Consider the following 72,089-nt stretch of genomic DNA (forward strand, 5'->3'; position numbering starts at 1 on the left):
ACTTAATTTTTATAAATTTTTATCTCAAATGATATTATCTTTCCTTTATATTAATATAAAGAACTTGAGATTCATCCTATTCCATTCTGAAAAGCCACAACCTTTCTTCAAATCTAAACACATATGCGTTTTCTTATCGTGTGATCGGAATAGTTAATTCTATATATTCGAAATCAATTTTAGTTATTTGAATCAAATTTATTGTTTGATTATTCTGTTCTAATTTTTTTTCTAAGAAAATATATTCTATTCTAATTTGTTTCTCCAATATCATTTTCAAGTCCCATCAATGTGATTATGTTCTTTTAAGATAAACTAGGGTTAGCAAGTCGTCTATAGGTTTTTTTCCCAAACTGGTGCAATTTAATTACGCATTTCCTGAAATGGTGCAAATTTTTTTAAAATTCCAGCGAAGGGTAAGTCGTGCCAAGATGGTGCGATTTCAATATGAAGAAGTCGTGCCAAAATGAGGCGATTTTAATTAAAATGAGTTGAAGTCGTGCCAACATGGAGAGACTTTTGTGTTATGAAGAAGTCGTGCCATATTCAGACGACTTTAATTAACATTTTAAGCAAAGTCGTGCCAATATGGGAAGACTTCAGTATTAAATTGTTAATGAATAAGTCGTCCCATATTGGAGAGACTTTAGTGTTGTATTGATAATGAAGAAGTCGTACCATATTGGGACGACTTTAGTTCGAATAAAAATTAAATATTTTTTAGTCATATTAATTAATTAAATAATAATGCATATAAGTAATTAAAAATTTTATGATGTTTTGGTTTGTTATAATATGGCATCAAAGTTATCTATGAGAGCCTGTGCCACAAGGAGGTCTTCTTCGGTGTCGTCTAGGTCTTAATTGAGGGCTCTGAACTGGATCGTCATCATCATTATCTTCATGTTGTTGTCTTTGGTTTATATCTTCCACCATTTGTGGCGACATTGTAGGTCGATAATATTGCTGGAAGGATGTGGGATATGCAGACGGAGGTGTTGACGAAGAAGTTGCAAAGACATTTTGTGTAGGACCAGAAAAAGTGTCTAGTTGTTGAGGAAACATGTTGTATGTGTATGGAACTTGCTGGAATGGAGTATGTGAAGACATTGGTTGTGATGCATCCAAGTATGGTGGAAAAGGAAGTGGTTGAAAACCCGGTTGACCAAACGACTGGTATTGAGGTTGTTGAACATATGAAGAAGACCCAACATGCTGATAAGGAGTGTGTGGTGAAGGTTGGGTAGACTCTTGTGGCATATCGTACTGTAATATAAAATTAAAATATTAAGTTAAGATGATAAAAAATTTCAACTAAATTGTTCAAGTGAGGTGACTTACATCATCGTTGGATGCTGATTGCAAAGGCGAATGTCATACATTGTTAAGTTATCCAATGTCATACATTGTTAAGTTATCTGAGTGGTGGTGTGACTGCGGGGAGTTTCAAGCTCTTCACCTACCTTGTACTCATGTAATGGCTATTTGCTCATCCTTCCATTTACAGCCTTCGACATTCGTGGACCCTGTCTATAGTCTCCAAAATATTTTCAAGGCCTATGAGGTGCAATTTCAGCCTGTTCAAAATGAAGATTATTGGTCTACTTATACTGGTCCAAGTTTAATGCCTGACCCTCACATGCGACACAACAAACCAGGAAGACGAACTACAACTCGTATCCACAACGAAATGGACCATTCGTTGCCAAATAAACCAAAGAAATGTTCTTTTTGCAGAAGTATTGGTCATAATAGAAGCAACTGCCCAAATAAATAGTGAAATTTTATTTTATGTAACTCTCGTATCTTTGGTTTACCAACTTTGTTGTTCACTTTTATTTTAATATATATCAACTAAAAAATTATTGGATCTTATATATTTGTTATTAAAAAACTCTTTTTTTTCTTTTCTTTACTTTTTTATATCTCGGTACAATACAAATTTTAACTTTTTTATTCAATTTAATTTTATCATAATTCAATATTTTTTCTCTTTTCAATTTAACTTTTTCTTTGTTATTCACTTACAACTATGAAGTCGTGCCATTATGACCAGACTTCCTTTATACCGAAAACACTAAAGTCGTGCCATAATGACAAGACTTTCATGAAAACCTAATACTGAAGTCGTGCCATTATGGCAAGACTTTCTTAATAACCCAATATTGAAGTCGTGCCAATATGACAAGACTTTCTTAAAACCCTAATATTGAAGTCGTGCCATTATGGAAAGACTTCCTTAAAACCCATTACTGAAGTTGTGCCAATATGGCAAGACTTTCCTTGTTATGAAGTCGTCCCATTATAGGACGACTTTGATTATTCTCGTAATTAATTTAAGTGAAGTCGTCTCCGTTTGGTACGACTTCATGAAAAATATTAAAGTCTCTTCAACTTGAGACGACTTCAGCTCAAATTAATCAAAGTCGCCTTAATTTGGCACGACTTCTTTAAGATGAAGTCGTTCCATTTTCTCACGACTTACCTCTGCCGGGAATTAAAAAAAAATCTACACCATTTTAAGAAATTGGGAAAAAAATTGCACCAGTTTGGGAAAAAAACCTAGTCTATAAGACCAATCTCATAAATAAACTATTGTAGAGTGAGACACCATGAGATAAAATCATGTCTCCCACAAACATACTCTCGTAAATATATATATATATATATATATATATATATATATATATATATATATATATATATATATATATATATATATATATATATATATTTCTACCCTTAGATTTACATTGTGTTGACTTATGATGACAACTCTTCCTTGCTTGCACACAAATTCTTCTTGAACCTTACTTTTGTTTTGGAATAAAGGTCAATTATAATTTGTCACTATTTTTTTCTCAAAAACAATTGTAATTTCAGGTGGAACCCCACATGATCTTGGAGTTATTTAGATCTTCATAAATGTTTACAATAAAAAAGTATTATATGATGTAAGTTTTATGAATCATTTTACGTGTGTAGACTAATTTTATAGTTTATAGAAAAAATAAACTTCTTTTTCTTTCTTTTTAAAGTTGTTTATTCAAACATGTAGTAACTAATGAAGTTTGGGATTGTGATGATTCTTGATTTGTTGGATCATTGGTTTGAAGTGTTCTTTGAGGCTTTTCTCTGTGTTTGATTGCTGATTAGGTTATTATGTGTTCTTGGTTTGAAAAGGGAAAGTGTTAAACTTAGAAAAGAGTCCATATTGGTGCATGGCTTTTTATGTGTGATTATGAGTAGGAAACTTTAGGGAACAAAAACTGTACTTTGTGCCTCTCCATGATGCTTACTTGTGTCTGCATTTATCACAGTTTCTAGCTTTCAATCAGTAATCATAGTGATAGTAGCCTCTGTGATTTATTTAATAAGCTTTCTAGTGAAAAGGTGATATATCTTATAGAAATTGTGGGTTTTGAAATAATGTTAATTTCTTGACGATCTCACTCACACATCGAAAAAAGAATATGATCATATAATAACAAAGAACTTGGGTATAAATCTTACATTACATATTTTGAATTACATATTTTGATTTATGAGATTGAAATTAAAAATATATTTGTTTACTAAGAATCTTCACTTCCCAATAAATAGTAATAGCAACAGTTAAGATGACTCCTATCGATATTGTTTAGTTGTTTTAAATGGTATTATATAAGTTTAATTAAATTTTTTGTCTTAAATATTTTTGGGTATTTTTAATTGAATTTCTATTAATTTTTTTTACTCTAAATTTTTATATCTTTTAATTGAGTCTTGATTATTCATTTTTTTTGTTAACGGGATAGTGTGATTGTTATTTTTTTATCGGTAATATTAGTTGTTAATATTATGTTAGTGGAAAAAATTGAACCCACAATTTTCTTTACATTCGCTTCCAATCCATCAAGTCAACCTTATAATTTCCAAGTGTAAGCGGAGGAGTTAAATAACGTGGTTGATATCTTACTTGGTGATGTTACTTACTTTTGTTTCCACGTGTTAAGAAATATGAGATTTTTGTGATTAACATAAACATATATTACAGTTAATGGTGACTCTAATTGTTTTCATTGAAAATGTGTCGAATTGAATAACAAGAAAGAATCATAGTCTATGTACATTAATGACACAGGCAGTGTGACAGTCCTTTGATCACTGTAAGTGATGACATGAAAAGTATTAAAGAAACATAATGATCTCATTATCAACATGTTTATTTTAAATAAAAATAATTTATTTTTTATATTAACTACACATTGTTTATATAAGTACAAATACAAAGTTATAAAAAAATTAAATGAGAGATATTTAATAAAAAAATTAAAAAATAATTGAAAAGAAATTAAAAAGGTTTTAAAAAAATTATGAATTAACAAGTGAAACATCATTGGTATGGATCTAATATAAAAGACCTAGTTGAATCAATTTTTTAATATACTGAACTTAATTGAAACAAAAAAAAAAAAGAGTAAAAGACCTACATGAAGTAATACAACCAAAATTAGGATCAAACAACTCATTTAACCTCACATATGAACAACATTGATTGTCATTTTATCTCAACTATGTGTTGATTTGTAGCAGTTTTATATCAACTACATATTGATTTGTAGTAGTCTTAATCTAGATTCTCTTTTAAAGTTTATAAGATTGTCATTTGTTGAATATTAAAAATATATTGATTTCAAACATAAAAAACATTAAAAATGAGAAATCAATATATTTTAAAGGAAGGTCAAAGAAACCACACCAGAAAAATAAACAAAAAAAATCCAAATTTATTTGTTTTATATAATTATAAATTCTCGTATTTATTGACCTATGAGGACAACTAAGCTAAATGACATAGTAATATAACAAGTTATAAAACAAAAACAAAAAAATTAAATGAGAGATATTTAATTAAAAAGTGTAAAAAATTTGAATACTCAATATATTTTTAATAAAAATTCAATTAAAAATATTTAAATTTATAAAAAAATTGAAACTTAATTAAACCTATTATGTGTAAAAGTAAGAAAACATACCTTTCAATGTATATATACAATACTCTGTTTTCAAAGACTTAAACTTGGACTCTTTCTTTTTGTGTCTCTATTTTCTTTGGCTCTTTTAATATGGCTCCGTATCCTTACAGCAGGTCAATCACGGCAACTAAATAAGCACTTTTTACTAACGCGTTTTCTGCAGTCCAAGTCTTCTCTCAAACTTCAGAGTTTTGTTTTGGTTTTCCTCGTTTGATCCTTTCCAAGATGTTATAATCTTGTCCTTAATTTCAATGCTCTCTCCTATAATATTCAAAACCATCATGTATATAAGTGCAAAAGTTATTGCCTCTCTTTCACATCAACTTTATTGATGCTTTCTTTTCCTTATGTGAAGCAGTGTTCGTTGCATCGTAAGTTTTTGGGTGCCTTTGTTTTTTGGTTAGGGTTAAATTGCATAGCAAGATAAAAAAAAAGAGAACTTTTTTAGAGAAACTAAAACCAAACTTAAAAATTTAGAGGAACCCATAACCAAATTCACTAAAAGCATACTTCTTTTTCATTGGGTGATTTTAAAAACTTATGCCATTGCACACAACACAACACTGTTGAAATTTGTCACCATTTTTGTTTCTTGTCAAATTTCCTCAGGTGCACACTCTTGGTGAAGATGGTTAAAAGTAGCCAAAGTTTCACTTTTTCTGTGACCCTCTTGTTTCTGATTATCTGTGGAAACACCCATGGAACAGACACTGACATATTCTGCTTGAAAAGCATCAAAGATTCCTTACAAGACCCTCACAAGCATCTCCAATCATGGAACTTCAGCAGCAAAACTGAAGGCTTTATCTGCAACTTCAATGGTGTTGAATGTTGGCACCCTGATGAGAACAGGGTCTTGAATCTCAAACTCTCACACATGAGTCTGAGTGGTGTTTTACCTCCAGGCATTGAAAACTGCACAAGCTTAACAGGATTAGACTTTTCAGGTAACAATCTCAGTGGAAGCATTCCAGAAAACATTGCCACTCTTCTACCATTTGTGACATCTCTTGATCTGTCTTCAAATCAGTTTTCTGGACCTATTCCTTTGAGTCTTGCAAATTGCACCTACATCAACACCATTAAACTTGATCAGAATCATCTCAGTGGTGAAATTCCTCAGGAACTGGCCCTTCTGCCACGCCTCAAGATTTTTACTGTTTCCAACAATTCTTTGACTGGGCCTGTTCCGAACTTTACCGATGGTCGTGTTGTGGTCAATTATTCAAACAATGAAGGGTTGTGTGGACCTTCGTTGAAGCCTTGCCCCAACAATTGAAACTGCTCATTCAAGATAAATCCATATATTTACATGTTCAAAACTTGTTCTTCAAAAAGTTGTCAAGAAATTTCTTCAAACATACCTCTGAGTATGTGTAAGATGGAGAAATAAGAATATACAGAAATAATGTTTTGACAAATTTTTCTTTTTTTGACCTGCTATCTAAACTCCTCTATAATAGAATGTTGTTTTTGTTTCATAATGTCGTTGTCTGATTTTGTACTTGCTATTAACTAAAACCTCCTTTGGTTTCTAACATTTGTGATGGTATTTTTAAATTTGTATTTCTCGTTGTTAATGAGTTTTTTTTTTTTTCCTTTCCGATAATTTATTTGGTATATAAATGTGATATTAATTCGATCTATAAGATATTAACATATCTTAAATCTACAAATTTTAAAATAATGAATTTATGAATTTATTTTTTATATAATAGTTAACTTACTTATTTTTATCTAATACCGACGCTTAGAGTAGATTTGAATTTGAAATCAATGTTTTCTTAATGATAATTATTTGTCCCACTAAATTACTAACTACACCCACTAAATTACTAACTATTTGTTTGGGATTAGCAAGACCAAATTTAAAGTTTGTAATTCATAACAGAGAATCAAAAAAGGCATATGATATAACCATCAGTTAGATTTATGATTTAGGGTTTGGTACAAAATAAAACAATAGAAGTATATAATCTTTGCAATAAAAATTATATGGGTCTTAATTTCTTTAAAATAATTTTTTTCTGTGATGATAAATAATAGATTTGTTTTGAGACATCAGTTTAACTGATATCTGATAATATATAGTGATAATTACCATAAGTTTTATGTAAAAAAATTTCATTACAATTTAAACATTTTTGTCTTTACTAAATTATCCCTATTCTAGTATTATTTTGAAGATCTAAATAGTCAAATTAATTAAAACAAAATACGAGAAAAGGGTTTCTTTATGGTGAAAATCAGGTAGCTACACGTATGAAAAGTGATGATATCTTGATCCATATCATTGACATTTAGAAATTTCAGTGAAAATTTCTAAACCATAAACCCTAAAATCCTAGTATTATATCCAAGGATTTTTGTGAGTTACTCTTCTTCTTAAAGTTTTTATTTTATATCTTTGAAAACAACACAGTTTCCACTCTGATCGCTCTCATTCTATGCAGCTGCTCATTTTGCCAATTCAACATCTGCATGAACTTTGCAAGCACCAAACAGAATCTTCAAACAATTGCATTAAGTTCAATGTTCATGGAGGCAATGAAATCAAACACTTCCCAACTCCAACACCTCCTAGTTCAAGCCACCAAGCATATAACCACCGATCAATGCATTTTCTATTCCAACTAACATCCCTCATAGGATCCTCATAAAAAATATGTCTCCTAGCACACTGCATCTCCACATGCTTTTGTGTATCTGCGATCATCACATTCTGTGGTACCAACTCTTTATTCGACATTTCATCAAACAGTTCTTGTGCAACACTCTCAAGTCCCTTTTTTGAGCATACTCAGCAATGAGTGCTGACCAAGCAACCAGACCCATTTATCTGAATCATAAAAGGTTTCAGTTGCATCCTTAAAGTCTTCACATTTAGCATGAAAATCCAAAAGGGTGTTCCTCACAACCACATAATAACCAAACCAAAACCTCACCAGCATGAACCACAGAACCACTTTTTACCCAAAAATTTCTTGGTGCAAATCTTATCTGAATGACTTGGTTTTTATCCTCAATTCCAATATTTAAATATTTTAAATAAATTACAAATTAATCTGTTAGGATAATCATATTAGTGTTAGATTACATTTTTCTGAAAGATACTTAAATGACATTAACAAAAATGGAATAGATCGAGTCATGCAATTTTTAATTTTAGTTTTTAACCAAGCAATGCTTTAAAACAACTAATTGGCATTTTCTTAATTTTTTTTTTGCAATTAAAAAATTTGTAATAAATACTTTATTTATTGAATATTTTTATGAGCTCAATTTTAATATTATCATATAAATTATTACTATATATACACTTTAATAAATTTATATATTATCACATCATATTAATAAGTAAAACACGATCAAATAATAAATAATGTAGTAGGATATTTGTATATATCCTCCATGAATAGAAACTAAATGAAATTTCATGTATAGCTGTTGCCATCAATGTTCAAACAAAAAGTTGGCATCAATGTTACACCACTTTATTATATAAAATTTTTGACATCTTGATTGATCTTAAAGACCATAAAATATCATGGAAAATGTTTGATAGATACTTTCGACATATTAAGACCTGAAAAACATAATAGAGAAAAATAATAAATTTATCAACCAATAAATTTATGACACATTCAATTATGTATACAAAAATTTATGACACACTTTTTTACTTTTTATTATTGTCACATGTAAAACTATACGTGGAAAAATGTAAATAATATTATTAGATTAATTGCATTTTATAAATTTTATAAAGTATCTTGTTAATCAGCAGAATTCTCGGAATGCTGTTTAAAGAATTAAAAATAGAATTGTTATCAGAAATTATATTAAAACAAATTTAGAAACATAAACAAACATGTTCCTTCCTGCATCTTAATAAAAAAATTATTTTCAGTTAGAAACTTACCTTTTTAGAACTGAAATATTAAAGAATGAAAAAAAATCTGTTCTTTCTTTCCTGAGATGTCTGAATTTCTTTTCTCTCTTTCCTGAGTTGTCTGAATTTCTTTTCTTTCTTTTGTCCAATAATAGCAAGACCCTTAATTTTCCACAACGAGGAGTTACAGCAACTGAGTGAAGCACTTTTCACAAGTCTTCGCGTTTGTATGGTCCAAGTCTTCACCTCTTTAGCTTGGAAATTGTTGGCTTTCCCTTCTTTGACCCGTTCCACTCTGTTTTTTTCTCTCTCTCCCATTCACTTCCACACTATCATCTGAAAACCTCTCAAAGGTAACTTCTTTGTTCACTTTTATGTGCAAATTTTGCTTCTTTTCATTTTCTGCTGTTTACTTAGTGTGTGTGGTTTCTTGGGCAGAGTAGAGTTTTCGGAAAGCTTCTTGGGGTTTCCTGAATTGGGTTGTCGGAAAACCCAGGTGGGTATTTGAGCACTTGTGCAAAATTTGTTTTTTCCCGTTAGTATGTTGAATGAACTATTCTGGGTTTCTTCCTCTGTCAATTATTCTTACTTTGCTGGAGTGTGAGTTTTGGTCTAAGACTTGTATATGTTTTTCTTTTCTTTTTTCTTTTTCTTGTTGGTATTGCTTATGTTTACTTTGGATGGTTGACTTGGTTTGTGTGCACTGCTGAAGTGTGTTCTTTTGTTTACTTTTCAATTGGTTTTCAGTAAGTGTTCTTGAGAGGGTTGTAGTGCTATGTAATTTTTATGTGGCGATGTGGCTTGGATTGGATAACAATCTAAGTGGCTTGTAGTCAGTTATACGGTGTTTCTGGTGATGCTTTTCAATCGTAATTGCTGGTTTTCCCCGAATATCTATGTTGATCTCTAGTGCAAATCTGTTATCATGTGGATTGCATTGTAAACATTCCAATTTTGATTGAAGAACAACACCGGTTTATAAAGAACTGAATCCAGGTTTCGTCCTTATTTTAAAAAAAAAAACTTATGTTAGACATCATCATGAATTTTGACATCTCTGCAAAATAACACTCAAAGTTCATCAATCATATGTTATCACATAAAAAACTACACATAAAGAAGAAAAACAAATACCTAAACATGGGGACCTAATCAAACCTATGCAAGAAAGTATACAAAAGCAAACTCCCTCCAAAGGATTAAACAAATCGATAATTAGAGAGTTGATACCTATTACGACAAAAATCCAGGTTTTGGCCTTATTTATGATTTTGTTTACTTTTTGATATTTGACTTGGTTTGTGTGAGATGCTGAACTGTGTTTTCTGCTTTTTTCAGGCTGTTCATGGAAGGGTTGTAGTGCTATGGGGTTTGTATGTTTTGCTGTTGCTTAGATTGGATAGCCATCTCGGTGAGGTGTCTGCATTACTTTCTCTTAGCTTGCGTTTAGGATCTTGGTGAAGATGGTGCTGCATAGCAGGATTTTCAGCCACCATGTTGTTAGTTTCTTGTTGCTGATTAGTTGTGGCATGACCTATGGAACTGATACAGATATCTTCTGCTTAAAAACTATCAAAGATGCCCTTGAAGACCCCAATAACTATTTGAAGTTTTCTTGGGATTTCAACAACAGAACTGAAGGGTTTATATGCAAGTTTATTGGGGTTGAGTGTTGGCACCCTGATGAGAACAAGGTCCTGAATCTCAGACTGTCCAATATGGGACTCAAGGGCCAGTTTCCTCGTACCATTCAAAATTGCTCCAGCTTAACTGGGTTAGACCTTTCAATTAACAAACTCTCTGGAACCATTCCGGGAGATATATCTACTCTTGTACCATTTGTAACCTCTCTTGACCTTTCTTCAAATGAATTTTCCGGGGCGATTCCGGTGACTCTTTCAAATTGCACCTTTCTCAATAGCCTTAAACTTGATCAGAACAGACTCACTGGTCAGATTCCTCTACAATTTGGTATTCTCTCACGGCTCAAGATCTTTTCTGTGTCCAACAATCTTTTGACGGGGCAAGTTCCAAGCTTTGGCTCTCAAGTTTCAGTGAATTATGCAAATAATCAAGGCCTGTGTGGAGGTAATGGATTGGGGTCTTGCCAAGCCAAGAGTTCTAAGAGTAACATGGCTGTTATTGCTGGAGCTGCTGCAGGTGGGGTGACTCTTGCAGCATTAGGATTGGCAGTTGGAATGTTCTTCTTCGTGCGACGCGTTTCTTTCAAGAAGGAGGAGGATCCTGAAGGAAACAAATGGGCAAGAAGTCTAAAAGGAACTAAACAAATTAAGGCAAGCTAAATTGTTTGCATTGCACACAGCTATTCATTTTTCTTGTAGATACAGTTGTGTTTTTGTAGCACTAGATATTAGTTTCAAATGTTTTCTGCAGGAACCATATTGTTAGAAAAAAAAATCCCTTTTCTGTTAAATTCTTTCAAGTTTCAAGTGAAATATTTTCTTAATAAACATTATATTTCCTTAACTACTTTGTTTATATTAATTAGCAAAACATGTTTTGCATACTGCAGTGCCAAACAGAGAAACATATATCTTTGTTTTTTTCTAAATCAAAATGATAAATGATACATTTGCTCCAGAAAATGTGGAATGTACTTTCTGAAAATTTGACTGTGTAAGATTTACAGAGCTCTGTTCATATGATTTACATACTGCTGAACTCTTGTGAGAATGTGCCTAAGTCTAACTATACTGAATTGGATATCAGGTTTCTATGTTTGAGAAATCAATCTCAAAAATGAAGTTGATTGATCTCATGAAGGCTACTAACAACTTCAGCAATACCAATATCATTGGTTCAGGAAGAACAGGAACTGTTTACAAAGCTGTGCTTGGTGATGGCACAACACTTATGGTTAAGAGATTACAGGAATCTCAGTACACTGAAAAGGAATTCATGTCTGAGATGGGTACACTAGGGACTGTCAAACATCGCAATCTTGTTCCTCTTTTAGGTTTTTGCATGGCCAAAAAGGAAAGGCTTTTGGTCTATAAAAACATGCCAAATGGAAATCTCCATGACCAACTCCATCCTGCAGATGGTGTGAGCACCCTTGACTGGACTACAAGACTCAAAATTGCAATTGGAGCAGCCAAAGGGTTAGCATGGCTTCATCATAGCTGCAACCCCCGAATCATCCACCGAAACATAAGCTCAAAGTGCATCTTGTTGGATGCAGATTTTGAGCCGAAAATTTCTGATTTTGGCCTTGCAAGAATGATGAACCCAATTGATACTCATCTGAGTACTTTTGTAAATGGGGAGTTTGGTGATTTGGGCTATGTTGCTCCTGAGTACACAAGAACTTTGGTTGCTACACCCAAGGGGGATGTTTATAGCTTTGGCACTGTTCTTCTTGAGTTGGTGACTGGTGAAAGACCCACCAATGTGGCTAAAGCACCAGAAACTTTCAAAGGAAATCTGGTGGAATGGATCACAGAGCTAACAAACAATGCAAAACTCCATGATGCCATTGATGAATCATTGGTCAACAAGGATGTTGACAGTGAGCTTTTCCAATTTCTGAAGATTGCATGCAACTGTGTTCTGCCAACTCCAAAGGAGAGGCCAACCATGTTTGAAGTGTATCAGTTTTTAAGAGCCATTGGTGCTAGATACAATTTCACAACTGAAGATGAGATATTGGTACCTACTGATAATGGTGAGGCTGATAACATGCAGGAACTTATTGTAGCTCGGGAATGAAGTTATTGAAAGGTATAGTATTTGTCATTGGTATTATATTTTACTATGTAATTATATATCTCTTACTTTGTTGTCCTAAAATAAATGTTAGCGGTGTATGTAGGTCTGAGGATCTAGATTCAGTTGTGTGCTATTGATATTGAAAAATCAGTATAAGATCATCAATCATGGTGTAGATAAAGTTGAGTTACTTCTTTCTATCTTAATCTGATTTCTTTGTTTTTCAATGTACACTGATGTATGTGATGTGATGGAAACTATGGAAACTAAGTAGTTTCCATCACACGTATCAGAGTACATGGAATCTTTAACTTTACAACAATGATTTCTACACTTGGTGCTATGCATGCATGTTTGGTATAAGCTGTATAATCCCTTCTACCCTACCCTATGTAACATTTTTCTTTACATTTATTGAGTAAATTCATGTTGTGTGGTAAAACAAGTTTAAGAAATGAAATTAATAATTGACAAAGGTCCTCCTTTGAAGTGTTTCATAATTATGGGGACAAAATGGTTGCTAAGAAATAAAGTATTTATGTTTTATAATGAGTTCAAATTTTCTATTAGTATTTTTATATTGTTCCGAGTCTTCAAATTACATTGATATTTGTATATTAAAAAGATTTTTAATATGTTTTAAAACATAAAAATCAGTCTATCCATATATTTTTCTCTACTTGAAAACCAACATGGCATAGAGCCAATTTGGATAAACTTATCAAAAAAAAAGTAAAATTAATTAGTTTTTTTTGTTAAATCAACTCATGCACTTCTACTATCATGAAAAATCACTTATTTTCTTCTCTAAATATTTTTTGAGAAATTAATTCAAATTGTGTTATAAGCAAGGTGTTACAAGATGCCTAAAGTCCCATGTAATGTTACCTAGATTTTTCTTGATGTTTTTCTTTTCATATTGAAAATATTTATAAAGAGTGTACTTGCATTTTTATTTCCATATCAGGTAAACACGTAAAATTCTATTTACAAAAAGAAAAAAAATGCTTTATTTTGTGAAAAATACACACATAAATATATTATTAAAAGATGTAAAAGTAGCATATTTGGTTGTAAGTATCTTGTAAAATCTAAATGACAAAAAATATTATTATACCATCAAATTAGGCATAAAAATAATGGAAAATTTATACCTTTAGTTTGATTTTAGTTCATTAAATATGTAACTCACAAATTCAATAACTGAATCAATTGTCATCAAGTTTAATTAATTTAATTTTGGTTTGAGATGGAGTGGATTCAAATCAATCGATACCTCAACATATTTTTGAAATTTTTTAAAATATAAACAAATTAAGAAAAATTTAGCATTTCTATAATCAAAATATGAACATAAAATAAAAATAAACACGTAAGTGGAACTCCTGCGCGTGTGCACCACGTGTATCAAAAGTCGACATTTCCAAACACTGAGGTTCAGTGCAGGTCACACGGATTCTAAAATATTCATTTTACGAGAATAAATCTTGTTATGAGAAGTTCTGGAATGAACAAAATGAATAATTAAATATCAGTTTCAAATTTGTATCGAAATCCTTCTCAATAAAATGATAAAATTTTAATATGTCACATTTGTGGAAGAACATTCTAAAATATTCATTTTACGAGAATAAATCTTTTTATGAGAAGTTCTGGAATGAACAAAATGAATAATTAGATATCAATTTCAAATTTATATTTTGGAATGATTTTGAAATCTGCATTTTCAAAATACTTTTCTTCTTTAGAATATATAACCAGACACTTTTTTCTACATTTTGAATAACACTTACTAAAAGTAATAGATTTAAAAAATGATTTTTGGGTAACCCTTAACGAAATTTGAGAAAAAAAGAAAAGAAAACTGACCTAACACTTCATAGTATCTTCTTATATTTTTATAAGAATAAAATATTTTTTTTTTCAGTTTTGTCAATTTAATTTGAATATTTATAACAATATATAAAAATGATTCTTCTTTTTTTTCCCACATTTTAAAATACCAATTTTACCCTTTAAATATAATAATTTATTAAATTTTTAAAAATTGACCGTTACTTTTACAAGTTTTTTATAAAATCGACTATCTCTGCTTTTTCTCTTCTTCTTTATTTATCAATGGTTATTCTTTCATCTGTTCTAACATATTTTACTTTATTTTTAATAAATATATTTTTACTTTATATATTAATTTAATAATATTACAATATTATTACCTACTAATAGAAAATCACACATATTTAAAAAATAATACACACAAGCACGATACGCTAGTTTTTTTTTTAAATTAGGTTTTAATTTTAATAAATTTTGTTCAATTTGGTTCTTTTTATCTAACACAGTTTAGATAATTGACAATAATATTGATTGTCACATGTGACTTCATGATTTTTTTAGTTTTTTTTTTTAATTTTTGTTAATTTTTTGTTAATTTTTTTTTTTAATTTTTGAAAAAATATCCATATGTCAATCTAGCAACGTGCCACATGTTAGAGTCAATGTTTTATATTCAATTTGTTCCTATTCAACTTGAGACCAAATTTACTTTTTCTATAAATGTTATAATGATGCTTTTATTAAAATTCAAAATTTATTAAATATTTGGGTTTAGGGGTTACAATTAGTTTAAAATTAGATCAAAAAATTTAATGATGAAGGCTAATATAATTGATTTAAAATTTGAAAAGGTTAAAAATTACATAATCACATGAAGTAACAATGTGATTTTTAAAAATCACATAATGATATAAAAGTTTAAAAATCACATTTGATTTGTAACCTCTTAAAATTTTAGATTAATTATAGTAGTCTTCATTCTTAACATTTTCAATCTAATTTTAAATTAATTGTAACCTTAAAAAATATTTAATAAATTTGATCTCAAATTGGAGGGGGGACAAAATTGCATCATTTAAAAATATTGGGATTAAATTGAATAAAAATAACATATGAAACTAAATTTTGAATATAAAACATTAACTCTGATAGGTGCACATTGTTGGGGTGACACTTGAGTATTTTTTGGAATAAAAAAAACTTAGGAAGGGACAAATGACAGTCATTATTTATTGACATTCATTATTTAAAAGATGTTAGAAAAATGGGCTAAATAAAACAAAATTAACGAAAATTAAAATTTGATTGAATAAAAAAAATATTAGGACTGAATCGACACAACTAAACAAAAACAGGAACCAAATATGTATTTTAACCTTTTTATTTATTAGAAAAGTTCAAACTATCAATTTACTTAATAAGATTTTGATTGGATATTTATGTTATTGCATTAGTAAAGGAAAGAAAGCGAAAAAGATTTGTGATTGTTTTAATGAATGAGAGAAAAAATGTCAAGATGAATTTGTGAAGATTTTACATTTTGAATTTCCTTCGTTTAATGACATAAAAATAAGAGTTAAGTATGTTTTAACAAATAATATAATTAATAATAATCATAATAATTTTAAATACAAAAGTTATTACTTAAATGTATTTTAACAAATCACCCTTATTTTTCTTTTCAATTTAATTTTTACCTATTTCATTTTATTTTAATATGATTTTTTGTTAATTTTAACTTTCTTAATTTTAAATAATAAGTCATATTTCAGTTTGACATAACTTACACCAATTATATTTTATTTTAAATTATCTTTGTGACCAAAAGTAAAAGAATAATTATTCAATTTAGCCATTAAAGTAACAATGATGAAGATAAGAACGTCTCTTTGATTAACCATTTTTTCTTAACTAATGCCAATGATTTCGTTTTTATGCATGTTCATATTTTATAAAAACAAAAATATTAAAATAAGTTTGTTGGATAATGATAAAAATAAAAATATTATAATTGTTACCATGCACAATTGCTTTTATATATATGTTATATCTTAAGTGTATGTTAATTAATGTTATTAAAACTATTATTTTTCTCTTCCATAGTTGTTTGTTTGAATAAACTTCTTTTGGTTAAATATATGATTGATATTTTTAATTTTCATCTTTTAAGCATAATTTAACTCAAAACTTACTGTCATATAATATTGGAACTTTGCTATCTAGGAAAAAAACACCTATATAAGTGAAACCATGTCAAGTTTGTCCAAACAAATCATTAATCAAGTTGTTTTTACATCTACAAATAGTTACAAAGTTTCAAAATAGTTTGGTAGATCTGTAAAACTATGTCAATACACGTTAATTTAGGTTTAAATACACTACAAAACACCTTATACAACCAACAAAGAAGAGACAACCAACATCAATTTAAAATTTAGTTACGCCAGATTAATCGTCATATAGTGATCCGCCATATATAAAACTAGCAATTAATTTCATCTACCTATAAATTTACCTACTTTAAAATTTGAACGATCACACATCTTCATCCAAGAACAAATCACCACCATGATCAACACATTATCTTTTTCTTATATGGTATGAACTTTTTATCGTCAATTTTCTATTACTTTACCTTTTCTTTTCCATCTTATCCAATTCACAAGTTTTCACTACATCTTAAATCATCTACAAGATTATCAAATGAATGACCCTATATGCATATTTTCATGGCTAATGGCAACAATTTTTGTGTAGGTTGATATGAGGACTATCTCTAAAGGAGCAATAATTTTATTATCAATAATGGCGTTGCTCTTTGACACAACTGACTCCGTTGTATTAGAGTCTGGTGAAAATCATATAAAGTCAGCTACCTTTTTGTCTGAAAATTTTGAAGTGGGACCAGGGAAAGTTGTGGTGAAAACATTACTAGACATTGAATTTCCAAGGGGTCACATTGGGGTCAAGAGTTTTGATGTTGAAGTAGTTGATGAAGATGGTAATTCAGTACCTTTGTATGAAACTTACCTTCATCATTGGTTTGCTGTAAAATATATTGAAAACATTACCATGTCACAGTACATTAAACAATCTCACGACCTTAGCAATGGTATCGAATTCGAAAGAAATGATGGTGCATGCCAAGGTTTTTTGCTTCCACATTATTGGGGCTTGGGAGGAGAATCACGAGGAACATCTTCAAATCTTCCAGATCCTTTTGCAGTTGAATTAGGCAATCCTACAAAAATAAAGCATGGGTTTAAAGAAAAATGGTTGTTTAGCATCATGGTTATTGATACACGTGGAACACAAGATAGAAAAGGGTGTACAGAGTGTAGGTGCAAGCTTATGAATCTCCCAAAGGACTTTTACAATGTCACAACGGGCATCAATGGTCAATTGTTGTCTAGAAATTATAAAGGAGGGCTCTTTTGTTGTCAAGATAACGTACAATGCAAATTAAGAGATGGTTTTCGTGGCCCAACGAGAAAACTTGCCCTAAGATACAAAATAAAGTGGATTGATTGGGATGAACACCAAGTGCCTCTTAAGTTCTATATACTTGATTCAACTGATCGTGTAAGATCAAATGGTTCTACAACAATTCATGATTGTCAGGTAGATCATTTGTTCAATACACACAAGACTTTACAAATCATAAGCAAACTTTTGAAATTCATTTCTTTTCCAAACAAAAGTATTAGGCTATTAATTACTTTTTTCGTCGATATGTGAGTAAAATAAGTTTCTCAATTTGTTATAGGCAGAGTATAAGATCCCGAGAAATCATGACAATGACTTCCCTCATGTTAAGAAAGCAAACATCCCAATGACAAAAGGTGGTTATCTTATATATGGCACTGCTCATATGCACACCGGTGTTGTCAACGTTACTCTATATGGACAGGTAATATTTGATACTTTTTGTTCCCATATAAGTTGTATCATGTAGATAAACTTACGTTAAATTTTGTGTAATTCATATATTCATTAGGAATAAACTTTGGTGGTACTTTTATATCTTTATAAGGAATTAAAAGGTTTAGTAAATCATCTCTATATTTATGATTATGCTTAACTTAGGATGGAAGGGTTTTATGCACTTCAAATCCAAAATACGGGACTGGAAAAGAAGCAGGAAATGAAAAGGGCTACCTAGTTGGGATGTCAGTTTGTTATCCTAAACCCGGTTCTATCAAGATCGAGGATGGTGAAATTCTAACACTGGAATCCGTATATGAAAACAAGTTTCGTACCGGAGCTATGGGGCATTTCTACATTTACTTAGCAGAACAAATACCAAAACAAGTATTTGAAGGAAATTTGATGTGAAACTAGTGACTTATCTTTCTGTAATGACTTATATAATTTGTAGTATAACAATTGTAATACATCAACACCAATTCTAGATCATCATTATGTGTATTACTGTTGTCTTATTTTAATCCACTACTTGGTTTATGATTGTGTTCTCTTGGTGGGCTATATGGCATACAATGTTTTTTAGGCTGATTGAGCTTATAAATTAAAAATAAAGATTTTGTGAAGCATGTGTCAATTTGAATCCATTAGTAACAAAATAATATGTAGAGTTAAATCCAAATCACACTAAAGTGAAGATGAAGTGATAGGAATAACTAGAAAAACTGGAAATGAATAAATTTTCTCTTGTATTATGCAAACATTTTTCTTACATCCACGTAAAGATCTCTACAATTCACTTTCGTAAAAGGTAAATCAAAAATATCTAGGATGATTTTTCCTATAGATAAAATTTACTTCAATGAAAACCGTTAACCTACATCGTCTAACCAAACAAAAACGATGTTGTCTTACCTTTAATCCACTATTTGGTTTATGATTGTGTTCTCTTGGTGGGTTATATGGTATACAATCATTTTTTGTGCATATAGAGTTTATAAATTAAAAATAAAGAATTTTGTGAACCAAGTGTCAATTTGAATCCATTAATAACAAAAGAATGTGTAGAGTTAATTACAAATCACACCAAAGTGTAGATGAAGTGAAAGAAATAAACACAAAAACCGAAAAATAATAAATTTTCTCTCGTATTATGCAAGCTTGTTTTTATTACATCCATGTAGAGATCCTTACAATTCACTTTTGTAGAAGGAAAATCAAAATATCTAGGATGATTATTCTATAGATAAACTTACATTAAGTCTTCTGCACTTCTTATATTAATTAGTAATAAAAGTTTTAATAAATTCTACATCCTTTAAAGAAATTAACTATCTTACTGCATCATTGCTAAGTTTATGTTTTTGCATACTTAATTTGAAAAAATAGGTTTTATTACATAAATATCATTTCAAAATTATTATTGTTATTTTACTTTTAACCCACGGCTTTGTTTATGATGACTTTATTTGTGCTATAGTGTTTGTTTGATGAATTGTTTGGTATGTATAAATATTTTTATGCTAACAATATGCTAAGAAAACGTGGTCTACTAGTTGAGCTTACAATTACAAAGATGTTGTGAATCATGTGCCAATTTGAGTCTGAGAACAATAAAAAGACTTGTGTAGGGTGAGGTGCAAATCACACCAAAATGAACATTTGAAAAAAGAAATAAATGCAAAATTGAATATGAACCAATCATCCTCTATATCATGAAAGCGAAATAATTGTAGCCTTAAATTTTTTTTAATAAAAACATCATTATAACATTTATATAAAAAGTAAATTTGGTCTCAATTTGAAGAGGGACAAGATTGCTCCATTCTTTAAAAAAAACTAGGACTAAATTGAACAAAAATAACGAAGATGGGTCCAAATTGAAAATAAAACATTAACTCTGATATGTGGCACGCTGATGCATTGACATGTGGAAATTTTTTCGAAAAAGAAAAAAATAAATAAAAAAATAAATCACGAAGTGACACGTGGGAGAGTCACTGTTCGTTGACGTAATTATTTAAACGACGTTAGCAAAAAAAAGACCAAATTAAACAAAATTAACAAAAATTGGGACTTGATTGAATAAAAAATATATATTAGGACTGAATTGACACAACTAAACAAAAATAGGAACCCAATGTGTATTTTAACCTTTTTATTTATTAGAAAATTTCAAACTATCAAATTACTTAATAAGATTTTGGTTGCATATTTATGTTGTTGCATTAGTAAAGGAAAGAAAGCGAAAAAGATATGTGATTGTTTTAATGAATGAGAGAAGAATTGCCAAGATGAATTTGTGAAGATTTTTACATTTTGTATTTCCTTCATTAATAACATAAAAATAAAATAAAGTCAACATGACATGAGAGTATTGCTTATATGCCCTAATTTTATCAGCATCACCCACTAATTTTATTACTTATAATAATATAATTAATAATAATCATAATGATTTTAAATTACAAAAAATTATTATTTAAATTTATTTTAACTAATCACAGTTATTTTTCTTTCCATTTTAATTTTTACCTATCTCATTTTATTTTAATATGATTTTTGTTGATTTTAACTTTCTTAATTTTAAGTATTAAGTCCTATTTCAGTTTGACATAATTTACACCAATTATAATTTATTTTAAATTACTTTTGTCACCATGAGTAAAAGAATAATTATTCAATTTAGCCATTAAAGTAACAATGATGATGATTAGAACTTTTCTTTGATTAACATTTTTTCTTAACAAGTAAATGCCGATGATTTTGATTTTATGCATGTTCATATTTTATAAAAATAAAAATATTAAAATAAGTTTCTTGGATAATGATAAAAGAAATATCCGGCATACTTAATAAACACAATATATTATAATTGTTACCATGCACAATTGCTTTTATATATATGTTATATCTTAAGTGTATGTTAATTAATGTTATTAAAACTATTATTTTTCTCTTCCATAGTTGTTTGTTTGAATAAACTTCTTTTGGTTAAATATATGATTGATATTTTTAATTTTCATCTTTTAAGCATAATTTAACCCAAAACTACTGTCATATAATATTGGAACTTTGCTATCTAGGAAAAAAACACCTATATAAGTGAAACCATGTCAAGTTTGCCCAAACAAATCATTAATCAAGTTGTTTTTACATCTACAAATAGTTACAAAGTTTCCAAATAGTTTGGTAGATCTGTAAAACTATGTCAATACACGTTAATTTAGGTTTAAATACACTACAAAACACCTTATACAACCAACAAAGAAGAGACAACCAACATCAATTTAAAATTTAGTTACGCCAGATTAATCGTCATATAGTGATCCGCCATATATAAAACTAGCAATTAATTTCATCTACCTATAAATTTACCTACTTTAAAATTTGAACGATCACACATCTTCATCCAAGAACAAATCACCACCATGATCAACACATTATCTTTTTCTTATATGGTATGAACTTTTTATCGTCAATTTTCTATTACTTTACCTTTTCTTTTCCATCTTATCCAATTCACAAGTTTTCACTACATCTTAAATCATCTACAAGATTATCAAATGAATGACCCTATATGCATATTTTCATGGCTAATGGCAACAATTTTTGTGTAGGTTGATATGAGGACTATCTCTAAAGGAGCAATAATTTTATTATCAATAATGGCGTTGCTCTTTGACACAACTGACTCCGTTGTATTAGAGTCTGGTGAAAATCATATAAAGTCAGCTACCTTTTTGTCTGAAAATTTTGAAGTGGGACCAGGGAAAGTTGTGGTGAAAACATTACTAGACATTGAATTTCCAAGGGGTCACATTGGGGTCAAGAGTTTTGATGTTGAAGTAGTTGATGAAGATGGTAATTCAGTACCTTTGTATGAAACTTACCTTCATCATTGGTTTGCTGTAAAATATATTGAAAACATTACCATGTCACAGTACATTAAACAATCTCACGACCTTAGCAATGGTATCGAATTCGAAAGAAATGATGGTGCATGCCAAGGTTTTTTGCTTCCACATTATTGGGGCTTGGGAGGAGAATCACGAGGAACATCTTCAAATCTTCCAGATCCTTTTGCAGTTGAATTAGGCAATCCTACAAAAATAAAGCATGGGTTTAAAGAAAAATGGTTGTTTAGCATCATGGTTATTGATACACGTGGAACACAAGATAGAAAAGGGTGTACAGAGTGTAGGTGCAAGCTTATGAATCTCCCAAAGGACTTTTACAATGTCACAACGGGCATCAATGGTCAATTGTTGTCTAGAAATTATAAAGGAGGGCTCTTTTGTTGTCAAGATAACGTACAATGCAAATTAAGAGATGGTTTTCGTGGCCCAACGAGAAAACTTGCCCTAAGATACAAAATAAAGTGGATTGATTGGGATGAACACCAAGTGCCTCTTAAGTTCTATATACTTGATTCAACTGATCGTGTAAGATCAAATGGTTCTACAACAATTCATGATTGTCAGGTAGATCATTTGTTCAATACACACAAGACTTTACAAATCATAAGCAAACTTTTGAAATTCATTTCTTTTCCAAACAAAAGTATTAGGCTATTAATTACTTTTTTCGTCGATATGTGAGTAAAATAAGTTTCTCAATTTGTTATAGGCAGAGTACAAGATCCCGAGAAATCATGACAATGACTTCCCTCATGTTAAGAAAGCAAACATCCCAATGACAAAAGGTGGTTATCTTATATATGGCACTGCTCATATGCACACCGGTGTTGTCAACGTTACTCTATATGGACAGGTAATATTTGATACTTTTTGTTCCCATATAAGTTGTATCATGTAGATAAACTTACGTTAAATTTTGTGTAATTCATATATTCATTAGGAATAAACTTTGGTGGTACTTTTATATCTTTATAAGGAATTAAAAGGTTTAGTAAATCATCTCTATATTTATGATTATGCTTAACTTAGGATGGAAGGGTTTTATGCACTTCAAATCCAAAATACGGGACTGGAAAAGAAGCAGGAAATGAAAAGGGCTACCTAGTTGGGATGTCAGTTTGTTATCCTAAACCCGGTTCTATCAAGATCGAGGATGGTGAAATTCTAACACTGGAATCCGTATATGAAAACAAGTTTCGTACCGGAGCTATGGGGCATTTCTACATTTACTTAGCAGAACAAATACCAAAACAAGTATTTGAAGGAAATTTGATGTGAAACTAGTGACTTATCTTTCTGTAATGACTTATACAATTTGTAGTATAACAATTGTAATACATCAACACCAATTCTAGATCATCATTATGTGTATTACTGTTGTCTTATTTTAATCCACTACTTGGTTTATGATTGTGTTCTCTTGGTGGGCTATATGGCATACAATGTTTTTTAGGCTGATTGAGCTTATAAATTAAAAATAAAGATTTTTGTGAAGCATGTGTCAATTTGAATCCATTAGTAACAAAATAATATGTAGAGTTAAATCCAAATCACACTAAAGTGAAGATGAAGTGATAGGAATAACTAGAAAAACTGGAAATGAATAAATTTTCTCTTGTATTATGCAAACATTTTTCTTACATCCACGTAAAGATCTCTACAATTCACTTTCGTAAAAGGTAAATCAAAAATATCTAGGATGATTTTTCCTATAGATAAAATTTACTTCAATGAAAACCGTTAACCTACATCGTCTAACCAAACAAAAACGATGTTGTCTTACCTTTAATCCACTATTTGGTTTATGATTGTGTTCTCTTGGTGGGTTATATGGTATACAATCATTTTTTGTGCATATAGAGTTTATAAATTAAAAATAAAGAATTTTGTGAACCAAGTGTCAATTTGAATCCATTAATAACAAAAGAATGTGTAGAGTTAATTACAAATCACACCAAAGTGTAGATGAAGTGAAAGAAATAAACACAAAAACCGAAAAATAATAAATTTTCTCTCGTATTATGCAAGCTTGTTTTTATTACATCCATGTAGAGATCCTTACAATTCACTTTTGTAGAAGGAAAATCAAAATATCTAGGATGATTATTCCTATAGATAAACTTACATTAAGTCTTCTGCACTTCTTATATTAATTAGTAATAAAAGTTTTAATAAATTCTACATCCTTTAAAGAAATTAACTATCTTACTGCATCATTGCTAAGTTTATGTTTTTGCATACTTAATTTGAAAAAATAGGTTTTATTACATAAATATCATTTCAAAATTATTATTGTTATTTTACTTTTAACCCACGGCTTTGTTTATGATGACTTTATTTGTGCTATAGTGTTTGTTTGATGAATTGTTTGGTATGTATAAATATTTTTATGCTAACAATATGCTAAGAAAACGCGGTCTACTAGTTGAGCTTACAATTACAAAGATGTTGTGAATCATGTGCCAATTTGAGTCTGAGAACAATAAAAAGACTTGTGTAGGGTGAGGTGCAAATCACACCAAAATGAACATTTGAAAAAAGAAATAAATGCAAAATTGAATATGAACCAATCATCCTCTATATCATGAAAGCGAAATAATTGTAGCCTTAAATTTTTTTTAATAAAAACATCATTATAACATTTATATAAAAAGTAAATTTGGTCTCAATTTGAAGAGGGACAAGATTGCTCCATTCTTTAAAAAAAACTAGGACTAAATTGAACAAAAATAACGAAGATGGGTCCAAATTGAAAATAAAACATTAACTCTGATATGTGGCACGCTGATGCATTGACATGTGGAAATTTTTTCGAAAAAGAAAAAAATAAATAAAAAAATAAATCACGAAGTGACACGTGGGAGAGTCACTGTTCGTTGACGTAAATTATTTAAACGACGTTAGCAAAAAAAAGACCAAATTAAACAAAATTAACAAAAATTGGGACTTGATTGAATAAAAAATATATATTAGGACTGAATTGACACAACTAAACAAAAATAGGAACCCAATGTGTATTTTAACCTTTTTATTTATTAGAAAATTTCAAACTATCAAATTACTTAATAAGATTTTGGTTGCATATTTATGTTGTTGCATTAGTAAAGGAAAGAAAGCGAAAAAGATATGTGATTGTTTTAATGAATGAGAGAAGAATTGCCAAGATGAATTTGTGAAGATTTTTACATTTTGTATTTCCTTCATTAATAACATAAAAATAAAATAAAGTCAACATGACATGAGAGTATTGCTTATATGCCCTAATTTTATCAGCATCACCCACTAATTTTATTACTTATAATAATATAATTAATAATAATCATAATGATTTTAAATTACAAAAAATTATTATTTAAATTTATTTTAACTAATCACAGTTATTTTTCTTTCCATTTTAATTTTTACCTATCTCATTTTATTTTAATATGATTTTTGTTGATTTTAACTTTCTTAATTTTAAGTATTAAGTCCTATTTCAGTTTGACATAATTTACACCAATTATAATTTATTTTAAATTACTTTTGTCACCATGAGTAAAAGAATAATTATTCAATTTAGCCATTAAAGTAACAATGATGATGATTAGAACTTTTCTTTGATTAACATTTTTTCTTAACAAGTAAATGCCGATGATTTTGATTTTATGCATGTTCATATTTTATAAAAATAAAAATATTAAAATAAGTTTCTTGGATAATGATAAAAGAAATATCTGGCATACTTAATAAACACAATATATTATAATTGTTACCATGCACAATTGCTTTTATATATATGTTATATCTTAAGTGTATGTTAATTAATGTTATTAAAACTATTATTTTTCTCTTCCATAGTTGTTTGTTTGAATAAACTTCTTTTGGTTAAATATATGATTGATATTTTTAATTTTCATCTTTTAAGCATAATTTAACTCAAAACTTACTGTCATATAATATTGGAACTTTGCTATCTAGGAAAAAAACACCTATATAAGTGAAACCATGTCAAGTTTGTCCAAACAAATCATTAATCAAGTTGTTTTTACATCTACAAATAGTTACAAAGTTTCAAAATAGTTTGGTAGATCTGTAAAACTATGTCAATACACGTTAATTTAGGTTTAAATACACTACAAAACACCTTATACAACCAACAAAGAAGAGACAACCAACATCAATTTAAAATTTAGTTACGCCAGATTAATCGTCATATAGTGATCCGCCATATATAAAACTAGCAATTAATTTCATCTACCTATAAATTTACCTACTTTAAAATTTGAACGATCACACATCTTCATCCAAGAACAAATCACCACCATGATCAACACATTATCTTTTTCTTATATGGTATGAACTTTTTATCGTCAATTTTCTATTACTTTACCTTTTCTTTTCCATCTTATCCAATTCACAAGTTTTCACTACATCTTAAATCATCTACAAGATTATCAAATGAATGACCCTATATGCATATTTTCATGGCTAATGGCAACAATTTTTGTGTAGGTTGATATGAGGACTATCTCTAAAGGAGCAATAATTTTATTATCAATAATGGCGTTGCTCTTTGACACAACTGACTCCGTTGTATTAGAGTCTGGTGAAAATCATATAAAGTCAGCTACCTTTTTGTCTGAAAATTTTGAAGTGGGACCAGGGAAAGTTGTGGTGAAAACATTACTAGACATTGAATTTCCAAGGGGTCACATTGGGGTCAAGAGTTTTGATGTTGAAGTAGTTGATGAAGATGGTAATTCAGTACCTTTGTATGAAACTTACCTTCATCATTGGTTTGCTGTAAAATATATTGAAAACATTACCATGTCACAGTACATTAAACAATCTCACGACCTTAGCAATGGTATCGAATTCGAAAGAAATGATGGTGCATGCCAAGGTTTTTTGCTTCCACATTATTGGGGCTTGGGAGGAGAATCACGAGGAACATCTTCAAATCTTCCAGATCCTTTTGCAGTTGAATTAGGCAATCCTACAAAAATAAAGCATGGGTTTAAAGAAAAATGGTTGTTTAGCATCATGGTTATTGATACACGTGGAACACAAGATAGAAAAGGGTGTACAGAGTGTAGGTGCAAGCTTATGAATCTCCCAAAGGACTTTTACAATGTCACAACGGGCATCAATGGTCAATTGTTGTCTAGAAATTATAAAGGAGGGCTCTTTTGTTGTCAAGATAACGTACAATGCAAATTAAGAGATGGTTTTCGTGGCCCAACGAGAAAACTTGCCCTAAGATACAAAATAAAGTGGATTGATTGGGATGAACACCAAGTGCCTCTTAAGTTCTATATACTTGATTCAACTGATCGTGTAAGATCAAATGGTTCTACAACAATTCATGATTGTCAGGTAGATCATTTGTTCAATACACACAAGACTTTACAAATCATAAGCAAACTTTTGAAATTCATTTCTTTTCCAAACAAAAGTATTAGGCTATTAATTACTTTTTTCGTCGATATGTGAGTAAAATAAGTTTCTCAATTTGTTATAGGCAGAGTACAAGATCCCGAGAAATCATGACAATGACTTCCCTCATGTTAAGAAAGCAAACATCCCAATGACAAAAGGTGGTTATCTTATATATGGCACTGCTCATATGCACACCGGTGTTGTCAACGTTACTCTATATGGACAGGTAATATTTGATACTTTTTGTTCCCATATAAGTTGTATCATGTAGATAAACTTACGTTAAATTTTGTGTAATTCATATATTCATTAGGAATAAACTTTGGTGGTACTTTTATATCTTTATAAGGAATTAAAAGGTTTAGTAAATCATCTCTATATTTATGATTATGCTTAACTTAGGATGGAAGGGTTTTATGCACTTCAAATCCAAAATACGGGACTGGAAAAGAAGCAGGAAATGAAAAGGGCTACCTAGTTGGGATGTCAGTTTGTTATCCTAAACCCGGTTCTATCAAGATCGAGGATGGTGAAATTCTAACACTGGAATCCGTATATGAAAACAAGTTTCGTACCGGAGCTATGGGGCATTTCTACATTTACTTAGCAGAACAAATACCAAAACAAGTATTTGAAGGAAATTTGATGTGAAACTAGTGACTTATCTTTCTGTAATGACTTATACAATTTGTAGTATAACAATTGTAATACATCAACACCAATTCTAGATCATCATTATGTGTATTACTGTTGTCTTATTTTAATCCACTACTTGGTTTATGATTGTGTTCTCTTGGTGGGCTATATGGCATACAATGTTTTTTAGGCTGATTGAGCTTATAAATTAAAAATAAAGATTTTTGTGAAGCATGTGTCAATTTGAATCCATTAGTAACAAAATAATATGTAGAGTTAAATCCAAATCACACTAAAGTGAAGATGAAGTGATAGGAATAACTAGAAAAACTGGAAATGAATAAATTTTCTCTTGTATTATGCAAACATTTTTCTTACATCCACGTAAAGATCTCTACAATTCACTTTCGTAAAAGGTAAATCAAAAATATCTAGGATGATTTTTCCTATAGATAAAATTTACTTCAATGAAAACCGTTAACCTACATCGTCTAACCAAACAAAAACGATGTTGTCTTACCTTTAATCCACTATTTGGTTTATGATTGTGTTCTCTTGGTGGGTTATATGGTATACAATCATTTTTTGTGCATATAGAGTTTATAAATTAAAAATAAAGAATTTTGTGAACCAAGTGTCAATTTGAATCCATTAATAACAAAAGAATGTGTAGAGTTAATTACAAATCACACCAAAGTGTAGATGAAGTGAAAGAAATAAACACAAAAACCGAAAAATAATAAATTTTCTCTCGTATTATGCAAGCTTGTTTTTATTACATCCATGTAGAGATCCTTACAATTCACTTTTGTAGAAGGAAAATCAAAATATCTAGGATGATTATTCCTATAGATAAACTTACATTAAGTCTTCTGCACTTCTTATATTAATTAGTAATAAAAGTTTTAATAAATTCTACATCCTTTAAAGAAATTAACTATCTTACTGCATCATTGCTAAGTTTATGTTTTTGCATACTTAATTTGAAAAAATAGGTTTTATTACATAAATATCATTTCAAAATTATTATTGTTATTTTACTTTTAACCCACGGCTTTGTTTATGATGACTTTATTTGTGCTATAGTGTTTGTTTGATGAATTGTTTGGTATGTATAAATATTTTTATGCTAACAATATGCTAAGAAAACGCGGTCTACTAGTTGAGCTTACAATTACAAAGATGTTGTGAATCATGTGCCAATTTGAGTCTGAGAACAATAAAAAGACTTGTGTAGGGTGAGGTGCAAATCACACCAAAATGAACATTTGAAAAAAGAAATAAATGCAAAATTGAATATGAACCAATCATCCTCTATATCATGAAAGCGAAATAATTGTAGCCTTAAATTTTTTTTAATAAAAACATCATTATAACATTTATATAAAAATTAAATTTGGTCTCAATTTGAAGAGGGACAAGATTGCTCCATTCTTTAAAAAAAACTAGGACTAAATTGAACAAAAATAACGAAGATGGGTCCAAATTGAAAATAAAACATTAACTCTGATATGTGGCACGCTGATGCATTGACATGTGGAAATTTTTTCGAAAAAGAAAAAAATAAATAAAAAAATAAATCACGAAGTGACACGTGGGAGAGTCACTGTTCGTTGACGTTAATTATTTAAACGACGTTAGCAAAAAAAAGACCAAATTAAACAAAATTAACAAAAATTGGGACTTGATTGAATAAAAAATATATATTAGGACTGAATTGACACAACTAAACAAAAATAGGAACCCAATGTGTATTTTAACCTTTTTATTTATTAGAAAATTTCAAACTATCAAATTACTTAATAAGATTTTGGTTGCATATTTATGTTGTTGCATTAGTAAAGGAAAGAAAGCGAAAAAGATATGTGATTGTTTTAATGAATGAGAGAAGAATTGCCAAGATGAATTTGTGAAGATTTTTACATTTTGTATTTCCTTCATTAATAACATAAAAATAAAATAAAGTCAACATGACATGAGAGTATTGCTTATATGCCCTAATTTTATCAGCATCACCAACTAATTTTATTACTTATAATAATATAATTAATAATAATCATAATGATTTTAAATTACAAAAAATTATTATTTAAATTTATTTTAACTAATCACAGTTATTTTTCTTTCCATTTTAATTTTTACCTATCTCATTTTATTTTAATATGATTTTTGTTGATTTTAACTTTCTTAATTTTAAGTATTAAGTCCTATTTCAGTTTGACATAATTTACACCAATTATAATTTATTTTAAATTACTTTTGTCACCATGAGTAAAAGAATAATTATTCAATTTAGCCATTAAAGTAACAATGATGATGATTAGAACTTTTCTTTGATTAACATTTTTTCTTAACAAGTAAATGCCGATGATTTTGATTTTATGCATGTTCATATTTTATAAAAATAAAAATATTAAAATAAGTTTCTTGGATAATGATAAAAGAAATATCCGGCATACTTAATAAACACAATATATTATAATTGTTACCATGCACAATTGCTTTTATATATATGTTATATCTTAAGTGTATGTTAATTAATGTTATTAAAACTATTATTTTTCTCTTCCATAGTTGTTTGTTTGAATAAACTTCTTTTGGTTAAATATATGATTGATATTTTTAATTTTCATCTTTTAAGCATAATTTAACTCAAAACTTACTGTCATATAATATTGGAACTTTGCTATCTAGGAAAAAAACACCTATATAAGTGAAACCATGTCAAGTTTGTCCAAACAAATCATTAATCAAGTTGTTTTTACATCTACAAATAGTTACAAAGTTTCAAAATAGTTTGGTAGATCTGTAAAACTATGTCAATACACGTTAATTTAGGTTTAAATACACTACAAAACACCTTATACAACCAACAAAGAAGAGACAACCAACATCAATTTAAAATTTAGTTACGCCAGATTAATCGTCATATAGTGATCCGCCATATATAAAACTAGCAATTAATTTCATCTACCTATAAATTTACCTACTTTAAAATTTGAACGATCACACATCTTCATCCAAGAACAAATCACCACCATGATCAACACATTATCTTTTTCTTATATGGTATGAACTTTTTATCGTCAATTTTCTATTACTTTACCTTTTCTTTTCCATCTTATCCAATTCACAAGTTTTCACTACATCTTAAATCATCTACAAGATTATCAAATGAATGACCCTATATGCATATTTTCATGGCTAATGGCAACAATTTTTGTGTAGGTTGATATGAGGACTATCTCTAAAGGAGCAATAATTTTATTATCAATAATGGCGTTGCTCTTTGACACAACTGACTCCGTTGTATTAGAGTCTGGTGAAAATCATATAAAGTCAGCTACCTTTTTGTCTGAAAATTTTGAAGTGGGACCAGGGAAAGTTGTGGTGAAAACATTACTAGACATTGAATTTCCAAGGGGTCACATTGGGGTCAAGAGTTTTGATGTTGAAGTAGTTGATGAAGATGGTAATTCAGTACCTTTGTATGAAACTTACCTTCATCATTGGTTTGCTGTAAAATATATTGAAAACATTACCATGTCACAGTACATTAAACAATCTCACGACCTTAGCAATGGTATCGAATTCGAAAGAAATGATGGTGCATGCCAAGGTTTTTTGCTTCCACATTATTGGGGCTTGGGAGGAGAATCACGAGGAACATCTTCAAATCTTCCAGATCCTTTTGCAGTTGAATTAGGCAATCCTACAAAAATAAAGCATGGGTTTAAAGAAAAATGGTTGTTTAGCATCATGGTTATTGATACACGTGGAACACAAGATAGAAAAGGGTGTACAGAGTGTAGGTGCAAGCTTATGAATCTCCCAAAGGACTTTTACAATGTCACAACGGGCATCAATGGTCAATTGTTGTCTAGAAATTATAAAGGAGGGCTCTTTTGTTGTCAAGATAACGTACAATGCAAATTAAGAGATGGTTTTCGTGGCCCAACGAGAAAACTTGCCCTAAGATACAAAATAAAGTGGATTGATTGGGATGAACACCAAGTGCCTCTTAAGTTCTATATACTTGATTCAACTGATCGTGTAAGATCAAATGGTTCTACAACAATTCATGATTGTCAGGTAGATCATTTGTTCAATACACACAAGACTTTACAAATCATAAGCAAACTTTTGAAATTCATTTCTTTTCCAAACAAAAGTATTAGGCTATTAATTACTTTTTTCGTCGATATGTGAGTAAAATAAGTTTCTCAATTTGTTATAGGCAGAGTACAAGATCCCGAGAAATCATGACAATGACTTCCCTCATGTTAAGAAAGCAAACATCCCAATGACAAAAGGTGGTTATCTTATATATGGCACTGCTCATATGCACACCGGTGTTGTCAATGTTACTCTATATGGACAGGTAATATTTGATATTTTTTGTTCCCATATAAGTTGTATCATGTAGATAAACTTACGTTAAATTTTGTGTAATTCATATATTCATTAGGAATACATTTTGGTGGTACTTTTATATCTTTATAAGGAATTAAAAGGTTCAGTGAATCATCTCTATATTTATGATTATGCTTAACTTAGGATGGAAGGGTTTTATGCACTTCAAATCCAAAATACGGGACTGGAAAAGAAGCAGGAAATGAAAAGGGCTACCTAGTTGGGATGTCAGTTTGTTATCCTAAACCCGGTTCTATTAAGATCGAAGATGGTGAAATTCTACGTTAGTGATGCTTGTGCAGAGTTTGTATCGTTGTCAGTAACTATTTAAAAAAACTTGTTATTTGATGAATTGAGTTGGACGTATTGTACTTTAAGTCTGCCACTGACTCATCATACATCATTTACTATTAAATATTAATTAAAGATCGGAATGGATTATCATCAAAAGTGAAACCGACATCCATCATCACGACTTTAATTTTAGATGTGCAAAAACCGGTTTCTACCATAACGACATCGTTTTTTAAAAAACAAAAATGAAACCGGCTGGGGGAAGGACGACTTCACCTTTAATGTCGTCCATGACGACTTGACCCTGTTTCGCAAAAAAAAAATTCGAGAGACCCTATTTTACAAATTCAAATTACAATAGACCCCCAATTACAAAACAGCCGTCAATTTGAATCCATTAGTAACAAAATAATATGTAGAGTTAAATCCAAATAACACTAAAGTGAATATGAAGTGATAGGAATAACCAAAAAAACTGAAAATGATCAAATTTTCTGTTGTATTATGCAAACTGTTTTTTTTTTAACATCCTGGAAAAGATTTCTACAGTTCACTTTTAAAAAAGAAATCAAGATATCTAGGACGATTTTTCCTATAGATTAACTTTCATTAATTCTTCTGCACTTCTCATATTGATTAGTAATATTTTTTTTAATAAATTATGTATGCTTTTAAGAAATTAACTATCTTAATGTATTATTGCTAAATTTATCTTAGTACACAAATATCATTTCTAAATTAATCCTATGAGTATTATAGTTGTTCAACTTTTAACCTACTGCTTAATTTATGATTGTTGCATTTGTGTTATAGTGTTTGGTTAATCCATTGTTTTGGTATAAATAATTATTATGCTAACAATACACTAACAATATGCAGTCTACTAATTGAGCTTATAATTTAAAAGATATTGTGAATCAAGTGTTGATTTGTTCCAAAACAATAAAAAGACTTACTAGGATAAGAAAATAAATGCAAAATTGAAAATGAATCAATCATACTCTATATTATAAAACTTAAATATTGTTTTGTTCACTTCTATTTCAATAAATACATTTTTTGTTAACAATAATTTTAATGTATAATAATATTGACATTAATTTATATAAGATATTGATTATTTATTTTTTTATAAAAAAATTGTAATATGCAAATACCTTCTATTATTTATCTTATGGATCAAAACTACTTTTATATATATATATATATATATATATATATATATATATATATATATATATATATATATATATTAATCCATATTAAAAGCTATAACTTAATCCGTATTAATGATTAAAGTTATAATTATATACTTATATTATAAATAATATAATAAAAAGGTTCATATATTTAAATTATTTTTGTTTTAGACTTTAATTAAAAGAAAAGCAAGTTCGCCACTTTGACCAGAATCCGATAAGATAAGTTAGATTACAAAAACAAGTTTGGAGGTCATGAAGACTCCATTGAACTTGATTTTACACTCTAATACAAACTTAGACCAGATAATATATATATATATATATATATATATATATATATATATATATATATATATATATATTTAAAAAAAGACATGCTAAACATGGCTATTAATTTTGACATCTAATATATATTTATATATCATTTGCGATAATGGTGACAACAAGGATCTGCATTATTTGGGCCCACCTTTCGTTGTTGGGCTAGTGACCTTCGGCCCGCGTCCTTCTCATATGAACCTGTAGAGTAGTACAAGGGTTTTTCTTTTAACCTCTTCGTAACAAAAGATTAAATTATTCATGAGTTGAAAATATTTTGAACTGCGTAATCTTAAAGTTTATTTTAGATTCTGCGGATCAAAACTAAAATTATTCTTGAGTTGAAAACATTTTGAAGTGTGTAATATGTAAATTTAGTTTAAATTGCAAAATTTAAAATATGTTTTTATATTGTATATTTCATAATAATTTTTATATTACACAATCTGAAATGTATTTTAAAATTATGAAATACAAAAATACATTTAAATTAATAAATTCAGAAGTTCAAAAAATTATTTTTGACTACATAATTTGAAATGCATATATATAGATTATGTAATTCAAAAATCTATTTCACATTTTGAAATGTATTTATGAATTACGCATTACAAAAATTCAAACTTATCTTATATATCAGATAATTTAGAATATATCTTTAAGGTACGTAATCTAAAAATTTAAAAATATATTTCGAATTATATAATTGGAATATATTTTTCAACTATATTATCCAGAAATTTAAAATTAAATTATGCATTATCTAATTTAAAATACATTTCTAGATCACACATGTATCCAAAATCCATAATAAAAAATATATAAATTATAAGCATTTTAGATCTTTCCTACAGCCTCTAAAGGTGTAAAAAGAAATCATTGATGAGAAAAATAATTGCCTTAACATAATATACATGCAAATATATATATATATATATATATATATATATATATATATATAATATGTAATTTATAACATATGTAATTCAAAATATAGTTTAAAATTATATTATATATTATGTAATGCAAAATACATTTAAAAGTTATACAATTTATATGTTTCCAATTTTTATAATTAAAAAGATATAAATTATATAATTTTAGGCGCAAAAGGAAATCATGGATGCAAAAAATAGTCGCCTTAACATAATCAAAGACTTATTTTCATTTTGGTATAAACTGTTTATTCCAACAATAAAGAAGTTGTTTAATATCTAAAATGTCTGAGTAAGGGTGATCATTTGGATTTGAAGAATGATATTCATATATAGATTTACCACATAACAAATTTAAACTTTTAAAAATAATAACTTTTCTTTTAAAATTCACTTACTTGCATGAAAGGCAGAAGCAACAGGTATATTCATTGATGTTGCCCTAGCACATGATAAAGCAAACACACAAAGAAAGAAAACCCAAATAGAAGAGAATTTATTAGAAGCCATTAGTTTTGTGCACACCACAATGTATTCAACATAATATATATCCTAATTTGTAGGCCAAACATGGTTGGTGTGCTTTCCCTTCAACCATGTCATCATGTCTGACTTTGATGCACACTGGTTTTGTCTTTTGCTTATTTTTCTAAAATGAGCAATGATGGGAAATTGTTCATCTTCTTCCTCCGTGCTTCCATACATGAAATAAATAAAAATCAACTTTCTTACACTTAAGAAAAGTCAGTAATAACATAATTTTCTTATTACGTAGGTACACGTGAGAAGAATTATTTTGTTGGTAGTATAAACTCATGAATATATTGTATGTAAGGCCCATAAAAATTCGCTTTACTATTTCTACCTTACACTAAAAGGCTGCCCTTGTAAGTGGGCCTAAGGGGCTGGCCCAGTAGATAAAGTCCTTTCCAGTTGTCCTAAGTCACATTTTCACTCCATTTTCAGAGAATTTGAGCTGCAGCCGTCACCCCCTCCGCTAGGGTTTTGTTCCACTGTCACGTAAGCTAAAGGAACTTCTACTCCATGTAAGTGTCTCTCCCAACCGTGCTAGTTCCCTTTTGCTATCTTGTTTTGTATTTTCGATTAAAGGCCTCCGTTAACTCGGTTTCCCTGGTTCTGTTCCGCTGTCCCGCCAGTTCTGCGAGCCATCCTTGAGTTGTTGCGCCCCGAGGTCCCGTGTCGAAGCTCCGTTAGCCCTCTTCCAGGTACGGGAAGTTAGGGTTTCTAGTTTCGAGTCAGTCTTTTGAACTGTGTATGAGTTGGTTGTTGATTTTATGGTTTGATCTTTCGTTTTGATGCGTGAGAGTATCTTGCATGAGTTGTTTGGTTGGAAAACATGGTTGTTGCAGGTGAAACAGTGGTGAGACCTGTTAATCTCGCTCAGGCGAGCCAGTCTCGCCTTGGTTGCTGCAGGTGAAACAGTGGTGAGACCTGTTAATCTCGCTCAGGCGAGCCAGTCTTGCCTAGGCGAGACAAACAGTGGCTCGCCTAGACCAGTTTACGCGAGTGGTCGCCCAGGCGACCCGCTCCTTATTTTGAGCGAGCGAGCATCTCGCCCAGGCGAGAGGGGTCTCGCCTAAGCGAGATCCCGCGTTGCTTCATGATGCCTTTTTCGAGCCCTCGCCTAGGCGAAGGGGACTCGCTTGAGCGAGAATGTCTCGCCTGAGCGAGACCCTTCAGCCTGAGCGAGGGATTGGGCGAGACTGTTTTGTGTTTGGTTGTGTGTTTACACTCTTATGATTGGAATTGTATGGGTATGACTGTCATGATGAGATACATGTATATATGTATGGATATATGCCTAATGGATTGCTATGTATGCGTGACATGATTCATAAATGATGAATGATGGGTGTTGTGGGAACTTGGCATGTGAGATGAATGAGTGTTTTGGAACTAAAGGAACATGGTATTGATATGAGATGAGGCCCTAGACTCATGGGGTGGTGATGATCAGATGTATGGATTCAAAATGTGATGCGTATGAGGAATTAATCTCAGGGATTGGTATGGAATTGTAAATATGATTTTGATGTTCTCTTACTGCTGCTTTATGAATATTGGTCCGTGTCAGCGTGTAATTCCTTAGGGTCTCTAGGTGGGACCTCCGGGGTTGCGCTTCAGTGGTCGGGACGTAATTCCATGGCCCCTGTCAGTGGGTGCCCATGGTGGTGCCCCATCTGTATAACTGGGTAAGGATTCAAGGTAAGGACTGCATCCTGACACTCTAAGGGGCCAGTTAGTCTCACTTAGAGCGGACTGACTCCTGTGGTGAAAGTAGCAGGAGACCTGAAATTCATTAAGGGCTAACCTTGTGGTGAGGGAAATTTGATTCATCGTAACACTTGTAACACATAGCTCGGGGGTGAGTAGAGGTATCCACCACAAGTGCAAGCGTCCGCTGAATCTGATCAGGTTATACGTATCCGGATGAGTCGAGTCGAGTCGTAGTGTATTGAATGAAGAGTCATGACATGCTTGGTTGTTGTATGGATATGGGATGGTGAAAATATAATTGACTGTATAAAGAATATGTTATTGGCTCTAACTTACCCATTTTGTTGTATGGTTGTATTGTATGTGGTTGTTCTTTCTTGCGATGATCATCAATTTGATTGATGGGAGCAGATTGGCGAGGTTCTCGTGGCCAACAAGGCAATGGTGATTCCCCTGCTTAGGCATCTGGGCTGGAGTTATTTTCTTCATGTTTTCTTTAGGGCTATGACCCATGTATCGCTTTATGCATTTCTACCCTACACTTTTGTTAGACTTGTATCTGGTTTCCGTTGGCAATCGTGGTGTGCCCAGGTTGTAGGGGTTGGGTTAAGGACCCCAAGGCTACGCTACTGCATTATCGTTTGCGTGACGTTTCCTTTAATTTCGTTTAATAATTAAATGGGACGTTACATTGTAGATGTAATCATCATTTTTCTCAGAACATGTCGTATGAATGAACTTTAAGGTTTAAATTTTAGCCAGTATTTGTTTGGATATATCTCAAAAGTTCTATTACATTGCTTAAAAGTCGATGTTAAGAATAATTTAAATACATTTTCCTTTCCAACACTAAAAGAATGTCTTTTAAAAACAAAACTTAGTAGAAGTTTTAAGTTTCAAAACAAATAATACCTTAGGTACGATGATTTACACATTAACAATGTTATTTAAGGACTTAAAGTTAGAGCATATGCAACATCTAAGGGACGAAAACTCTCTTAACATCCAACCGTCTCATATCACTTAAGAGTCGAAAGCAAGGTCAATTTAAATACACATTTTTCTTTTAAACTTTCATTGCATCTTATAAGGACAAAATCATGACAAGAATTTCAAACTCCAAAGCGGACAGTTTACAAATGTAGTGACCGATCCTAACAATATTATCTTAGAAGACTTAGAATCGAAACAAAACACATTCTAAGATCATATAAAAATTAGATTAGTCAATGCCATTTAATCTTTTTGTTACCTAGGTGACATGAATGTTATTTTGCCTAGTCACCTTAATTAATTATTGCCACATGTTATTTCGTAATTTTATAACCATCACTTATTTCACAATTTCCATCACCAATTTCAATTACAAAATTGTTCTTCATTTTTCAACTCATCATTAATAAATCCTCAACCTTGCTCACAACCTCCTCAATGCCTTCTACTTCTACGTTTCCTAAACCTCTTCGAAAATGCTTTCTCTAGTAACATTCCAACGAACTTCTCATCCAAATTTTAGCTCCAATCATCAACCTCTCATACAAGTTTTGTGGAGGAATATATACCAAATTTCATGTGAACGATGCAAAGTCTACATTATCTCTAGTTGGACTCAAACCTCGTTCACTAAACACTATCTTTGGCCATATCAAATTATTCCTCTCTGGGTGCACCTCACCAAAGAGGATATTACTCTGTGCAGAACTAGCTTTTTGGTTTGGTCCCCACCTTTGTGTTATGCAATGTGCACGCGAAGTGTGAAACTTGGATTCAATTTCTTTACACGTTTTTGCACAAAAAGTGGAGAATGTGACAACGTTTTAGAGATTTTAAATGTTAAAGAAAATCACATTGTTCACGTATGGTTACCCTTGTAAATGCTGCGTAATGACATTGTTTAAGACACATGATCTTTATGAAAAGTTCATTATCAGTGTTTTAACAATGGAGAGGTGGTCAGAATATTTAAGTGAAAATATGGCGAAAAAGGATGGAAATTTATTGATGATAAATTGGAAAAAAAACTATAGTTGAAATTGAAGATGAAAATTGTTAGATAAGTAATAGTTAAATTATAAAGTTGTAAGTTATAAATTATAGAATTATAGATTATAAAATTATAGATTATAAAATCATAAAATTACATGATTATAAAATTATAAAATTTTAAATTATAGTTATAAAATTAAAAATTATAATTATAAAATTATAGGGTTATAAAATTAGAAAATAATATGTAACAATAAACAAGTGACGAGATAAAATATTACATCATCCAATTAATTCAATTGCAAAGTATTAAATTTGTAAATTGCTAATATAATACAAAAAGTTATTAAAAATTTGATTAAATATTTCCAAATTTTATCTCGAACTTTAATTTTATCTAAAATTAGTAAGACACATTCTCATTACAAGTTGTTTTTTCACTTCAAGTAAATTAAACGTTACTCCAAAACAACAACAATAAACAATTTTTGAATATGTAAGATCTCATTTTTCACTTACAAAAGCAAGTTTAGTTTAGAGATCATGAACACCTCCTTAAACATGATTTCACTTCACATTGCATACCAATTAATGCAACACAACATATAAGCATAATATATTTAATTTATGCTTAGTTCTTGACACTTATATTATTCCAACTGCAACATAACAACACCATCATCATCATACATGATAGTTGTGACAACACGGAGCTGCAGGGTCTGTGCCGCGACCAAGTACCCTTCTGTTCTGAACTTGTTTATATGAACCTATAAAATAACATAATTAACTATTTATAACGTCGATTAAAAGAAATAAATTTATAACATATAAATAAATATAAATTTTAATTTATAAATGGATTTTATAATATTGAGTTAGATTTAAAAATCGAACTCGTGATCTTAACTTTGATATTAATTGTTAGGATCGAGCACTTATCACTGGACCAGAAGTTATAGCTATTAGTCAAGGAACAACTCTTTTTACTTAAAAGTATAATACAAGTCCAAACGCCACGATTTATTCGATTGTGACCCGTCTCACTTGGTCTCTGATGTCACTTGCAACACTTTTTGTTTTTTTTTTTCAAAATACGTATTTAGTCTCTTACACCAAATATAAAATACTAACTATTTTTTTATAATTATTTTTAATTTGTGACATTTTTTCAATCTGAGGAACGAAAAACACAATTGACTATAAATTTCAAGAAATATGCAAAATAATTATAAATGAATGCTTTATAATCATTCAGATATGAAGAGTGAATATAAAACACCATAAATATAAATATCATAAGAAAATTCAACTTTTATGTAAAAGAAACAATATTAGAAACATATATAGTCGTTGAAGCTAAGATATATGTATGAGTCCATTCAAAATTCTGAAAAGATTTAATATTGAAGACAAATATATATGTATGACTCATAAGTTTTGACACTATGTCATTAACTAATTATATATTTTAAATAATCAAGCTATTAAATGAAAAACTTATATTTTTAACCTCTTTCTCCATGTATTTGTCCATGGAAATAAACACAGTGAATTTTACTTACTTGCATGGCCAGAAGCACCAGGTGGAACTAGTGATGTTGCCCTAGCACAAGAAATGAACACACAAAGAAAGAAGACAATAACCCAAAGAAAAGAGATCCTGTTTGAAGCCATTGGTTTAGTGCACATCACAATGAATTCAACACATCTTAATTTATAAGCCAAAACATTGTTTATTTTTATCTCTTTCACTTCTACCAAACCAAATTTTGGAGTATTTAATTATGTATATTTTATCAAACATATCTTCTTTTTTTCTATTTTTCATATATTTCGCCCCTCTCTCTTTTGGCACTCTTTAGCTAACCAACTTTTTCCGAATTTAATTATTTATAATTTTGGAGCTGGTTTTTGTGACTTTGCTTCTTAGGTATTTGTCATTTTCGTTTTTGTCAATAACGTGAAGAGAAAAATGTCTCCTTAGCTTCATGCATGTTTCCACCTAAATACTAATAAGTCAAGAGTTTGTGATTTTTGTAGAAGATTAAATAGACAATCTACGCGTGAAATGTGTAGGTCAATAATATTATTACTATAAATTTTGTGTTCAAAATCTGCTTTATTTAATATTTTTTTATATTTAAATTACTTTTCATCAATTCATTTACGACTAGCTCTCTAGTCAATGGTTGTATAGTCAATGGTTTTAAACTGGTCCAATTTTGTAGTCATAGATTTATTTTTGTGGTTTGGAACCAACAACTTGGTCGGAGTGAGATTGACTTATTAAATATGACAAAACGTTATTGAAAACTAAAATATCAGTAATTATTTTATAAAAATTTAACATCATTAAATATGATATATATATATATATATATATATATATATATATATATATATATATATATATATATATATATATATATATATATATATATATATACACACACGTATGTGTGTCCGTCCCTTTTATCTTATGATAATAAATAAAAATTATTTTTTCTAGTTATTATTAAAATAATAATGATTATTAAATTTATAACCTATCAACAACTACTTATAATCATAAAAGAAATGTACAAATTGTAAAGGGTGGAATAATTAATAAAGTAATTTGGGCAAAATAAATAATAAACATGTACACAAAAAACAGTTAAGAATACCAACCCTTTTATTTATTAATAGTTAGTATATATTTCACTAGCTACACATAAAGTGTCAAACTTGTATTACCTATTTTAGCATGAAATTAAATTAATTTATATTTTTTTTATATAAAATAGATTTAGGAATATTAAATGATGGCATAAATTAATGATTATCATGGTTTTGAAACTCAACTTGTGAACCTAGAGGAGAAGATTAACAAGACATTATGTTTAATTATATCTTTAAGAAATAATAAATTAATTATAAATATTTACGCTAATTGTTGTTTTTTTAATCATTAGGTTATTGGAACTTGCATGTTCCAAATAAGGATGTCAAAAAATGTCATATTCGTGAGTACTCGTAGATAAAACTTGTAAAGGGTAGGGAATGAATATTGTAGATACCCACATGTAACGGTTACGAGTATTTAGTATCGTTACGAGTATTTAGTATCTGCACATGTGGATACTTGTACCTGCTATATCCTAATTTAAATTAAAAAAAATTAAAAACATTAATAAAATATTAAAACATTAATTTTGAATGGTTTTTTATCATGTGGTTTTAAAAATTCTTCATTTCTTTGTAAAATGTCATTCAACACTATATAGATGGATTATTCAGACTTAATTTGAAATTTATGAATACGATGTATTGTATTTTATTTGAATTTATGGTTCAAATACGTTGTTAAATATATATATATATATATATATATTTATTTATTTATTTTGTAAATATCCACGGGTACCCATGAATATTAAAAAAATATGCAATACTCGTATGAATATGAGGACGAGTACCTAGCGAATCTTTGTAGAGCGGGTAGAGTACAAGGAACTATTACGCATACCCTACCCACCCCGTTAACAGCTCTAGTTACAAATGAAATTATTAAATGCCACTTTAATTTAACCATTTAAAATAAAATAAACTATTTGTAAAAATATTTAAAAATTAAAATTAAATTATAACTATTAATATCTCACAACTCTATACTAAACAATTGAGTGAAAACATCTAGAAGTTGAGCTAAAAAGATAAAATCAAGACACATCTACTAGCTAGCAAGGAAAGGACAAGGTGAGGCTCAAGTAGAAGCAGAGGTAGAAGCCAAAGAAGAAGGACAAGTGAGAGATGTTGGATAAGGTCTTAAAAGTGCTGTTTTTTCACCATACTAGTGCAATATTAAATAAAATTTATAAAAATCAACAATTTTTTTTTTTTTACAAATATGGATAAATTATGCTTGTACGATTTCAATTATGAACGTATGATACAACTTCAGACTTTTTAAAGAAAACATATAATAGTAGTAAGGAGATATATAATAGCAACATTGTGACTTTTTTAAAAGAATACTATATAAATAAGTTATCTTTATGATTTTATGAAAAATAATATACTTTTACTCCTAAAACTTTCATGTATATATTAAGTAAGGTTTATATGGAAAATTATACTTTCACTCCCATGTTTTGACTCTCATCATTTACTCTCTTGATGTGACTTAAGGTGGACCATTGATTCTTTCAAAGAAAAAGATAGATAGTGATAAATTAATTAATGACCTACACTAAGTCACATCAGGGAGTAAAGGATAAAAGATGAGAGTAAAAAAAAATTGGAGTCATAAATATCATTGTATAGGCTTATATAGTCACCATATTAATAATAAAATCATTGTTGCTTTAGATATAGTCATCATATTTACATGTACATAAACCATTAAACATTAGCAATGAAAATATGCTTATTGAATCTTGGTAATCTTGTAGATGATTTATGATTTAAATAAGTAGTGTGAAAATATGTGAACAAAATGATATTGAAATGAAAGGATAACGTAATAGAACATTGACAATAAAAATAGCATGATACCATGTAAGAAAATGATAATGGACTCATTAAATTCTAGCTAACACAGTAAGAAAATCACTTAGTAACAATCCCATTTTAGTGACAAAAAAATGTTAGTCACTACAGTCACCAATTTAGATTCCAATTTACAAAATAAAAAATTATTGGTTATTAAAATCGTCACTATTATGAAAAAGAAATTATATTTGGTCTCTAACTTGGTTTCTAAAATTTAGCTACCAACTTTTTGGCTACCAAAGAAAATTGGTCACTAAACATTAGCTATCAAGGTTTCTACTACAAAAGAATCTCTAAATTAGTCTCTAATTAATTAGTGACAAATTTAGTGACCAATTATGATCTTTTATTCATAATAGTGACTATTTTAGTAACCAATATTTTTTTATTTTGTAAATTGGTATCTAAATTGTTCACTTTAATGACTAAAATTTGTAGTCACTAAAATTAGTTATTAATGAAGGATTTACTTATAGTGTAAAGATGTATGAAATTTTAAAGCATGTAGATGTATGCATACATGAAATTAGTTGCTAGTTTCATATATGGTGGATAAGTTGATAATGTTGTATATATATTAGCTAAATTTTAAATCGATGTTAGTTGTCTCTTTTTGTTGAATGTAAAAAGTATTTTTCATTTACTTTAAGTACGATTATCAAAACGGGTCAACTCAGCTCGACATTGACTTGATATAAATGGGCGGGTCAGGTTGGCCCATTAGGATGAAACAGGTTCAGATTAGTAACCCGGCCCACAAGCTAGCGGGCTGGCGGGTCAACTTGCATGTTTTTTCCCAAATGTGTTAATGGAGGCCCAAAATCATATCTAAATTTTTTATTCCATATTTAGTTCACTGATCATTATATGAATGTTATATTACCAAATAAAATTCTCCTTCAATGAAGAATACAATAATGATCTGTTAAATAGGAAAAAAATCATCACAACACAAAAAATTTAGCTAAATCAAATCAAACAACTTCAATTCAGATTTGGCAATGATAAGGATATTCACGAAGCCAAATAAATTTGTGTGCCATAGAGACAAATACAAATACATAACAAATAGGTTCAATTCAGATTTGGCAATGATCATATACAAGTAAGCATGAAACATAAATTTGCCACTACTTCACAGTCTACATTAGTACAAATACAAAACAATAGTTCGTGCACTATGATTTTATGTATCCCATTAAATCAAACAATCATCAAAGTCCAAACAAATTCAAAATATTCAAATAAAAACACATATAAATGATGGTTTGGTCTGCAAATCATGAAGGTCAGTTGTTAATATCCTAATTGCACTGGCAGCATGAACAAGATAACTGTAGAAATATGGTATGATTAATATTAGCTCAAAGCATAAACTTATAATATAACAAGGAACACATATCCAATTATACAAGTCCAATTTATTTGTATTCCAATTATGGGGATAAAATGAAAAAAAAATACTTGTTTCAAGGCCTCAGAATGAAGGGTACTCTACGCAATTAAAGTAAACTTAGTTCAAAAGTGACTCACAATCAAAATCAGAAACATAGTGACTCAATTCTCATCAAATCAGACAATCATATTTTAGCACTATACAAACTGCATTGCATTTACTGCACTGCACAACACAAACTGACCTTCAATTCTCATCAATTTCGTTTTCAGAGTCAAGGTTATTAGATGCACCCTTTGAACTACTCCCCTCAGCTTTTCCTTTGTGATCAATATCACCATCTTATAAAAACACATGGAATTGCAAGAAAACAAGTTATAATAGAAAAATTATTATTGAATGAGTATTTAAGTCAGAATTTAAATTAAATTTACCATATTCATGAAACCCATGCCTCTAGTTGCAAGTACAAATTATAGCTTCAACATGTTTTGACAATAAATGATTTCTGTACTTATTCGATATCCTTGAACCAATACTGAAAGCAGATTTTGATGCAACCATAGTGATTGGGATGTTGAGCAAGTCCCTGGCCATGATTGACAAATCTGAGAATCGTTAATTATTACTCTTCCACCATTCAAGAGCATCCATGTGTTGATTCTTTCCCATATTAATAGAAGCCTGAAGCTTGTGTTGTTTTAATTCCTAACACAAAAACCAAAATCATAGTTTAATTAATATGTATATGCATAGTAATTAATTTACTACAAAAAGTAATATGACTTACATGAAGAGCATTTGACTTGATATAATCAATTGAGGATGATGTTGTATCAATGTTGTTATGCTTACGCTTTAGGAGAGGGGACGTATCATTCTTGGAGCAATATTTAGAGAACAACTTGTACATTTTTTCTTTAATCTCTTCTAACTTTGCTTCCTAAGTGAGAGGGTCTATCTTCTTAAAGCAATATCCCAAGGTTTCCAACTTCATCGTTGGGTCTAAAATTGCCCCAAATGCAAGGACATTGCTATATTCATCCTAGTACTTATCAAACTTAACCATCATCTTTTCCACCATATCTCTGATAACTTGATCTTCATCTTTTACACTTTCCATTAAAAGGATTTCGATGTTCCACACTTGTAAAAAATACAAGTTTGATGTAGGGTAGCTTGTGGCGAAAATCATATTTGTTATCTCATAAAAGGGCAACAAAATAACAGAGATTTTTCAATACTTATAATTCTCATTAACCAAGTGCAAACTTGCAAAGACCCGTTGATATTTAAGGGCACTTTGAAGCATAACAAAAGTAGAGTTCCACCTTATAGGAACATTTATAGACAAAGCAGTCTTCGCATCAATGTCCCCTAATTTTTCAATACATTGTTAAACTTAATCATCCTACCTTTAGAACCCCTAACATACTTTATGCTTTCCCTAATATCATCTAAAGAATCACCAAGAGCTTTCAGTCCTTCTTGTATAATCAAATTAAGAATGTGTGCACAACAACGAACATGCAAAAACTCACCATCACAAACTAAAGAATTTTGCAAAACAAGTGCATTTTTTAAAGTTTTGATCAAAACATCATTAGTAGATGCATTATCCAAAGCCAAAGAAAATATTCTTTTCTCAATTCCCCAATCATGCAAAAATCCATTTATTTTCTTTGGAAGCTCAAAACTCATGTGAGGTGGAGGGAAATGGCAAAATTTTACTATTTTACTGCACAATTTTCAATTTGTGTCAACACAATGTGTTGTCAAAGCAATGTAACCCTCACCAGTTATAAAAGTCCACAAATCATATTTATGATTTTCCTAAACTCTTCCTTTAGCATGTTTTTTTCTTTCTTATGTATTTTTATAACATCACTTTTTATTGTATTTCTAGAAACTAAACATGCATCAAGATTCCGATAAGTAATTCAAGTTCAAAGTGCTTCATACTCAACAAAGTTGAAAGGTAAACTGTGCTGGATAATTACATTGGCACATAGCTCACGGGAAATCATTGGATCTATTCTTCTAGCTTTTAACTTTCCTTGCCCGTCCACTATCATTTGCCTCACATCTTCAAATTTAAGTTTACTACATCTCTCAAAGTGACGTTTCAAATGAGATGTGCCATACTTTTTACTCCCAATAATGTACTATTGATTGCACCCATTACACTTTACCCACTCTTTTCCATCATCACCAACCCCGATCTTAGTTAAATATTTCCAATAATCAGAAGTTGTTGACTTATCAATTTTCTTATTAGAAGAGGATTCTCTAAGTTTAACACTCTCATCCATTTCCTCTTCAACCGCATCAACATTTTCTTCATGATGAGTATTCTCAGTTTCATTATCAATACTTGGAGGAGGAATACTATTTGACTCATCCATTATATCTTACTAACCAACCAACCCAGGTTCACTAAATCCTAACACAAACAAACACAAATAGCATAACTCCGTACAAAAACATAAACAACATAACTCAGTACAAAAACACAAACAACATAACAGTAAAAAAAGTGTGTGATAAAATAGCAACACTTTTAGTAATTGAAACACCAACATTGTTGTGTAGTTAAACAATGACACTTTCAGCACAGAAGTGTGTGCTAAAATAGCAACACTTTTAGCATAGAACATCAACAAGGTGAGGTCGAACAGAAATAAACGGAAAGCCAGAAACATACACATCAAATAATAGCAAAGCAAGTAACATCTCAAACAACAACATACATATCAATATATTTCAGCAATTTACTAGTTAATCACAACAAGCAGTCCATAAATTGTTCATCTCAACTAAAAGGAATGGCTATATATGGTTAACTTACCTCTAATGCAAAAAATAGTCAACAACTACGAAATTTAGATTGGAGGAGAATTGAAGAAACACCACCAATCACAAAACGACACCAAAGAGTGGAAATCGTAGCAAAATCAATCAAAGATAGACCTTCACCTCCAATTAGGGGAAATGAAAATTAGGGTTAGGGAAATGAAAATTAGTGTTAGGGAAATTCATAAATTAGGGTCACAAATCAAAAATTAGGGAACCAAAATGCAAATTAGTTATGAACTTGTCGGCAGTGGTCTGGTGGTGGTCGAAATTGTCCCTCAAGTCGTAGTGCGGTGGTTGTTGCTGAAAGATTGGTGGACTGAAAGATTGGTGGCTGAAATCGTCCCTCGTGGAAGACAGACGATGAAGAACACCACACGACACACAAATGGAGGACTGAAAGATTGGTGGTTGATTGTGTTCTCTATGATTCGCAATCGCAGCCAAGACAAGGAGGGACGAGGATGAAGCGTGGTGGTGGGTTCTTTTCTTTCTATTTTCGTGAGAGAGAAAACAAGGATTAATGGTTGATTGTATTATGTTTGTGTGTGTAGTGAAGCCACCGTCAATGCACACCTGCACTAATTCAATTTTTCCCCTAATTTACCAACCATTGCACATATGCGCTACACATGAATTTTGAATTAATTAAGTTAGGCAGGCTATGGGTTTGCCCGTTTTGGCTCGCGGGTTGGCCTACCGGGTCAACGAGCTGGATGGGTCGAGTTGGGTTCCCAGGTTGATTTTCATACCCCGACCCGTGTTTTTTTGGGTCGGGCCAGCAGGCTGGCCCGTTAGGCTCAACCCTTTTTGACATCCATAACTTTGAGCCCAAATTAACATGTCTTGGCTTCCTTTTACATATTTACAAAACTATTTAAGAACTTTTTATAACTATTTTAGGTGTAAAAACATCTTGATTAACAAGTTGTTTGAAGAAACCATATATAACTTGATGTTTGTGGAATTTATTTTTCTTGAGTAGCAAATTTATACATACAGTATGATTGTATGTTTTAATGTAAATAATGTTTAAAAGATGAAATAGAAAATATCAATTATGTGAGTAAAAATTGTTTATTCAAATTAACCTTAGTTTTGATTTACGTGATTATATAGTAAATTTTGAAAGTAGAAGTACTAGATATATTTTCATATTCTAACTTATTTTGAGATAGAAAAAAAATATTTTTAATAATAATAATGATAAATGAAATTAATTAATATGTATGAATACATTGCTCAAATGGATGAGCATACATGATGGATGATAGAAGATGTGTGATGTGTGACAGTTGTTATGAATTAGTATGCCACATGTTTTTCACCTTCAAGATGGCTACCCAAATTTGAAATTTGTGTGAGTTCTTCGAAGTAGCAAGAATCCAAAGGCTCCACAAGTTGTTGATGTTCCTGTGTTGAAAGAAGTTAGGATTGTAAGATTGCAGAGCCAATTTTATCATCACGACATATATTGTAAGAACTAAATATAAAATAAATTTTTGAACAATTCAAGTTTGTAGAATTAAATTTTGTTAAAATTGAATTGCAATTCACGTCCTAGTTTATGAGATTGTAATTTAACATTAACAAAACGTACAAAATTTAATTTAAACGTAAAGGATTGAACAATTTGATCAATTTTATACATTTGAATTTTGTACATGTTTCTATCAATCTTGTTAAAATCAAATTACAACTTCATAATTATGTGAAATACAATTTGACTTTAACAAAATTTAAACCTACAAACTTAAATTGTACAAAAATTTATTATTCGTACAAAATTTAATTTTTACAATATATGTTGTCGTGATGATGAAATTAACATTGCACACATATACTCTTAATTTGTTCTCAATCCAGGAACCTCAACACCTTGTGCAACCTTTGGACTCCACTACATCGAGGAACTCAACACAAACTCAAACTTTTTTATGAAGAAACAAAAATTTTAGATTCTATCTCTAAATACAACATAAATTTGGTAAATCTATTTCTTTTGCAAGAGTATGCCTCTGCCATGGTTATCTTTGCCCACAAAAGATCATAATTATTTGTCTCCATCAAAGCCTTTATGAAGTCAACATTTCCTTTTTTTACTTTATCCAACGTGGATCATTGCCTGAAGATTCGGCCGAGGTGAAGAGTCAAAGGTTGCAACACTCTCTTAAAAGTCCATTTCCATGATGGACATCCAATCAACAATTAAAATTTTCTTCTTCTGACAATCACACAATCAAAAAAATAAGGACTAAAATTCTTTAATAAAATTGTCTTTAAAGTCCATTTCCATGATGGACATCCCAATCAATAATTAATTTTTTTTTCATTAGGCAATCGTACAATCAGAACAATAAGGACTAACATTTTTTAGTAAAATTGGAATGAGTAGTAGATGTAATCTAATTGTCATTTAGGATATAGCTTACAACGATTTGAGGATACAAAATCTCATTGCTTCATTCCAATTCCTCACTAGTCACCTTTTCAACAACATACCTACCAAAAATATCTTTAATTACTTTCATAAAGTAAATTCTTTCTAGGTTATGTGTAATGAACCGAAGGCCGGAAATGACAAAGGAAAATACTATAGGAACAACTAGAGGTAACAATGACATGGCACCTTCAGAGGAAGGTTCGTTAAAATAGATTGAATTCAATTAGAAGTTCATATGAGGGCCTTGAAACTAATGTACTTCCTCAAATGTATATGATTTAGATTGAATGCACCAACCACACATGTCTGTCTTGAGCTCTTGACATCTAGAAACACGCAACTGCATAAACAAAATAAGCAAGATTAAAGATAATAGACAAATTGACTAAAAATAAGAAACTTCAAAAATAAAAATAAACAACATATCATTAACTAAAAGTTAATAAATTGACTAAAAATAAGCAAGATTAAAGATTAAAAATAAACAAGATTAAAAATTAAAGATAAATAGGATGAAAGATTAATGATAAATTAAAGATTAAAGATAAGCAAAATTAAAGATAAGCCAAATTAAGGATAGAAGGATTTTAACAAGAATAAAACAATGTGCATAGTTACCGTTGAGTAACGTCTGCGTTTCGAGGGTGTTTATACATCCTACTGTCGTAGAGTAAACCCATGCGGCGTTATTGACAGCTGACATCGCTTTCTTTTCCCTTCGTACTTTTTCCCTCCATGACTACGACCAACTTTGATACAAATTAAGAAATTTTGGAATTAAATTGACATAAAATATTATATCATTTTGACATATATATTTATATTGGACTGATGAAAATAATATGTCTTGAAAAGTCTCACATTTCCTTTAAAAAGTCTCACATTTCGTATGATAACTAAGGGTGGGTGTTAGTAACTATATAATGAGCTATAAGTTCATGACATTTCTTGCCCCAATCAAACACACTTTAAGCTAGTATTTGACTTTTCTTATACTCTTGTAGTAGAGTGTTGTGAGTTTGGGTTTAATTCTTTCTTTGGAGAGTGTGGGTGTACTTGAGGTCAATGGGCATGGGAAGACAGTCAATGTGTTGTACAAATTTTCACATAGTGTTATTCTCTAGTGGTCGTGATTTTGCTCTGATTTTAGGGTTTCCACGTTATATTCTTATGTTCCTTGTTTTTATCTTATTTCTTTGTTAATAGGGTGATTCTTGAAGGTAAAGAAGGTAATGTTCTTAATTGATAATGCATTTTTCCAACAATTTATTCTCAAGAGAGTGAATATGTTTGAGATTACAAATTGAGAAAGGTGTTTTTTATACATCAAGAGACTTATATAATTAAGGTGTGTAAAATGTTCTAAATGGATAAGTCACATCTATTATGCACTCTAATAGTTGTGAGGTTGTTAGATGTGATAAATGCTCTTCTTAAATCTCAAGGAAATGATGAGGATCTTCTTGGTTCAGAAGTACCATATCTTAGTATTATAAAAGCATTAATGTATTTTGCTAATTATACTTGACATGCTATTGGATTTGCTGTAAATTTGTTAAGCTAGATATAGTTCTTCACCTAAGAGAAGACAATGGATTAGAGTAAAAAATATACTCTCTTACCTTATGAGTACTACGAATATGGAATTATTTTATCAAAATGATTCAAAATTGATCTAATGGATTATGCATATGCATGCTATTTATTATATTCTCATAATGTCGCAATGATTGATCACAAACAAGATATTTATTCACATGTGGTAACAAAAATATTTCATCATGATATGCGAAAGAGACCATAACAACAACATCGTCAAAATCATGCATAATTTTTAGCATTACATGAAGTAAGTCGTGAATATGTTTATTTAAGGTCTATAATTCAACATACAAACTTGGGGTCTATCCTTGAGAAAAAAATGGAATCAATAATCATATATGAAGACAATAGTGCATTGTTCAATTGAAAAGATGATGTAGGGATCCAAACGATTCGTTCATGCGAAAATCTATAGCATACTTTCTTACAAAGTCTTTGCCAAGAAGAACTTTTGAGCTTTGAGCAATTGGTTCACAAGATTGGACCTCGTCATCTTAATGATGTAAGTTTACATGAAGGGGAGAAATAGAATATGTGATGAAAAATATTGTATTTAAGAATACATAATGTTGTACTCTTTTTCCTTCACTAGGTTTTTATCCCAAAGGGTTTTCCTAGTAAGGTTTTAACGAGCCACATCCTCTTCTCTTATCAATGGACATCCAAGGGTCAGTATTATGAACTAAAGGCCGTTCATTGATTTGATACAATTACTTATATAATTTATATGATTGATACTGATATGATTCATTACTTATTAACTCTTCCATTTATACAATTGTACAAAATTAAATGTTGTACGAATAATAAATTTTTGTATAATTCAAGTTTGTAGGTTTAAATTTTGTTAAACTCGAATTGCAATTCATGTCCTAGTTTATGAGATTGTAATTTAACTTTAACAAAGTGTACAAAACCTAATTTAAACGTAAAAGATTGAACAATTTGATCAATTTTATACATTTGAATTTTTACATGTTTCGATCAATCTAGTTAAAATCAATTAAAATTTCATAATTATGTGAATTACAATTCGACTTTAACAAAATTTAAACCTATAAACTTAAATTGTACAAAAAATTTATTATTCGTACAAAATTTAATTTGTACAATCTATGTCATTGTGATGATGAAATTAACTTTGCACTCATATAATCCTAATTCGTTCTCAATCCAAGAACCTCAACACCTTGTGCAACCTTTGGACTCCACTACATCGAGGAACTCAACACAATCTCAAACTCTTTTATGAAGAAACACAAATTTCAAATTTTATCTCTAAATACAACATAAATTTGGTAAATCTGTTTTTTCACAAAAGTATGCCTCTGCCATGGTTATCTTTTGCCCACAAAATATCATAATTATTTGCCTCCATCAAAGCCTATATGAAGTCAACACTTCCTTTCTTTATCTTATCAAACATGGATCATTTTCTGAAGATTCGGTCGAGGTGAAGTGTCAAAGGTTGCAACATTCTCTTAAAAGTCCACTTCCAAGATGGGCATCCAATCAACAATTAAAATTTTCTTCTTCATACAATCACACAATCAAAAAAATAAGGACTAAAATTCTTTAATAAAATTGTCTTTAAAGTCCATTTCCATGATGGACATCCCAATCAACAATTAAAATTTTTTTCATTAGGCAATCACACAATCATAACAATAAGGACTAAATTTTTTAGTAAAATTGGAATGAGTAGTAGGTGTAATCTAACTGTCATTTAGAATATAGCTTACAACGACTTGAGGATACAAAATCACATTGCTTCATTTCATTCTGTAGGATGACTAGGAGGCCTAACAATGGAAACAACAAAGTCCAATTCCTCACTTGCCATCTTTTCAACCACCTACCTGCCAAAAAAATCTTTAATTAGTTTCATAAAGTAAATTCTTTCTAGGTTATGTGTAATGAACCCAAGGTCAGAAATGACAAAGAAAAATAGTATGGGAATAACTAGAAGTAACAATGATGTGGCACCTTCGGAGGAAGGTTCGTTAAAATAGATGGAATTCAATTGGGATTTCATTTGAGTGTCTTGGAGCTAATGTACCTCCTCAAATGTATATGATTTAGATTGAATGCACCAACGACACATGTTTGTCTTGAGCTCTTGACATATAGAAACACGCAACTGCATAAACAAAATAAGCAAGCTTAAAGATAATAGACAAATTGACTAAAAATAAGCAACTTTAAAAATAAAAATAAACAACACACCATTGACTAAAAATTAATAAATTGACTACAAATAAGCAAGATTAAAGATTAAAATTAAACAAGATTAAAAATTAAAGATAAACAAGATGAAATATTAATCATAGATTAAAGATTAAAGATAAGCAAAATTAAAGATAAGCCAAATTAAGATAGAAGGATTTTAACAAGAATAAAGCAATGTGCATAGTTACCGTCGAGTAACGTCTGCGTTTCGAGGGTGTTTATACATCCTACTGTCGTACAGTAAACCCACGCGGCGTTATTGACAGCTGACATTGCTTTCTTTTCACTTCGTACTTTTTTTCCTCCATGACTATCGCCAACTTTGATACAAATTAATAAATTTTGGAATTCAATTGACATAAAAGATTATATCATTTTGACATATATATATTTACGTTGGACTTATGAAAATAAAATGTCTTGAAAAGTCTCACATTTCCTTTAAAAAGTCTTACATTTCCTATGATAACTAAGGGTGGGGGTTAGTAACTATATAATGAGCTATAAGTTCATGACATTTCTTGCCCCAGTCAAATACACTTTAAGGTAATATTTGACTTTTCTTATACTCTTGTAGTAGAGTGTTGTGAGTTTGGGTTTAATTCTTCCTTTGGAGAGTGTGGGTGTACTTGAGGTCAAAGGGCATGGGAAGATAGTCTATATGTTGTACAAATTTTCACATAGTGTTATTCTCTAGTGGTCATGGTTTTTCTCCGATTTTAGGGTTTCCACGTTATATTCTTGTGTTCCTTGTTTTTATCTCATTTCTGTTAATAGGATAATTCTTGAAGGTAAAGGTGGCAATGTTCTTAATTGATGATGCATTTTTTCCAACAATTTATTCTCAAGAGCGTGAATATGTTTGAGATTACAAATTGAGTATTTAAACAAAGGTGCTTTTTTATACATCAAGAGTCTTATATAATTAAGGTGCATAAAATGTTCTTAATGGATAAGTTACATCCATTATGCATTCTAATAGTTGTGAGGTTGTTAGATGTGATAAATGCTCTTCTTAGATCTCAAGAGAATGATGAGGATCTTTTTGGTCTAGAAGTACCATATCTTAGTGTTATAAAAGCATTAATGTATTTTGCTAATTATATTTGACGTGATATTGGATTTGTTGTAAATATGTTAAGCAAGATATAATTCTTCACCTACAAGAAGACAATGGATTAGGGTAAAAAATGTACTCTCTTACTTATGGGTACTACGAATATGAAACTATTTTATCAAAATGATTTAAAATTGATCTAATGGATTATGCAGATGCATGCTATTTATTAGTTTTTTAAACAAAATGAATAATGGGAGAGCAACATCGCACAAAATTTGAGGTATTTATTATTTTTTAAAATAGAATGAATAATCGCACGAAATTGATCACAAACAAGATATTTATTCATATGTGGTAGCAAAATGATTTCATTACGATATGTAAAAGAGACCATAACAGCAACATCGTCAAAATCATGCATATTTTTGAGCATTACATGAGGTAAGTCGTGAATATGTTTATGGATAATGATATTTTAACTCACTTTTTCTGACCCACTTTTAACTTACCACTCTTATCACCCTTAGATCATCTATTTAAATTTTTTGTAATGATGTGATATGATAATCTAAGGGTGATGAGAGTGATGGGTTAAAAGTGGGTCAAAAAAAGTGGGTTAAAGTATCACTATCCATATATATAATTTAGATTGCTAACTTGGTGTTATTACCTCGTCAAAAAAGTGAGAAGGTGCATCCGATGAGAGAAAGAGTAAGAATTAAGATTTTGAAAAATTAAGATGATTTGGGAGGAAAACGAAATGAAAGTTTTACACTATGTTTTTAAATCACGGGTTCTTAATTTGCCGCATGAAATGTGGTTAAGTAGTGGATTGAAGGATAATTATTTTAGTCACTACTCCTACCCATTATTCATTCTGTTTAAAAAAAAAAAAAAAACTTAATCACTCTGATAAGATAAAGCTAATAAGAGAGTAAAGAATAGAAGTAAAAATAGGGAATGAGAGAGAATAGATAACCACTTCTTTTCGGTGTGTCTTATTAATGATAGAAAGAGTCATATTTATAGATACAATATGGTAATCCATAAATGATACAAATCAAATAGTTGATACAATATTAATATTTATATAAAGAGTAATGAATCATATCAGTATCAATCATATCAATTATATGAGTAACTGTATCAAATCAATGAATAATGAATAACCTTTAATTCATAACACTCCCCCTTACCCCCTTGGATGTCCATTGATAAGAGAAAAGGATGTGGCTCGTTACCCTTTGGGATAAAAACCTAGTGAAGGAAAAATAGTACAACATTCTGTATTCTTAAATACAATATTGTTCATCACATATTTTATTTCTCCCCTCACGTAAACTTAGATGATGGGTCCAATCTTATGAACCAATTGCTCAAAAATTCTTCTGCTAAATTTTCGTATGAACTAATCATTTGGATCTCTACATCATTGAACAATACACTATTGTCTTCATGATTGTTGATTCCATTTTTTCTCAAGGATAGACCACAAGTTTGTATGTTGAATTATAGACTTAAATAAACATAGGATAGTGATACTTTAATCCACTTTTTTGACCCACTTTTAACTTATGACTCTCGTCACCCATAGATTATCATATCACATCACTACATTATTCTGCATAGTGTTCATTGGGTATTAGAGACAGTTCATTGTTCATCTGATTAAGGGGTTGAGTTTAATAATCATTGATATAATTGAGTCCATGATTCTAATTGCATGATTAGAATTTGGTCCCATTTGCATGAATTGGTGAATCCTAAATTCGAATTAGGGAGTAAAAACCCAAATTTTATGAGAAATTCCAATGACGAGAAATTGAAATTTTCAGTCAAAATTTCCAATTTGTTGTTCATTTGTCTTGAGGATTTTGAATCCTTGGCCAAACAAAAAGAAACCAGGCTCATCTTCTTCTCTGGCACATTTCTGGTTTTTCTGGGGGTTCCCTTCTATTTCTGGTTTTTTTACAGCGAGGTTGTTTTGTTTTCGTTCGCGTGAAGGAGTCGCGATGATGGAGAAAGATCTGGTTTGCATCGCAGCAGAGGTGTCGCACAGCTTCGCAGTGATTGGTCGCACACGTTCGCAGTGGAGAGCCAATCTGGTTCGCAAGTTCTAGTGCGCTTCTGACGGCTCAGGCACGGCGTTAGGTATTGTGTCGCAGTAGGTTACGACGACAATGTCGCTCCCTTGCTCGTAGTGTCTCTTCGTCGCGGCGGTAACTCTTGAAGCTATGAACGGCGGTTTCCCGATGGCAGCAGTGGGACCGTTTCCAAAGGGACTTGAACGGTGGTTCACAGCTCGTTGTGAGGTCTCACAGTGCTAGTTCGTCGCACAGTTGCTTTTGGTTAGCAGCTTTGCGGTGGTCTCGATCTGGTTCGCGTTGGTTATCGCACCAGTGACGATGGCTAAGAACATTTTATTGTCACTTAAGAGAATAATCGGTAGTTCTCTCCATAGATGAGTTAATACAAGCCCAACGGAGAAGGTGGGAGTAACGAGAATGATGTAGTATAGAATTATGTCAAATGTTAAAACTAAAAGATGCAAAAAATACACTTGATCTTATTTTTGTTAGCAAAGTGACTTGATGTATGAATTTGATGAGAGGTTGTTGGTTATGATAGTTATGAAAATAATTATGCCTAAGGGGAATGAACTTACACCATAAGAGATCATATCATGAAGGCCAAACGACTCACAAATTTAGAGTTACCCTATGTTGTGTTTATTTTCAAATTCATTGAACATTTTGGTGTAGATGTAGGAGAGCTTGAAGAGTCTACTAGCATGTTGAATGGAGTTTTTTGTTCTCAATATGCACAAGATGGGTTTAATCAAGGTTGGCAACACGTGAATCACAGAAGGTGATGTTGCAAATGTTGGTGTTTGTGCAAATGATCATGAGGTTGGACTAAGTGGAGTGAACTAAGATGACGAAGATGCCTTTGGACCTAAACCTATGGCCATTGAGCTTTATGGTGCTTCAAAAGAGAGTGGCCCTACCTATTTTTATTTTGAAAGACTGGTTCTCCACTAACTCCAAGAGCTCAACGTATCACAAAATGAGCATCACGCATTCTAAAGTGCAAGGTTTCAAGACCTTGATGACCAAATCCATAATGTCACTAACTTCCTCTCCTTTATCTACAACAGAGACAACCCAAGAAATGATTGAGTGAGGTAACTCTTAGGTCATGCATTGCATTTGATGTGTTGCACTCACCTTTTCCCTAGTTGCTGTCAGTTTTTGAATCTGTTGTTTCTAGGTTTTAATCGGTTGATTGTATCAGTCTTTGTTAGCTTCAATTTTTTTTTTTTAACTTTTATTGTGTGTACCCATTATCAGTTAATCTGATAGTTTGTTTCTGGTGATATCATGAATGAAAATTTTAATATTCCCAAATTCCCAATTAATTAACTTAATTTGATGAATCCAAAGGGGAGGAAAAGTAAGCTAAATCATGAATTGATTAAAATGATATCAAACCTAGAACTGAATGATTGGAAAGTAATAATGAAAACTGGATTAGAAATTTGAAATAAAACCACAATAGTGATAGGGGGACATGTGAATATATGGATTGCTTGAATGCTTTTGGTTGTAGTGTATATTTTTGTGTGCAAAAGCTATTTTAGGTTTTTGCAAATGGATATTCCTTCATCAATTCAATTTGAAGAATATTGTCATAGAGGAATGTTGGCTTCATCAAATCAGGGGGAGATTATTAGCACAAGTGACATTGATGTATGGATTTGATGAAGCTAGTACATGAGATCATGTGTGATTGATGAAGTCTTGATGAAGATTTAAAGTGATTCATTAATGATCAAACTCCAGATCTCTTGAAGTTGGAATTGACATGAAGAAAAAAGGCATATGCACTATATCATACAATCTACAAATTGAGTCCAATCTTCAAGCTTTGTGATCTTCATGTCAATTCTAGATTCAACAGACCTCAAGCTTGATCATCAACAAATCACTTCATTTTTTCATCAAGACAACATACATCACACATGATCTCATGCCCTAGCTTCATCAAATCCATACACAAAGGTCACTTGTACTAACATGCAAATGTGTTTTTAAGATAACAAATAGCTTATAATATTTCTTTCATTGAATTATTTAGAAGTTAATTTTTCAGCATTTGATACAAATGATATCAAAATTGTAGCATTTGCACATTAAAAATTAATTAGTGTTATTAAAATTATTATTTTTTCTCTTTCTTAACTCTTTATTTGAATAAACTTCCTTTTGTTAAAGTTATGTGATTGATATTTTTATTTTCATCTTTTAAGCATAATTTAATCGAAAACCTACTGTCATATGTCATATAATATTAGAATGTTGCTATTTAGGAAAAAAAGAACTACAAAAGTGAAACCATGTCAAGCTTGCCCAAAAAAATCATTTATCAAGTTGTTTTTACATTTACAATTAGTTACAAAGTTTCCAAATAGTTTTTTAGATCTGTAAAACTATGTAACTACATGTTAATTTGGGTTTAAATACATCACCAAACATCTTATACAACCAACTAAAAAAGACAACCAACATCAATTTAAAAATTAGTTATGCCAAATATATCATCATTTAGTGATCCGCCATATATAAAACTAGCAATTAATTTCATATACGTATAAATTTATCTGCTTTAAAATTAACGATCATACATCTTCATCTAAGAACAAATCATCACCATGATTAACACATTATCCTTTTCTTATACGGTATGAACTTTTTATCGTGAATGTTCTATTACTTTGCCTTTTCTTTTCAATCTTGTCCAATTCACGCGTTTTAACTACATTTTAAATCATCTACAAGATTATCATACGAATGATCCTACACACATATTTTCATGGCTAATGGAAACGATTTTGTTGTAGGTTCATATGAGGACTATCTCTAAAGGAGCAATAATTTTATTTTCAATAATGATGTTGCTCTTTGACACAACTTACTCAGTTGTTTTAGAGTCTGATGAAAATCATATAAAGTCAGCTACTTTCTTGTCTGAAAATTTTGAAGTGGGACCAGGAAAAATTGTGGTGAAAACACTATTAGATATTGACTTTCCAAGGGGACACATTGGGGTCAAGAGTTTTGATGTTGAAGTAGTTGATGAAGATGGTAATTCAGTACCTTTGTATGAAACTTACCTTCATCATTGGTTTGCTGTAAAATATATTGAAAACATTACCATGTCAGAGTACATTAAACAATCTCACGACCTTCGCAATGGTATCGAATTCGAAAGAAATGATGGTGCATGCCAAGGTTTTTTGCTTCCACATTATTGGGGCTTGGGAGCAGAATCACGAGGAACATCTTCAAATCTTCCAGATCCTTTTGCAGTTGAATTAGGTAATCCTACAAAAATAAAGCATGGATTTAAAGAAAAATGGTTGTTTAGCATCATGGTTATTGATACACGTGGAACACAAGATAGAAAAGGTTGTACAGAGTGTAGGTGTAAGCTTATGAATCTCCCAAAGGACTTTTACAATGTCACAACGGGCATTAACGGTCAATTGTTGCCTAGAAATTATAAAGGAGGACTCTTTTGTTGTCAAGATAACGTACAATGCAAATTAAGAAATGGTTTTCGTGGCCCAACAAGAAAGCTTTCCCTGAGATACAAAATAAAGTGGGTTGATTGGGATGAACACCAAGTGCCTCTTAAGTTCTATATACTTGATTCAACTGATCGTGTAAGATCAAATGGTTCTACACCAATTCATGATTGTCAGGTAGACGATTTACTCAATACATACAATACTTTACAAATCATAAGCAAACTTTTGAAACTCATTTATTTTCCAAACAAAGGTATTAGGCTATTAATTACTTTTTTCATCGGTGTGTGAGTAAAATAAATTTCTCAATTTGTTATAGGCAGAGTATACGATCCCGAGAAATCATGACAATGACATCCCTCATGTTAAGAAAGCAAACATCCCAATGACAAAAGGTGGTTATCTTATATATGGCACTGCTCATATGCACACTGGTGTTGTCAATGTTACTCTATATGGACAGGTAATATTTGATATTTGTTGTTCCCATGTAAGTTGTATCATGTAGATAAACTCACGTTAAATTTTGTGTGATTCATATATTCATTTTTAGGAATAAATTTTGTTGATACTTCTATATCTTTATAAGAAATTAACAAGTTTATTGAATCATCTCTATATTTATGATTATGCTTAACTTAGGATGGAAGGGTTTTATGCACTTCAAGTCCAAAATACGGAACTGGAAAAGAAGCGGGAAATGAAAAGGGTTACCTAGTTGGAATGTCAGTTTGTTATCCTAAACTCGGTTCTATAAAGATCGAAGATGGTGAAATTCTAACGCTAGAATCAGTATATGAAAACAAGTTTCGTACCGGAGCTATGGGGCATTTCTACATTTACTTGGCAGAACAAATGCCAAACAAGTATTCGAAGGAAATATGATGTGAAAGTAGTTATTTTACCTTTCTGTAATGACTTATATAATTTATAGTATATTGTAATACATCAATACAATTTCTAGATCATCACTATGTGTATTAATGTTGTCTTACTTTTAATCCATTACTTAGTTTATGATCGTGTTCTCTTTGTGGGTTATATGGTATACTATCATTTTTATGCTAATTGAGCTTATAGATTAAAAATAAAGATTTTAGTGAACCTAGTCTAAATTTGAATCCATTAATAAAAAAAATGCGTAGAGTTAATTGCAAAACACACCAAAGTGCAGATGAAGTGAAAGGAACAAACACAAAAGTTGGAAATGAATAAATTTTCTCTCCTATTATGCAATCTAATTTATTTTTACATCCATGTAGAAATCCCTACACTTCACCATTGTAAAAGGGAGTTCAAAATATCTACGATGATTAATCCTGTGGATAAACTTACGTTAAATCTTCTACACTCCTTATATTAATTAGTAATATTTTTTTAATAAATTTCATATCCCTTTAAGAAATTAACTATCTTAATGCATCATTTCTAAATTTATGTTTTTGCATATTTAATTCCAAAATTGTTATAATACATAAGTATCATTTCCAAATTATTATTATGAGTATAATAATTGTTGGTTTACTTTTAATCCACCGCTTAGTTTATGATTGTTTTATTTGTGCTATAGGGTATGGTTGATGCATTTTTTTTTGTATATATAACTATGGTTATGCTAAAAATACACCAAGAAAATGTAGTCTACTAATTGAGCTTATAATTTAAAAGATGTTGTGAAGCAAGTACCAATTTGTGTCCGAAAACAATAAAAAGACTTGTGTAGAGTGAGGTGCAAATCACCCAAAAATGAACATTAAGAAGCATAAGTAAATAAAAATTTTAAAATGAATCAATCATCCTCTATATCATAAAAGTTAAATATTGTTTTCATCACATATATCTAAAAAATTCATTTTTTTTGTTAACAATAATTTTAATGTATAATAATGTTGATATTGATTTCTATAAGATATTGAATTATTTATTTTTTTACAAAAAATTGTAATGTTGCAAGACCTTCTATTATTTATCTTATGTATTGAAGCTACTCATACATATTAATATTCTTACAAATAGGATACGTTAATTATCACAATCCTTTGTAAATGAAGTTAACACTTAATAATTAGGTTACTCCTAGGGACTTAAATAGTTAAGTAGTCCTTATAATTTTTACTATCTATCCCAATACTTTGAATCCAATTTTAAAAATCTCATTACATCTATCTATTTAAGTTAATTTTGACAATTAATTTTGATATTTACAATATCAAAAGTGAACATCTAGATAACACGTGATAAAAGCAACAACAATTCAATAAAGATATTTATAAATTATCATGAATGAGATCCCAAAAACAACCACAACATAAATGTAAAACAATAAATGGAGGTTTTGATCATTAACCTCGATGTAAAATTTTAACCTACGACCAAATCGAACATAAACAATCACTCACCTGAGACGAAAGAAAAATACACTTTAGATCACCAATGTACCTAGGAACACAGTTGTCGGAGCCACAACCAAGGAAGATAGCCAAAATGTCGGAAACGTGGGGGAGAAGAGAGGAAGAAAGGGGTTTCGTGCAAAAATATAAACAAAAATTTACCTTAGATGTCCGACATAAATCTTAAAATTTGTGACAGACAATGATGTCACACGACGTATAATATAAAACTTTTAATGAACCTTAGGTCATCCCACATAAAAAACATGTGATTTTAATTACAAAAGTATCCTTGCATATTCTTTATGTTGTGTTCTTTTGTGTTAGACAATAATTTCCTGACGCAAGGTACACTTTTTCCTCTATTCTTGGTTCAAGTTTCAAGTAAATCATCCTTGTTTTGTATGAGATGGAAGAATACTTAGTATTTTCAAGCAATCTTTTTGTGTTAGTTGTGATACGATGGGTGGATTTCATAGGTGTTTGATAAAATGATTTTGTGTTATTGTAGACTAAGGTTTGGGTTGGCGGTGTTTTTTAGGCGCAATTTTCTTGATCAGTGTCTAAATATATTTGAGCTTGATTTAGCATTGAAACTTGAATTTTCTTATAATTTTAAAAGTGTAATAAAATAAACGACATGAATCTTAAAGATACTCACCACTTAAACATAGATTTAATTAATAGGAGTAAGTGTGAAAGTTTGCATATGAGATTGGAATAAGATTAAGAATGCAAAAATAAGAGCACAATGATATAAAGAAAATATAAGATAGAAATTCTTAGAAGCATGCAAAAATATGAGAAATTTGAAAAGGAAATAACAATTCAATTCAAAAATTGAAAGAGACAAAAGATAATATAAAGATGAAGAAATTATGATTCAATGGCGGAGGCCATGCCACTTGAAGATGTTTCAAGATATGTGTTAAATTGAGTAGCCACTTGATCATAGGATTAAGGATAAAATAAAGTTAAGAATAGAAATTTCTCTCTCTTGTAAATACCTGGAAGCATCTTAATAGATGAATAAAGTTGTAATGTATGTACAAACGGTGCAAACCATGTGGAATGAAGTGTAACCGACCGCTCGGATGTGGAAAAACCCAACCGGTCATTATTAAAATAAGCTAAACATCTAATTACCATAAACATGTCAATAGGAAGGCTTAAAGTGAATTAGGCCGCAATTTGGTTGCCCCTAATCAAAAAGCTCGTGGAGATGACTATAAATACAGGTCAAATGTATGGTTGTTCGAACATTCATTACACTTTTATTACTTTTATTATAGCATTAATTGTTTAAACCGATCGAACCTAGGATGACTTTAGCATTGGAGCACCTTTAACATGTACCTCCTGATCGATTGGCAAACAGATTACCCTAGCACGAAGAGGATAACACTGAAGTCAACATACCAAGAAATTGTTTGGAGTGGACGTTTGACCCTATACTCGAAACAAAAGTAAAAACCATTTAATTGGTACAAATTCAAGGAATAAAGAATCGTGTTTCTTTTTTCCTTTTTTCATAAGCTTTTAGACCAGAAAAGGAGTGACATTATTTTATAGCCAATGTAGTTTTTATATGATTGATTTACAAAACTTCATGGACTCTCTTTAATGAAGATGGCAATTTCTCTTTGAATAAACCTTTTTTTCTTAATAAGTAGATGCCAATGATTTTTTTATGCATGTTTATCTTTATTTGGAAATAAAACTATTGAAATAAATTGGTTGACATACATTCACAGTTTTTGGTTTTAGTTTATGTATATGCTGTCCATTTTTCTTGAGTCGCATTACGTTGAGAAACAAGCATGTGTTTTTAAGATGATAAATGCCTTATATTATTTCTTTCATTGAATTATTTAGAAGTTAATTTTTCAGCATTTGATAAAAATGATATCACAATCGTAGCACTTGCACATAAAAAAATACACAACCTTTAATTCCTGTTGTATTGAATTACTTTTTTATTGTGATTAAAATAGCTAAGTTCAGTTGTTTGTAATTGCTGCGCCATAACAATTTTTCTTTCTATTAGTTTAACATTCAAGGCCACAACAATTCAACAATCAACTTTTAAAGTACAATCTTAAAATATAATAAACTTATATAAATTTAGAGGTATTTAGAATATATTTAAATCATATAGAAATATCATTTTATGTCTTACTAAAATACTATGAATATTGATAAAAGAAATATCATGCATACTCAGTCAACCCTGTATATTATAATTATCACTATCTACAATTGCATTTTTATATATGTTATGTCTTAAGTGTCATTAATTAGTGTTATTAAAATTATTATTTTTTCTCTTTCTTAACTCTTTATTTGAATAAACTTCCTTTTGTTAAAGTTATGTGATTGATATTTTTTATTTTCATCTTTTAAGCATAATTTAACCGAAAACCAATTGTCATATGTCATATAATATTAGAATGTTGCTATTTAGGGAAAAAAGAACTACAAAAGTTAAACCATGTCAAGTTTGCCCAAAAAAACCATTTATCAAGTTGTTTTTACATCTACAATTAGTTACAAAGTTTCCAAATAGTTTTTTAGATCTGTAAAACTATGTAAATACATGTTAATTTGGGTTTAAATACATCACCAAACATCTTATACAACCAACTAAAAAGAGACAACCAACATAAATTTAAAAATTAGTTATGCCAAATATATCATCATTTAGTGATCCGCCATATATAAAACTAGCAATTAATTTCATATACGTATAAATTTATCTGCTTTAAAATTAACGATCATACATCTTCATCTAAGAACAAATCATCACCATGATCAACACATTATCTTTTTCTTATACGGTATGAACTTTTTATCGTGAATGTTCTATTACTTTGCCTTTTCTTTTCAATCTTGTCCAATTCACGCGTTTTAACTACATTTTAAATCATCTACAAGATTATCATACGAATGATCCTACACACATATTTTCATGGCTAATGGAAACGATTTTGTTGTAGGTTCATATGAGGACTATCTCTAAAGGAGCAATAATTTTATTTTCAATAATGATGTTGCTCTTTGACACAACTTACTCAGTTGTTTTAGAGTCTGATGAAAATCATATAAAGTCAGTTACTTTCTTGTCTGAAAATTTTGAAGTGGGACCAGGAAAAATTGTGGTGAAAACACTATTAGATATTGACTTTCCAAGGGGACACATTGGGGTCAAGAGTTTTGATGTTGAAGTAGTTGATGAAGATGGTAATTCAGTACCTTTGTATGAAACTTACCTTCATCATTGGTTTGCTGTAAAATATATTGAAAACATTACCATGTCAGAGTACATTAAACAATCTCACGACCTTCGCAATGGTATCGAATTCGAAAGAAATGATGGTGCATGCCAAGGTTTTTTGCTTCCACATTATTGGGGCTTGGGAGCAGAATCACGAGGAATATCTTCAAATCTTCCAGATCCTTTTACAGTTGAATTAGGTAATCCTACAAAAATAAAGCATGGATTTAAAGAAAAATGGTTGTTTAGCATCATGGTTATTGATACACGTGGAACACAAGATAGAAAAGGTTGTACAGAGTGTAGGTGTAAGCTTATGAATCTCCCAAAGGACTTTTACAATGTCACAACGGGCATTAACGGTCAATTGTTGCCTAGAAATTATAAAGGAGGACTCTTTTGTTGTCAAGATAACGTACAATGCAAATTAAGAAATGGTTTTCGTGGCCCAACAAGAAAGCTTTCCCTGAGATACAAAATAAAGTGGGTTGATTGGGATGAACACCAAGTGCCTCTTAAGTTCTATATACTTGATTCAACTGATCGTGTAAGATCAAATGGTTCTACACCAATTCATGATTGTCAGGTAGACGATTTACTCAATACATACAATACTTTACAAATCATAAGCAAACTTTTGAAACTCATTTATTTTCCAAACAAAGGTATTAGGCTATTAATTACTTTTTTCATCGGTGTGTGAGTAAAATAAATTTCTCAATTTGTTATAGGCAGAGTATACGATCCCGAGAAATCATGACAATGACATCCCTCATGTTAAGAAAGCAAACATCCCAATGACAAAAGGTGGTTATCTTATATATGGCACTGCTCATATGCACACTGGTGTTGTCAATGTTACTCTATATGGACAGGTAATATTTGATATTTGTTGTTCCCATGTAAGTTGTATCATGTAGATAAACTCACGTTAAATTTTGTGTGATTCATATATTCATTTTTAGGAATAAATTTTGTTGATACTTCTATATCTTTATAAGAAATTAACAAGTTTATTGAATCATCTCTATATTTATGATTATGCTTAACTTAGGATGGAAGGGTTTTATGCACTTCAAGTCCAAAATACGGAACTGGAAAAGAAGCGGGAAATGAAAAGGGTTACCTAGTTGGAATGTCAGTTTGTTATCCTAAACTCGGTTCTATAAAGATCGAAGATGGTGAAATTCTAACGCTAGAATCAGTATATGAAAACAAGTTTCGTACCGGAGCTATGGGGCATTTCTACATTTACTTGGCAGAACAAATGCCAAACAAGTATTCGAAGGAAATATGATGTGAAAGTAGTTATTTTACCTTTCTGTAATGACTTATATAATTTATAGTATATTGTAATACATCAATACAATTTCTAGATCATCACTATGTGTATTAATGTTGTCTTACTTTTAATCCATTACTTAGTTTATGATCGTGTTCTCTTTGTGGGTTATATGGTATACTATCATTTTTATGCTAATTGAGCTTATAGATTAAAAATAAAGATTTTAGTGAACCTAGTCTAAATTTGAATCCATTAATAAAAAAAATGCGTAGAGTTAATTGCAAAACACACCAAAGTGCAGATGAAGTGAAAGGAACAAACACAAAAGTTGGAAATGAATAAATTTTCTCTCCTATTATGCAATCTAATTTATTTTTACATCCATGTAGAAATCCCTACACTTCACCATTGTAAAAGGGAGTTCAAAATATCTACGATGATTAATCCTGTGGATAAACTTACGTTAAATCTTCTACACTCCTTATATTAATTAGTAATAATTTTTTTAATAAATTTCATATCCCTTTAAGAAATTAACTATCTTAATGCATCATTTCTAAATTTATGTTTTTGCATATTTAATTCCAAAATTGTTATAATACATAAGTATCATTTCCAAATTATTATTATGAGTATAATAATTGTTGGTTTACTTTTAATCCACCGCTTAGTTTATGATTGTTTTATTTGTGCTATAGGGTATGGTTGATGCATTTTTTTTTGTATATATAACTATGGTTATGCTAAAAATACACCAAGAAAATGTAGTCTACTAATTGAGCTTATAATTTAAAAGATGTTGTGAAGCAAGTACCAATTTGTGTCCGAAAACAATAAAAGACTTGTGTAGAGTGAGGTGCAAATCACCCAAAAATGAACATTAAGAAGCATAAGTAAATAAAAATTTTAAAATGAATCAATCATCCTCTATATCATAAAAGTTAAATATTGTTTTCATCACATATATCTAAAAAATTCATTTTTTTTGTTAACAATAATTTTAATGTATAATAATGTTGATATTGATTTCTATAAGATATTGAATTATTTATTTTTTTACAAAAAAATTGTAATGTTGCAAGACCTTCTATTATTTATCTTATGTATTGAAGCTACTCATACATATTAATATTCTTACAAATAGGATACGTTAATTATCACAATCCTTTGTAAATGAAGTTAACACTTAATAATTAGGTTACTCCTAGGGACTTAAATAGTTAAGTAGTCCTTATAATTTTTACTATCTATCCCAATACTTTGAATCCAATTTTAAAAATCTCATTACATCTATCTATTTAAGTTAATTTTGACAATTAATTTTGATATTTACAATATCAAAAGTGAACATCTAGATAACACGTGATAAAAGCAACAACAATTCAATAAAGATATTTATAAATTATCATGAATGAGATCCCAAAAACAACCACAACATAAATGTAAAACAATAAATGGAGGTTTTGATCATTAACCTCGATGTAAAATTTTAACCTACGACCAAATCGAACATAAACAATCACTCACCTGAGACGAAAGAAAAATACACTTTAGATCACCAATGTACCTAGGAACACAGTTGTCGGAGCCACAACCAAGGAAGATAGCCAAAATGTCGGAAACGTGGGGGAGAAGAGAGGAAGAAAGGGGTTTCGTGCAAAAATATAAACAAAAATTTACCTTAGATGTCCGACATAAATCTTAAAATTTGTGACAGACAATGATGTCACACGACGTATAATATAAAACTTTTAATGAACCTTAGGTCATCCCACATAAAAAACATGTGATTTTAATTACAAAAGTATCCTTGCATATTCTTTATGTTGTGTTCTTTTGTGTTAGACAATAATTTCCTGACGCAAGGTACACTTTTTCCTCTATTCTTGGTTCAAGTTTCAAGTAAATCATCCTTGTTTTGTATGAGATGGAAGAATACTTAGTATTTTCAAGCAATCTTTTTGTGTTAGTTGTGATACGATGGGTGGATTTCATAGGTGTTTGATAAAATGATTTTGTGTTATTGTAGACTAAGGTTTGGGTTGGCGGTGTTTTTTAGGCGCAATTTTCTTGATCAGTGTCTAAATATATTTGAGCTTGATTTAGCATTGAAACTTGAATTTTCTTATAATTTTAAAAGTGTAATAAAATAAACGACATGAATCTTAAAGATACTCACCACTTAAACATAGATTTAATTAATAGGAGTAAGTGTGAAAGTTTGCATATGAGATTGGAATAAGATTAAGAATGCAAAAATAAGAGCACAATGATATAAAGAAAATATAAGATAGAAATTCTTAGAAGCATGCAAAAATATGAGAAATTTGAAAAGGAAATAACAATTCAATTCAAAAATTGAAAGAGACAAAAGATAATATAAAGATGAAGAAATTATGATTCAATGGCGGAGGCCATGCCACTTGAAGATGTTTCAAGATATGTGTTAAATTGAGTAGCCACTTGATCATAGGATTAAGGATAAAATAAAGTTAAGAATAGAAATTTCTCTCTCTTGTAAATACCTGGAAGCATCTTAATAGATGAATAAAGTTGTAATGTATGTACAAACGGTGCAAACCATGTGGAATGAAGTGTAACCGACCGCTCGGATGTGGAAAAACCCAACCGGTCATTATTAAAATAAGCTAAACATCTAATTACCATAAACATGTCAATAGGAAGGCTTAAAGTGAATTAGGCCGCAATTTGGTTGCCCCTAATCAAAAAGCTCGTGGAGATGACTATAAATACAGGTCAAATGTATGGTTGTTCGAACATTCATTACACTTTTATTACTTTTATTATAGCATTAATTGTTTAAACCGATCGAACCTAGGATGACTTTAGCATTGGAGCACCTTTAACATGTACCTCCTGATCGATTGGCAAACAGATTACCCTAGCACGAAGAGGATAACACTGAAGTCAACATACCAAGAAATTGTTTGGAGTGGACGTTTGACCCTATACTCGAAACAAAAGTAAAAACCATTTAATTGGTACAAATTCAAGGAATAAAGAATCGTGTTTCTTTTTTCCTTTTTTCATAAGCTTTTAGACCAGAAAAGGAGTGACATTATTTTATAGCCAATGTAGTTTTTATATGATTGATTTACAAAACTTCATGGACTCTCTTTAATGAAGATGGCAATTTCTCTTTGAATAAACCTTTTTTTCTTAATAAGTAGATGCCAATGATTTTTTTATGCATGTTTATCTTTATTTGGAAATAAAACTATTGAAATAAATTGGTTGACATACATTCACAGTTTTTGGTTTTAGTTTATGTATATGCTGTCCATTTTTCTTGAGTCGCATTACGTTGAGAAACAAGCATGTGTTTTTAAGATGATAAATGCCTTATATTATTTCTTTCATTGAATTATTTAGAAGTTAATTTTTCAGCATTTGATAAAAATGATATCACAATCGTAGCACTTGCACATAAAAAAATACACAACCTTTAATTCCTGTTGTATTGAATTACTTTTTTATTGTGATTAAAATAGCTAAGTTCAGTTGTTTGTAATTGCTGCGCCATAACAATTTTCTTTCTATTAGTTTAACATTCAAGGCCACAACAATTCAACAATCAACTTTTAAAGTACAATCTTAAAATATAATAAACTTATATAAATTTAGAGGTATTTAGAATATATTTAAATCATA

The 72,089-nt window shown here is 30.1% G+C and overlaps 8 protein-coding genes and 1 long non-coding RNA gene across 11 annotated transcripts; 8 read left to right on the plus strand and 1 right to left on the minus strand.

Moving 5' to 3' along the window:
• The first annotated feature begins 5,213 nt into the window (after positions 1 to 5,213).
• On the plus strand, positions 5,214 to 6,502 carry LOC114166429 (probably inactive leucine-rich repeat receptor-like protein kinase At5g48380). Its single transcript, XM_028051164.1, has 2 exons — positions 5,214 to 5,389; positions 5,628 to 6,502. The coding sequence occupies exon 2, from the start codon at positions 5,647 to 5,649 to the stop codon at positions 6,295 to 6,297; it is 651 nt and encodes a 216-aa protein (XP_027906965.1). The 5' UTR covers positions 5,214 to 5,389; positions 5,628 to 5,646; the 3' UTR covers positions 6,298 to 6,502.
• A 2,497-nt stretch (positions 6,503 to 8,999) lies between these two features.
• Positions 9,000 to 12,986, plus strand: LOC114166875 (probably inactive leucine-rich repeat receptor-like protein kinase At5g48380). Of its 3 annotated transcripts, none has more exons than XM_028051752.1 (4): positions 9,000 to 9,263; positions 9,349 to 9,406; positions 10,249 to 11,204; positions 11,641 to 12,986. In XM_028051752.1, the coding sequence occupies exons 3-4, from the start codon at positions 10,374 to 10,376 to the stop codon at positions 12,637 to 12,639; spliced, it is 1,830 nt and encodes a 609-aa protein (XP_027907553.1). In that variant the 5' UTR covers positions 9,000 to 9,263; positions 9,349 to 9,406; positions 10,249 to 10,373; the 3' UTR covers positions 12,640 to 12,986. The 3 variants fall into 3 exon arrangements, with proteins under 3 accessions (XP_027907553.1, XP_027907554.1, XP_027907555.1); XM_028051753.1 differs by having other exon boundaries at positions 9,006 to 9,263; positions 9,354 to 9,406; XM_028051754.1 differs by lacking the exon at positions 9,349 to 9,406 and having other exon boundaries at positions 9,006 to 9,263.
• A 4,012-nt stretch (positions 12,987 to 16,998) lies between these two features.
• LOC114165074 lies at positions 16,999 to 18,836 on the plus strand. The gene is made up of 4 exons (XM_028049727.1): positions 16,999 to 17,073; positions 17,233 to 18,096; positions 18,242 to 18,385; positions 18,562 to 18,836. The coding sequence occupies exons 1-4, from the start codon at positions 17,044 to 17,046 to the stop codon at positions 18,808 to 18,810; spliced, it is 1,287 nt and encodes a 428-aa protein (XP_027905528.1). The 5' UTR covers positions 16,999 to 17,043; the 3' UTR covers positions 18,811 to 18,836.
• A 2,949-nt stretch (positions 18,837 to 21,785) lies between these two features.
• Positions 21,786 to 23,631, plus strand: LOC114165071. Its single transcript, XM_028049725.1, has 4 exons — positions 21,786 to 21,860; positions 22,020 to 22,883; positions 23,029 to 23,172; positions 23,349 to 23,631. Exons 1-4 carry the CDS (start codon positions 21,831 to 21,833, stop codon positions 23,595 to 23,597), a joined length of 1,287 nt encoding a protein of 428 aa, XP_027905526.1. The 5' UTR covers positions 21,786 to 21,830; the 3' UTR covers positions 23,598 to 23,631.
• Positions 23,632 to 26,576: 2,945 nt separating this feature from the next.
• Positions 26,577 to 28,422, plus strand: LOC114165073. The gene is made up of 4 exons (XM_028049726.1): positions 26,577 to 26,651; positions 26,811 to 27,674; positions 27,820 to 27,963; positions 28,140 to 28,422. Exons 1-4 carry the CDS (start codon positions 26,622 to 26,624, stop codon positions 28,386 to 28,388), a joined length of 1,287 nt encoding a protein of 428 aa, XP_027905527.1. The 5' UTR covers positions 26,577 to 26,621; the 3' UTR covers positions 28,389 to 28,422.
• Positions 28,423 to 31,367: 2,945 nt separating this feature from the next.
• LOC114165701 lies at positions 31,368 to 33,232 on the plus strand. Its single transcript, XM_028050266.1, has 4 exons — positions 31,368 to 31,442; positions 31,602 to 32,465; positions 32,611 to 32,754; positions 32,931 to 33,232. The coding sequence occupies exons 1-4, from the start codon at positions 31,413 to 31,415 to the stop codon at positions 33,072 to 33,074; spliced, it is 1,182 nt and encodes a 393-aa protein (XP_027906067.1). The 5' UTR covers positions 31,368 to 31,412; the 3' UTR covers positions 33,075 to 33,232.
• A 6,997-nt stretch (positions 33,233 to 40,229) lies between these two features.
• LOC114167614 lies at positions 40,230 to 41,455 on the minus strand. The gene is made up of 2 exons (XR_003600280.1): positions 41,325 to 41,455; positions 40,230 to 40,529 (listed from the first exon to the last, which is right to left on the minus strand). It is a non-coding gene; the product is annotated as an uncharacterized LOC114167614 (long non-coding RNA).
• Positions 41,456 to 60,784: 19,329 nt separating this feature from the next.
• Positions 60,785 to 62,374, plus strand: LOC114165096. The gene is made up of 3 exons (XM_028049752.1): positions 60,785 to 61,642; positions 61,788 to 61,931; positions 62,111 to 62,374. Exons 1-3 carry the CDS (start codon positions 60,785 to 60,787, stop codon positions 62,351 to 62,353), a joined length of 1,245 nt encoding a protein of 414 aa, XP_027905553.1. The 3' UTR covers positions 62,354 to 62,374.
• A 4,255-nt stretch (positions 62,375 to 66,629) lies between these two features.
• Positions 66,630 to 68,450, plus strand: LOC114165105. The gene is made up of 4 exons (XM_028049761.1): positions 66,630 to 66,695; positions 66,855 to 67,718; positions 67,864 to 68,007; positions 68,187 to 68,450. Exons 1-4 carry the CDS (start codon positions 66,666 to 66,668, stop codon positions 68,427 to 68,429), a joined length of 1,281 nt encoding a protein of 426 aa, XP_027905562.1. The 5' UTR covers positions 66,630 to 66,665; the 3' UTR covers positions 68,430 to 68,450.
• Positions 68,451 to 72,089: the final 3,639 nt, after the last annotated feature.

Source organism: Vigna unguiculata, chromosome 10 (assembly GCF_004118075.2).
Source record: "Vigna unguiculata cultivar IT97K-499-35 chromosome 10, ASM411807v1, whole genome shotgun sequence".
Classification (NCBI taxonomy): Eukaryota; Viridiplantae; Streptophyta; class Magnoliopsida; order Fabales; family Fabaceae; genus Vigna; species Vigna unguiculata.

Excerpts from the sequence above, each read along its gene's own strand:
- LOC114166429 (XM_028051164.1), top strand. The coding sequence starts at position 5,647 with ATGGTTAAAAGTAGCCAAAGTTTCACTTTTTCTGTGACCCTCTTGTTT.
- LOC114166875 (XM_028051752.1), top strand. The coding sequence starts at position 10,374 with ATGGTGCTGCATAGCAGGATTTTCAGCCACCATGTTGTTAGTTTCTTG. Across the intron at positions 11,205-11,640 it reads AAGGAACTAAACAAATTAAG|GTTTCTATGTTTGAGAAATC; the intron begins GCAAGCTAAATT and ends ATTGGATATCAG.
- LOC114165074 (XM_028049727.1), top strand. The coding sequence starts at position 17,044 with ATGATCAACACATTATCTTTTTCTTATATG. Across the intron at positions 17,074-17,232 it reads CATTATCTTTTTCTTATATG|GTTGATATGAGGACTATCTC; the intron begins GTATGAACTTTT and ends ATTTTTGTGTAG. Across the intron at positions 18,097-18,241 it reads CAACAATTCATGATTGTCAG|GCAGAGTATAAGATCCCGAG; the intron begins GTAGATCATTTG and ends AATTTGTTATAG.
- LOC114165071 (XM_028049725.1), top strand. The coding sequence starts at position 21,831 with ATGATCAACACATTATCTTTTTCTTATATG. Across the intron at positions 22,884-23,028 it reads CAACAATTCATGATTGTCAG|GCAGAGTACAAGATCCCGAG; the intron begins GTAGATCATTTG and ends AATTTGTTATAG. Across the intron at positions 23,173-23,348 it reads ACGTTACTCTATATGGACAG|GATGGAAGGGTTTTATGCAC; the intron begins GTAATATTTGAT and ends TGCTTAACTTAG.
- LOC114165073 (XM_028049726.1), top strand. The coding sequence starts at position 26,622 with ATGATCAACACATTATCTTTTTCTTATATG. Across the intron at positions 27,675-27,819 it reads CAACAATTCATGATTGTCAG|GCAGAGTACAAGATCCCGAG; the intron begins GTAGATCATTTG and ends AATTTGTTATAG. Across the intron at positions 27,964-28,139 it reads ACGTTACTCTATATGGACAG|GATGGAAGGGTTTTATGCAC; the intron begins GTAATATTTGAT and ends TGCTTAACTTAG.
- LOC114165701 (XM_028050266.1), top strand. The coding sequence starts at position 31,413 with ATGATCAACACATTATCTTTTTCTTATATG. Across the intron at positions 31,443-31,601 it reads CATTATCTTTTTCTTATATG|GTTGATATGAGGACTATCTC; the intron begins GTATGAACTTTT and ends ATTTTTGTGTAG. Across the intron at positions 32,466-32,610 it reads CAACAATTCATGATTGTCAG|GCAGAGTACAAGATCCCGAG; the intron begins GTAGATCATTTG and ends AATTTGTTATAG.
- LOC114165096 (XM_028049752.1), top strand. The coding sequence starts at position 60,785 with ATGAGGACTATCTCTAAAGGAGCAATAATTTTATTTTCAATAATGATG. Across the intron at positions 61,643-61,787 it reads CACCAATTCATGATTGTCAG|GCAGAGTATACGATCCCGAG; the intron begins GTAGACGATTTA and ends AATTTGTTATAG. Across the intron at positions 61,932-62,110 it reads ATGTTACTCTATATGGACAG|GATGGAAGGGTTTTATGCAC; the intron begins GTAATATTTGAT and ends TGCTTAACTTAG.
- LOC114165105 (XM_028049761.1), top strand. The coding sequence starts at position 66,666 with ATGATCAACACATTATCTTTTTCTTATACG. Across the intron at positions 66,696-66,854 it reads CATTATCTTTTTCTTATACG|GTTCATATGAGGACTATCTC; the intron begins GTATGAACTTTT and ends ATTTTGTTGTAG. Across the intron at positions 68,008-68,186 it reads ATGTTACTCTATATGGACAG|GATGGAAGGGTTTTATGCAC; the intron begins GTAATATTTGAT and ends TGCTTAACTTAG.